The sequence below is a fragment of the Pinus tabuliformis genome, chromosome 5_2 (assembly GCF_031772625.1).
Source record: "Pinus tabuliformis cultivar Carrire ecotype Pingquan chromosome 5_2, CPIR1, whole genome shotgun sequence".
Lineage (NCBI taxonomy): Eukaryota > Viridiplantae > Streptophyta > Pinopsida > Pinales > Pinaceae > Pinus > Pinus tabuliformis.
In genome coordinates, this window is record NC_142306.1 from 853,307,899 (window position 1) to 853,379,987 (window position 72,089).

The window sequence follows — 72,089 nt, forward strand, 5'->3', positions numbered from 1 at the left end:
CTGTGAGGTATCTGAAAACATGCTTAACTACCTTCCAAAACATCTTGGTAGGCTGAACCATAGCTTGGCTCAACTGGTTCACTACATAGCACAAATCTAGTCCTGTGTTCACTAAGTACATCAGTGAACCCACAAGCTGCCGATACACAGTAGCTTCTACTACTTCTCCTAAAGTAGCATCCTCCTTCCTCCAGTTACCTACTAGAGGAGTTTACATGGGCTTGCACTTCTCCATTTGGAATCTCCTGAGTATCTCATTGGCATACTTGCCTTAAGACACAAACAACTCCCCATCCTTCTGCCACACTTCCACACTTCCATGAGACCCATGTCTTTCATCTTGAATTCTCTTGCAAGCTCCTCCTTACAAGACATGATCAATTGATCATCACCTATCAATATGAGATCATCAACATAAAGAAAAATGATCAAATTCTTACCTTCTACAATGATGTGGTACAAGTTCGCATCCGTAGTAGTTGTCAATCCTGGTGTACCAAGCACGAGGTTCTTGTTTAAGCCCGTACAAAGCTCTCTTGAGTCGGCACACATGCAACTCATGATCGAAGGTCTCAAAATCTTCTGGCTTCTCTATGTACACCTCTTCCTCAATCTTTACATTGAGGAGTGTAGTCTTCACATCCATCTGATGGATCTTCCAACCCATCTGTGCTTATAGTGCCAATATCGATCTCATATATGAGTACCTTGCTACAGGAGCAAAAGTCTCATCATAGTCGATCCCCTCGACCTGTGAGAAAGCACGAGCAACAAATCTTGCCTTATGTTTCTCCACACTACCATCAGCAACTTGCTTTACCTTGTAAATCCAACGAGAAGTCACAACTGACTTGTTTTCCGATCTTGGAACCACATCCCAAACACTGTTACGAACTATGGAGTCATACTCCTCCACCGTAGCATAAACCCAAATCGGCTGCTGCATTGCTTCCTAAAAGGAAGATATCACGATTTCAACACATTCCCCAACAACGGCCATATATCTAGTGTACCTATCAGGTGACCTCCTCTATCTGCGCTAAGAAGATGGTTCTCCCACATTCTCTCTCGCATCCATGAATAATCTGTCAACTTCTCTTGTGTGCTTCTGCCCATCTCTAGAAGACTTTGCTGGAGTGGATGTCTCCACTCCTGGAACCTCTGCATGTGGCTGCTCCAAATTAGTCTGAGGCTTCTCGTCTTTAGGAACCAAAAGTTCCTCCACAACTTGTAGTTGGAGCTCCCTCTCAAGGGAAACTCACATGGCCTTTTGCTAATCAAACTTAAGATCTCTACGAACCATTGTCCTTCGACTGTTAGGAAAGTACACCCAATAGTTGTGAGGTGTATTAGTGTACCCCACAAGTATTCCCAACTTAGCTGTCGGCTAAATTTTCTTCCGAGCATCCTTGGTCACATGACAATATATTGATGAGCCAAAGATCCTGAAGTGACCCACATCTGGTCTCTTCCCGGATAAAGCTTCCTCTGGTGTCTTCATCCCAAGTATGCGATGTGGAATTCTATTCTGCAAATAGACCGTTGTGTTACATGCCTCAGCCCTCAAATGAAGTGGTAGGCCTTGGTCATGCAGCATCGCCTGAGCTACCCCCACAATCGTTCTGTTCTTCCTCTAGGCCACCACATTCTGCTGTGGGTTATGAGGTGCCGTCAACTCCCATTTAATTCCTTCTACTACATAGAAGACCTTAAACTCTTGAGAGACATACTCTCCACCATTGTTGCTTCTCAAGGCCCTGATCTTCTTCTCTGATTCTTTCTCAACCAAAGCTTTGAACTCACAAAACTTTGAGAAAGTTTGATCCTTCTTCTCCATGAAATAAATAAAGCATTTACGAGAAAAATCATCAATGAAAATCACATAATACCTTTGTTTCGCAATGGAAGCTGTCGAGAGTGGTCCACACACATCTGTATGAACTCGCTCCAAGATTTCTTCAGCTCGAATCTCTCGATCATTAAAGGAAGACTTGGCATACGTTCCCAAGGTACAACCTTTGCATGTGTCCACTTGCTCAAGTTTACCTTTGGGAAGTCCGGTAGAAATCTGCTACATTATCTTCAAGGCCCCATGATGCAAGTGGCCCAAATGCCTATGCCATAACTTGCCAATGTCTTGGCTTTGCACCAATTCTGCTTTCAAACTTAATGCAACATAGGCATCTACCTACAACTTATATAGATTCTTCACTCGAATCCCAATGCTCTTGGTCTCACCCATGGCTATGTGTCTCAGGAACGCCTTTCCTTTACTGAAGACTACATCATAGCCTTTGTCTTCAAACATCGCGGCAGATAACAAGTTCTTCTTCAGTCCAGGCACATACTTTATGTTAGTCAGGGTGAGAGGAGCTCCATGCTCCCTCCAAAAAACAATTGTTTCTTCACGTGAAACACAGTACTTTCCATCATCACCAATCTCTATGCGCATCTTGAGGTCTTTCTCCTCCAAGGTACTGAATAAACTCTTATCGTTGGTCATGTGGAATGAGGCTCCACTGTCTAGGTACCAAACACAACCCACCATCGATGAAACCATGCATGCGATGAGGGTAAAATCCAATTTGAACTGAGAGGATAGTGCCTCACCTTCTAATCCTTTCAAGGATTCCTTCTTTGATTTCTTCAATGGACAATTAGTAGCATAATGGCCCACCTCATGACAATTAAAGCATCTCACTTTAGATTTTTCAATCGTCTTCCCACCATGAGAAGAACTCGATTTGGAATGGGAAGCCTTCCCTTTCCCTTTCCTTGCCTTACTTGCTAAGGCTAGATTTTCTTCATCGTCATTCTTAGATGAAGAACCATCTCTAGTTCTCCTCCTGATCTCCTCCTACATTAGATCTGAACGCAGTCATTCCCAATCCAGCAGTTTCTCTCTTCCACTCAGTGAGTTCTGGTCGCTATTCCAGCTCTTTGGAAGACTGAAGAGAGCAAGGCTCACCATATCATCATCGGTTGTCATTACTCCTACACTACCAAGCTCATGTTTGAAGGTGGTGAGCTTGTTCAGATATGTAGAAATAGTGTCGCCCTTTTCACACTTGATTTTTCGAAGCTTGTCCTTGAGCACCAATTTCCTCTGGTCGCTATTGTTCTAATATAGGCCCTTCAATGTCTTCCACATTGAAAATGGAGTCTCCTTCCCATGGAGACTTGAGAAAATATGGTCTCGAACTCCCTCCAAAAGAATCCTCCTTGCCTTTTCCACACACTTCTTCCATTCTGCCAATTCTTGTGCATTAGCTGCAGTTAGCTTGGGGATTTCTTGATCAATGAAATCCTTCAAACCATTGTCTTCTCATACTGCTTCCATGTGATCCTTCCATGCTATGTAATTCGAGCTACCATCCAGTGTATACTCGAGTCCCAAGCCGTTGAACACCATTGGTGAACATTGAGGTGTGATAAGAATCCGATTTTGTACTTGCAATCAAGAACTTCAAACTTTGAATTTTCCCTTCTCAGTATGTTTTTCACAACTCTGATGACCTTTGCTCTAATACCATGTAGAAATTCTCATTGTATATTAATCTGATTATGAAATTTACTAAAGAAAAATACTTAATCTACTTCTACAATCAAACTTGTGGAAGCTTAATTGATTTTAGCAGGATCAAATAAAACACATATAACAGAGAAGAAGAATCAATACACATGAAACACAGAAGAATACTCTGGGGAAAGCCTCAACTAAAAACCCCGCTATCTATGTTATCATACAAGTGGAAATATCTCATGATTACACAAAGCTTTAGCTCTGACAGCTATCCAGCTCTCAGTACAATCCCTCACTACTGCTCATAGATAGAACAAACAACTCATATGCCTTCTCCTCTATCCTCCAAGCCTCCTATTTCCTTACGCAGTTTTCCCTGGGTGCTCAACTCTAACCTTTTGTGACTCTAATCTCACACACTGCTCCAACACACTATAGAACTGTGAAAATTTCAAGGAATGAATTCCTTCTGCATGCAAGAGATTTTCTTATAGGAAAATTCTTGCAACTGATAGTACATTGTCCTTTCCTTTAATCTCAACTGTGTCTTTGTCTGAACTGACATGCATGAGTTATTTATGAGAGAATATTCAGTTATCTGTTGCACACTAGTTTCATGCATGCATGCATTAACTGACTAAACTCATTTTGTTCCTCAAACTGTTTGGAACTAATTTAACTAGACTTAACTCAGTTAACTGAGCTAACTAATTTCAACTCAAATACAACTCATCGTTATCTCCTTAATTAAGGGATAACTTCCTCAATCAAAGGGATAACTGTTGCATGACTTCACAAAGACTTCATGTTTGAATTTCTTCAACTAATTAACTTAAGTTGAATTAATTAATTATTTTTCTAACAGCTGGTGAGACTAAATTCGAATTTTAATTCAAGGACAAATTAAAATTGGAATATTCTTGTTGCCACATTTCAAAACTCCCTCTCAACAAGAAAGGGATTATATGCCACCCCAATCCTGTCACTATGGAACTCGAGTTTACACTTTGACAATACCTTAGTCAAAATGTCAACATCTTGCTCCTCAGTCAAAATATACTGCAACAACATGATCCTCCTTGCCACATAGTCTCTGAGATGATGATACTGAATGTCGATGTGCTTGGACTTGTCATGAAATACTGGATTCTCAAAGAGTTTGATACAACTCTGATTATCACAATAGATCACAGAAGGATCCATCCTCTGATCAAATTAACAAACTAGAATTTTCTGCATCCAAATGGCCTCACATGTTGCCTGACTTGCAGCCATGTATTCAGCCTCTGCTAAGCTGAGTGCAACCGACCTCTATTTCCTACTGTACCAAGAAACTTCAGATGACCCAAGGTTGAAATTTCCTCCTGATGTGCTCTTCCGATCTGATGGACTCCCTGCCCAATCTACATCTGTGAAGCCCTGTAGCTTCACTCCCTCTGTCTATTTGTACCGTAATCCATACTGACATGTGCCTCTGAGGTATCTCAAAACATGCTTAGATTCCTTCCAAAACGTTTTGGTAGGCTGAACCATAGCTTGACTCAGTTGGTTCACCGCATAGCACAAATCTGGTCCTGTGTTCTCTAAGAACATCAGTGAACCCACAAGCTACCGATACACAGTAGCTTCTACTACTTCTCCTAAAGTAGCATCCTCCTTCCTCCAGTTACTTGTTAGACGAGTCTGCATGGGCTTGTACTTCTCCATGTGGAATCTCTTGAGTATCCCATTGTCATACTTTCCTTGAGACACAAACAACTCCCCATCCTTCTACCACACTTCCATGCCAAGGAAGTGGTGCATGAGACCATGTCTTTCATCTCGAATTATCTTGCAAGGTCCTCCTTGCAAGACATTATCAACTGATCATCACGTGTCAATATGAGATCATCAACATAAAGAACAATGGTCAACTACTTACCTTCTACCATGATGTGGTACAAGTTCGCATCTGCTTCACTCTTTGTGAAGCCCAACCAAGTGAAGTAGTTGTCAATCCTGGTGTACTAATCACAAGGTGCTTGCTTAAGCCCACACAAAGCTCTATTGAGTTGGCACACATGCGACTCATGATCGAAGGTCTCAAAATCTTCGGGTTGCTCTATGTTCACCTCTTCCTCAATCTTGCTATTGAGGAATGCAGTCTTCACATCCATCTGATGGATCTTCCAACCCATCTATGCTGATAGTGCCAATATCGATCTCATAGATGAGTACCTTGCTACAAAAGCAAAAGTCTCATCATAGTCGATCCCCTCGACTTGTGAGAAACCACGAGCAACAAATCTTGCCTTGTGTTTCTCCACACTACCATCAGCAGCTTGCTTTACCTTGTAAATCCAATGGGAACTCACAACTGACTTGTTCTGCAGTCTTGGAACCACATCCCAAACATTGTTCTAAACTATGGAGTCATACTCCACCATAGCATCAACCCAAATCGGTTGCTGCACTGCTTCCTCAAAGGAAGTTGGCTCAGTTTCAACACATTCCCCAACAAGGGCCATATATCCTGTGTAACTATCAGGTGACCTCCTCTGTCTATGTTGAGAAGATGGTTCTCCCACATTCTCTCTCACATCCGACAACAATATGTCAGCTTCTCTCGTGCGCTTCCGCCCATCTCTGGAAGACTCTACTTGAGTGGATGTCTCCACTCCTAGAACCTCTGCATGTGGCTGCTCCACATCAATCTAAGGCTCCTCCTCCTTAGGAACCAAAAGTTCCTCCACAACCTGTATTTGGAGCTCCCTCTAAGGAAAACTCACATGGTCTTCTGCTCATCAAACTTAATATCTCTGTGAACCATTGTCCTCCGACTGTTAGGCAAGTACACCCGATAGTTGTGAGGTGTATTAGTTTACCCCACAAGTATTCCCAACTCAGCTGTCAGCTCAAGTTTCTTCCTGGCATCCTTGGTCACATGGAAATATACCAATGAGCCAAAGATCCTGAAGTGACCCACATCTGGTCTCTTCCCGGAGAAATCTTCCTCTGGTGTCTTCATCCCAAGTATGCGATGTGGGCTTCTATTCTGCAAATAGACCACTGTGTTGTATGCCTCAGCCCACAAATGAAGTTGTAGGCCTTGGTCATGCAGCATCGCCCGACCTACCCCCACAATCGTTCTATTCTTCCTTTCGTCCACCCCATTATGTTGTGAGTTATGAGGTGCCGTCAACTCCCGTTTAATTCCTTCCGCTGCATAGAAGTGTTTAAACTCTTGAGAGACATACTCTCCACCATGGTCACTTCTCAAGGCCCTAATCTTCTTTCCTAATTCTTTCTCAACCAAAACTTTGAACTCAAAAATCTTTGATAAAGTTTAATCAATCTTCTGCATGAAATAGATACAAAAAATATGAGAAAAATAATCAATGAAAATCACATAATACCTTTGTTTGACGGTGGAGGCTGTCAATAATGGTCCACACATATCTGTATGAACTCGCTCCAAGATTGCTTCAGCTCCACTGTCTCAATCATGAGAGGAAGACTTGGAGAAATTTACCAAGGTACAACCTTTGCATGTGTCCACTTGCTCAAGTTTACCTTTGGGAAGTCCGGTAGAAATCTATTGCATTATCTTCAAGTCCCCATGATGCAAGTGGCCCAATTGCCTATGACGTAACTCTCCAATGTCTTGGATTTGCACCAATTCTACTTTCGAACTCAATGCGGCACCGTCATCTACCTCCAGCTTGTAGAGATTCTTCACTCGAATCCCAATCCTCTTGGTCTGACCCGTGGCTATGTGTCTCAGGGATGCCTTTCCTTTACTGAAGACTACATCATAGCCTTTGTCTTCCAACATCGTGGCAGATACCAAGTTCTTCTTCAGTCCAAGCACATACTTTATGTCAATCAAGGTGAGAGGAGCTCCATGCTTCCTCTGAAAAACAACCATGCCTTCACCTAAAACACGATACTTTCCATCATCGCCCATCTCTATGCACATCTTAAGGTCTTTATCCTCCAAGGTACTGAATAAACTCTTATTGCCGGTCATGTGGAATGAGGATCCACTATCCAGGTACCAAACACAACCCACCATCGATGAAACCATGAACGCGATGAGGGTAAAATCCAATTCAATCTGAGAGGCCAGTGCCTCACCTTCTAATCCTTTCGAGGATTCTTTCTTGGATTTCTTCAATGGACAATTAGTAGCATAATGGCCCACCTCATGAAAATTAAACCATCTCACTTCAGATTTGTCAATCTTCTTCCCACCATGAGAAGAACTTGATTTGGAATGGCAAGCCTTCCCTTTCCATTTCCTTGCCTTACCTGCTAAGGCTAGATTTTCTTCATCATCATGCTTAGATGAAGAACCATCTCTAGTGCTCCTCCTAATCTCCTCCTGCATCAGATCCGACCATAGTCGTTCGCAATTTGACAGTTTCTCTCTTCCGTTCACTGAGTCCTAGTAGCTATTCCAGCTCTTTGGAAGATAGAGGAGAGCAAGGCTCACCATCTCATCATCAGTTTTCGTTACTCCTACACTACCAAGCTCATCTCTACATGTGGTGAGCCTTTTCAGATATGTAGAAATAGTGTCGCCCTTTTCACACTTGATTTTCCGAAGCTTGTCCTTGAGCGCTAGTTTCCTCTGGTCGCTATTGTTCTAATATAGGTCCTTCAATGTCTTCCACATTGAAAATGAAGTCTCCTTCCCATGGACACTCGAGACAATGTGGTCTCGAACTCCCTCCAGAATAATCCTCCTTGCCTTCGCCACACACTACTTCCACTCTGCCAATTCTTTTTCATTAGCTGCAGCTGGCTTGGGGATTTCTTGATCAATGAAATCCTTCAAACCATTGTCTTCTAATACCACTTCCATGCGATCCTTCCATGCTATGTAATTTGATTTGCCATCTAGTGCATACTCGAGTCTCAAGCCATTGAACGCCATTTGTGAACATCGAGGTGTGATAAGAATTCGATTTTGTACCTACAATCAAGAACTTCAAGCTTCGAATTTTCCCTTCTCCGTATGTTATTCATAGCTCTGATCACCTTTGCTCCAATACCATGTAGAAATTCTCACTGTAGATTAATCTGATTATGCAATGTACTAAATAAAAATACTTAATCTACTTCTACAATAAAACTTGCAGAAGCTTAATCGATGAGAAAGATAAAATAGAACACATATAACAGAGAAGAAGAATCAATACACATGAAACATAGAAGAATACTCTGGGGAAAGCCTCAGCTAAAAACCCCACTATCTGCATTATGATACAAGTGGAAATATCTCAGGATTACATAAAGCTTTAGCTCTCACAGCAATCCAGCTCTCAGTACAATCCCTCACTACTACTAATGGACATAATAGACAACTCATATGCCTTCTCCTCTATCCTCCAAGCCTCCTAATTCCTTGCACAGTTTTCCCTGGGTGCTCCAACGGTAACCTTGTGTGACACTGATCTCACACACTGCTCGAACACACAGTAAAACTACACAAATCTCAAGGAATGAATTCCTTCTGCATGCAAGAGATTTTATCATAGGAAAATTCTTGCAACTGATAGTACACTGTCGCTTCATTTAATCTCAATTGGTTCTTTGTCTGAACTGACATGCATGAGTTATTTATGAGAGAATATTCAGTTATCTGGAGTACACTAGTTTCATGCATGCATGCATTGAGTGACTGAACTCACAATTAGTCCCTCAAATTGTTTGGAACTAATTTAACTGGACTTAACTTAGTAAACTGAGCTAACTAATTACAACTCAAATACAACTCATCCTTATCTCCTTAATTAAGGGATAACTTCCTCAATCAAAGGGATAATTGTTGCATGACTTCATGTTTGAATTTCTTCAACTAATTAACTCAAGATGAATTAATTAATTATTTTTCAAACTGCTGGTGAGACTAAATTCGAATTTTAATTCTCAATTTTAATTCAAGGACAAATTAAAATTGGAATATTCTTGTTGCCACATTTCAAAACTCCCTCTCAACAAGAAATGGATTATCTACCACCCCGATCCTGTCTCTATGGAACTCGAATTTACACTTTGGCAATGCTTTAGTCAAAATGTTAGCATCTTGCTCCTCGGTCGAAATATATTGCAACAACATGATTCTCCTTGCCACACAGTCTCTGAGATGATGATACCAAATGTTGATGTGCTTGGACCTGTCATGAAATACTGGATTCTCAGATAATTTGATACAACTCTTATTATCACAATAGATCACAGTTGGATCCATCCTCTGATCAAACAAACCAACTAGAATTTTCCGCATCCAAATGGACTCACATGCTCCCTGACTTGCAGCCATGTATTCAGCCTCTACTGAGCTGAGTGCAACCGACCTCTGTTTCCTGCTATACCAAGAAACTACATCTGAACCAAGGTTGAAAATTCCTCTTGATGTGCTCTTCCGATCTGATGGACTCCCTGCCCATTATGCATCTGTGAAGCCCTGTAGGTTCACTCCCTCTGTCCATCTGTACCATAATCCATACTAAAATGTGCCTCTAAGGTATCTCAAAACATGCTTAGCTTCCTTCCAAAACATCTTGGTAGGATGAACCATAGCTTGACTCCGCTGGTTCACCGCATAGCACAAATCTGGTCGTCTGTTCACTAAGTACATCAGTGAACCCACAAGCTACTGATACACAATAGCTTCTACTACTTCTCTTGAAGTAGCATCCTCCTTCCTTTAGTTACCTGGTGGAGGAGTTTGCATGGGCTTGCTCTTATCCATGTGGAATCTCCTCAGTATCTCATTGGCATACTTTCCTTGAGACACAAACAACTCTCCATCCTTCTGCCACACTTCCATGCCAAGGAAGTAGTGCATGAGACCCATGTCTTTCATCTCGAATTCTCTTGCAAGGTCCTCCTTGCAATACATGATCAACTGATCATCACCTGTCAATATGAGATCATCGACATAAAGAACAATGATCAACTGCTTACCGTCTACCATGATGTGGTACAGGTTCGCATCCACTTCACTCTTTGTGAATTCCAACCCGGTGAAGTGTTTGTCAATCATGGTGTACCAAGCACGAGGTGCTTGCTTCAGCCCGTACAAAGCTCTCTTGAGTCAGCACACATGCGACTCACGATTGAAGGGCTCAAAACCTTCTGGATGCTCTATGTACACCTCGTCCTCTATCTTTCCATTGAGGAATGCAGTCTTCACATCCATTTGATGGATCTTCCAACCCATTTGTGTTAATAGTGCCAATATCAATATGATAGATGAGTACCTTGCTTCAAGAGAAAAAGTTTCATCATAGTCAATCCCCTTGACCTGTGAGAAACCACGGGCAACAAATCTTGCCTTGTGTTTCTCCACACTACCATCAGCAGCTTGCTTTACCTTGTAAAGCCAACGAAAAATCACAATTGACTTGTTCTCCGGACTTGGAACCACATCCAAAACACTATTCCAAACTATGGAGTCATACTCCTCCACCATAGCATCAACCCAAATCGGCTGTTGCACTGCTTCCTCAAAGGAAGATGGCTCGGTCTCAACACATTCCCCAACAAGGGCCATGTATTCAATGTACCTATCAAGTGACCTCCTATATTTGTGATGAGAAGATGGTTCTCCCAAATTCTCTCTCGCATCTGACAACAATCTGTCAGCTTCTCTCATGCGCTTCCGCTCATCTCTGGAAGACTCTACTTGAGTGGATGTCTCCACTCCTGGAACCTCTGCATGTGGCTGCTCCGCATCAGTCTGAGGCTCCTCCTCCTTAGGAACGAAAAGTTCCTCCATAGCCTGTAGTTGGAGCTCCCTCTCAAGGGAAACTCACATGGCCTTCTTCTCATCAAACTTAAGATCTCTGCGAAGCACTGTCCTTTGACTGGTAGGAAAGTACACCCGATAGTTGTGAGGTGTATCAGTGTACCCCACAAGTATTCACAACTCATCTGTTGGCTCAAGTTTCTTTTGAGCATCCTTGGTCACATGGAAATATACCGATGAGCTAAAGATCCTGAAGTGACCCACATCTGGTCTCTTCCCAGAGAAAGCTTCCTCTGGTGTCTTCATCCCAAGTATGTGATGTGGGCTTCTATTCTGAAAATATACCATTGTGTTGCATGCCTCAGCCCACAAATGAAGTGGTAGGCCTTGGTCATGCAGCATCACCTGAGTTTCCCCCACAATCATTCTGTTCTTCCTCTTGCCTAGCCCATTATTTTGTGGGTTATGAGGTGCCGTCAACTCCCGTTTAATTCCTTCTGCTGCAAAGAAGTGCTTAAACTCTTGAGAGACATACTCTCCACCATTGTCACTTCTCAAGGCCCTGATCTTCTTCCTTGATTCTTTCTCAACCAAAGCTTTGAACTCACAAAACTTTGATAAGGTTGGATCCTTCTTCTGCATGAAATAGATACAACATTTACGAGAAAAATCATCAAAGACAATCAGATAATACCTTTGTTTCACGGTGGAGGCTGTCAAGAATGGTCCACACACATTTGTATGAACTCACTCCAAGATTGCTTCATCTCAACTGTCTTGATAATGAAAGGAAGACTTGGCGTACTTTCCCAAGGTACAACCTTTGCATGTGTCCACTTTCTCAAGTTTACCTTTGGGAAGTCTGGTAGAAATCTGTTGCATTATCTTCAAGGCCCCATGATGCAAGTCGCCCAACTGCCTATGCCATAACTCGCCAATGTCTTGGATTTGCACCAATTCTGCTTTCGAACTCATTGCAACACAGTCATCTACCTCCAGCTTGTACAGATTCTTCACTCGAATCCCAATCCTCTTGGTCTAACCCATGTCTTTGTGTCTCAAGAACGCCTTTCCTTTACTGAAGACTACATCATAGCCTTTGTCTTTCAACATCGTGACAAATACCAAGTTCTTCTTCAGTCCAGGCATATACTTTACATCAATCAGGGTGAGAGGAGCTCCATTCTCCCTCTGAAAAAAGCTCGTGCCTTCACTTGAAACACGGTACTTTCCATCATCGCCCATCTCTATGCACATCTTGAGGTCTTTCTCCTCCAAGGTACTGAATAAACTCTTATCGCTGGTCATGTGGAATGAGGCTCCACTGTCCAGATACCAAACACAACTCACCATCGATGAAACCATACATGCGATGAGGGTAAAATCCAATTCAAACTGAGAGGCCAGTGCCTCACCTTCTGATCCTTTCAAGGATTCCTTCTTGGATTTATTCAATGGACAATTAGTAGCATAATGGCCCACTTCATGACAATTAAAACATCTCACTTTATATTTGTCAATCTTCTTCCCACCATGTGAAGAACTCGATTTGGAATGGGAAGCCTTCCCTTTCCTTTTCCTTGCCTTACTTTCTAATGCTAGATTTTATTCATCATCATGCTTAGATGAAGAACCATCTCTAGTGCTCCTCCTGATCTCCTCCTGCATCAGATCCGACCATAATCGTTCCCACTCTAGTAGTTTCTCTCTTCCATTCACTGAGTCTTGGTATATTCCAGCTCTTTGGAAGACCGAGTAGAGCAAGGCTCACCATATCATCTCATTATTCCTACACTACCAAGCTCATCTCTGCAGGTGGTTAGCTTGTTCAGATATGTAGAAATAGAGTCACCCTTTTCACACTTGATTTTCTGAAGCTTGTCCTTGGGCACTAGTTTCCTCTGGTTGCTACTATTCTGATATAAGTCGTTCAATGTTTTCCACATTGAAAACGAAGTCTCCTTCCCATGGAGACTTTAGACAATATGGTCTCGAACTCCCTCCAGAAGAATCCTCCTTGCCTTCGCCACACTTCTTCCATTCCACCAATTATTGTGCATTGGTTACAGTTGGCTTGGGGATTTCTTGATCAATGAAATCCTTCAAACCATTGTCTTCTAATACCACTTCCATGCGATCCTTCCATGCTATGTAATTCGAGCTGCCATCCAGTGTGTTATCACCCAAAAATTCTCAAAACATCATTGTGTCAACTCTGCTTTTGGTCATGATTTCAAGGAGGTCTAAAAGTCATTTTAGTCTTGATAAAAGGGTAGGTGATGGGTTAAGAGTCTCAAAAGTCTCATTTTCATATCCAAATAAATTTTAACAACCTTATTCCATGTCTTAGAAGTCTCACATTCTGTCTAGAGCTCATATCTTAAACCATTTTGATTATTTTTTTTTGGAATTAGCCCCAAAACCACGTTTTCGTAGCATAGACAGTGTAAAAGGTCTATTTTGCACTACAAAAACACTTCTCTTTTCGTAGCACTTTTCCCCGAAAATACTAAGCGCACTACGAAAGCACAGATTCATAGGAAGTCTTGTCAAAACATCAATTCTTTCAAATTCCATTAAATTTTTCATTATTAGGTGTCAGCTAGGAGTCAGTTCTTAAGCATGCAACAATCCAAATCCATCATTTAAAATGTAGGGGTCATCATGATAGGTAATTTTAAATTCAAAGGGCTGGCTGGTTTCTTATTTCAGTTTGCATGCAAATACTCAAATAGACTGTTTTCAAACGATAAGCTTATGGTAATCTCTTACCAAAGATTCTCTCATCTATAAGCAAGCGAGGCTGATAAACAGATATTCAACCAAGCCTGATTTGTTACAAGAATTCAGAGGCAAAGATGGCAGATAAAGTTCAAATGAAATCTCAAGGATATGAAACCTTGCTTTTTCATCATGGTCTAATTAAACTGATAGTTTTACATGAACTCAAAAGGATCAACAGAGAATGGTATTCATGTTTGTTTTTATGTGGTTTTGGAATGGAAAATCAAGATACAGGCATTAACCCTAAGGCTAAAGAAACTCCACCAGTAGAAATCAGTAAGCCTGTAATGACCAAGTCAAAAAGATTTGTCAAGCTAAAACCTAGAAAGCAGCTATCACGGATCAAAATATATAAGCTCTGTCTCAACACCTATTTTTCAGATAAAAATAGTGCAGAAAATGATAAATTTATAGGTCAGTCTTTCATTAAGGTGAAGACCAAATTTTGAGGAAAAACACTTTTAAAGGTCAAGTTGTTATGCTTTTTGATGTTGACACCAATCCTTGAAGAATGTTAAATATCTTCAAACTGTAAATTTCTAAAAACTGTGTTAAAGGGAGCATACACAGCAGTTTCGTAGCGCACTATGAAACTGCTGAAGGTGAATTTTGGCATTTTATGCATGTATTTGGGAGGTAAAGACTGTTGGTTTTCAAATTTTGGTGTTGCTGATGGAAAGATTAAGATCACAGATGAAGACTCAGATTGAAAAGTAGAAGAAAGAATGGTCAAAGAAGTGTTTTACAGTGGTATAAAAGCTGCACTACGAGAACAGGCTATTTTCGTAGCTCAAAACAGAGTTTTGACAACAAGGTTAGATTTCATCATTAATGTTGGGTAGAGGGAGAAAGGTAAAACATACTTAAAGTAGTTCCACATCAGTAGAAAAAGAGTATCAGAGCATGACAAAGAGTATCAGATCAGTCATTTGACAAGTGGAGATATTCAGTTAAAGGAAGAGTTTGAAGACACTAGTCTACATGTGCTAGGTCATCAAACTGATATCTCCTTAATGATAGGCAGAGTAACTTCACGAAGGTAGTCAAAATATTAATGTTTGGTTGATGGTCAGCATGGTTAAAAGATAGGATTCCTTTCGAGGAAGATTTGGATCAGTTTGGTTTAAATGTAATAATTAGATGTTTGAGTCATAATAGGACTCTAACTCTTAATTCGAATAGGTGTCAGTCCTAGTTTTATGAATCTAGTTAGTAGTTAGATTTGGTGTCAGTTGTAAATTCTAATGGTCTAGCCACTTGGCAGACTTGTTGTAAAGGCTAGATGCCTATAAGTAATGTAAACTTCGATGTACACAGGGTTGGAAAAGGTGATATAAAAGGACTAATTTTGTAAATTCTGTGAAGGGACTGATATATACAGAAGAAGTTTAACTTTTCCGAATCTGAGATTCTTATTGTACTTCAGTGAGCTTTATCTTTTATCTTTGATATGTTTTACTTCCATAGTCTTAACGCTTATTACTCAGAATTCATGGAGGAACATGCTTTGACTTCCTTTAAGTGTTAAACTATGGTTAATTGAGTTCTTGGATCCTATCTTTGGATGTTTTTCTTCAATGTTTTAATACTTATTACTTAGAATTCATGGTTATTCATTCTCTGACTTCCTTTAAGTATTAAACTTTAATGAATCACTTTTAATACTTTCCTTTTGAATACCTTGATGTATCATTACTCAAAATTCATGCCCACATGCTCTGACTTCTATGAACTTCAAGTTATTGAGACTTTCCTGAATGTGTTACTCTTTCATTGAAGTATATACAAGCCTCAGTTTTATAAGAAGAGATATTTATTATCTTTATCTCTGTCACTGACTCCATAGCCCAATGGTAGCAAGTCTCCATCTTTCAACCTATAAACATATAAAATCACAAACCATAGAGTTAGCCATCTATCTATATCTTTAATCAATATCATTAACCCTTGAGAGAGCCCTCTCAGACTGAAGAGGCTAAGCCTCAACCAAAATATTGGTTTGAAAAAGTTACTCAGAGTCTACTTGATCAGCAGCCTATCAGGGTCAGATTTTGTGATAACACAGTGCATATTCGAGTCTCAAGACATTGAACGCCATTGGTGAACTTTGAGGTGTGATAAGAATTTGATTTTGTACCTGCAATCAAGAACTTCAAACTTTGAATTTTCCCTTCTCAGTACGTTGTTCATAGCTCTGATCACCTTTGCTTCGATACCATGTAGAAATTGTCACTGTAGATTAATCTAATTATGCAATTTACTAAAGCAAAATACTTAATCTACTTCTACAATCAAACTTGCGGAAGCTTAATCGATTCGAGCAAGATCAAACATAACACATATAACAGAGAAGAATAATCAATACACATGAAACACAAAAGAATACTTTGGGGAAAGTCTCAACTAAAAACCCCGCTATCTGTATTATCATACAAGTGGAAATATTTCAGGATTACACAAAGCTTTAGCTCTCACAACTATTCAACTCTCAATACAATCCCTCACTACTGCTCATAGACAAAATAGACAACTCATATCCCTTCTCCTCTGTCCTCCAAGCTTCCTATTTCCTTGCGCAATTTTCCTTGGGCACTCCAACTATAACCTTGTGTGACACTGATCTCGCACACTACTCCAACACACTATAAAATTGTGCAAATCTCAAGGAATTAATTTCTTCTGCATGCAAGAGATTTTCTTATAGGAAAATTCTTGCAAATGATAGTACATTGTCCCTGCCTTTAATCTCAATTGGGTCTTTGTCTGAACTGACATGCACGAGTTATTTATGAGAGAATATTCAGTTATCTGGGGTACACTAGTTTCATGAATGCATGCATTAACTGACTGCTAACAATTAGTTCCTCAAACTGTTTGGAACTAATTTAACTAGACTTAACCCATTTAACTGAGCTAACTAATTACAACTCAAATACAACTCATCCTTATCTCCTTAATTAAGGGAAAACTTCCTCAATCAAAGGGATAACTGTTGCATGAATTCATGTTTGAAGTTATTCAACTAATTAACTCAAGATGAATTAATTAATTATTTTTCAAATAGCTGATGAGACTAAATTCAAATTTTAATTCTCAATTTTAATTCAAGGACAAATTAAAATTGGAATATTCTTGTTGCCACATTTCAACATTAATCGCTTGGGTTTATTAATTCATTGGGTTTATACTATTAACCCATTAGGTTTATAATACCTAGGGTTTATAATATCAATCTCTTTGGTTTTCAATCCATAGGGTTTATAATATTAGTCCGTCAGCTTTAAAATAACAATAGGTTTTAATGTTGTGACATTTGAAAGGTGAAGAAATCTATCGAACATTGCATTATGACAAACATTGTCGCAAATTGAAATTCATTGTTGGAAATGTACATTACATTGTTGTCGTGACACTGCAAAAGGGATTCGTGTTTTAACATATGTATGGTACAAAAATTAATCCAACGTCATTGTGCCAAAATCAATCCAATGTTGCCTCTCAACATTACAAAATAAGGATTTATTAATCCCTTGGGTTTATTAATTCCTTGGTTTATAATATTAGTCCCTTGAGTTTACAATCACTAGGGGTTATAATATTAATCCCCTGGGTTTTAAATCCCTAAGGTTTATAATGTTAATCCCTTCCGATTATAATATTAATATGTTGGGTTTATATTATTAATCCCTTGGGTTGATAAACATTGTCACAAACATTATAAAAAAATCAATCCAACATCTCATTGTGATAAACATTATTGCAATATGACAATTAATCTAATACTCATTGTCATAATGTTACATTACATTGCAATTTATTCAATGTTGCCTTTCAATCATGGTCAATATGAAAATCAACCATTGCCAATCGTGGTCAACTAAGGTCCAACACCACATGGCAACAAATATTGTCTCAATATGAAAATCAATCATGGTCAACCATCGTCGACCATGTTCAGCCATGGTCCAACGTCGCATTGTGACAAAGATTGTCTCAATATGAAAACCAATCATGGTTAACCATGATCAATGATGTTCAATCATGGTAAATCATGGTTAAGCATGGTCAAATATCACACTGTGACAAAGTTTGTCTCAATATGAAAATCAATCATGGTCAACCTGGTCAATCATGGTAAACCATGGTCAACCATGGTCTCAATATGAAAATCAACCATGGTTGAACATCATCAACCATGGTCAGTCGTTTTCAACCATGGTCCAATGTCGCATTGTCACAATAATTATCTCAATATGAAAATAAATCATGGTCAATGATCGTGAATAACCATAGTCACATTGTGACAAATATTGTCTTAATATGAATATCAACCATTGTAAACAATGGTCAACCATGTTTATTTTAGGGTTTATAATATTTATCTTAGGATTTACATACCTTGGGTTTATAATATTAATCATTTGGGTTTATAATCCCTTGGGTTTGTAATATTAATCTTTGGTTTTAATATAAATCGTTGGGTTTCTAATCTTGTTCGACCATGGTCTAGCATCACATTGTGACAAAGCTTTTCTCAATATGAAAATCAAACATGGTCATACATCACATTGGGAGAAAGATTTTCTCCATATGAAAATCAATCATGGTCAACAATGGTCAACCATGGTCCAACGCCGCATTGTAACAAATATTTTTTCAGTATGAAAATTAACCATGGTAAACCATCATCAAGCATGTTTATTTTAGAGTTTATGATATTTATTTTAGGGTTTACATACCTTGGGTTTATAATATTAATCCCTTAGATTTAGTATTATTCCCTTGGGTTTACAATATTAATCTTTGGGTTTAATATAAATCCTTCAGTTTATAAGCTTGGTCAACCATGGTACGACATCACATTGTGACAAATATTTTCTCGGTATGAAAATCAACCATGGTCCACCGTGATATTATGAAAAAATATTTTCTCAATATGAATATCAACCATGGTCCAATGTCGCATAGTGACAAACTTTGTTTCAATACAAAAATGAACCATGGTCAACCATGGTCAACCATGTTTATTTAAGGGTTTATACTTTGAGTTTATAATGTTAATCCCTTGGGTTTACAATATCAATCCCTTGGATTTATTAATCTAAGGGTTCATATTCCTAGGGTATGATATTATTCATAGGGTTTACAAAATTAATCGTTGGGTTTAATATAAATCCTTTGGGTTTATAATCATGGTCAACCATGATCCAACGTCACATTTTCACAAAGATTTTCTCAATATAAAAATTAGCCATGGCCTAATGTGACATTTTGACAAAGATTGTCTCCATATGAAATTCAATCGTGGTCAACTATGGTCAAGCATGGTCGAATGTCAGATTGTGACAAAGATTGTCTCAATATGAAAATCAACCATGGTAAGCCATGGTCAACCATGTTTATTTTAGGGCTTATAATATTTAACTTATGATTTACATACCTTGGGTTTATAATATTAATCCCTTGGGTTTATAATATTTATCTTTGGGTTTAATATAGATCCTTGGGTTTATAATCTTGGTTGAACATGGTCCAATGTCACATTGTGACAAAGATTTTTTCAATATGAAAATCAACCATGGTCCAACATCACATTGTGACAAAAAAATTGTTGATATGAAAATAAACCATGGTCCAACGTCACATTATAACAAGGATTGTCTCCATATGAAAATCATTAATGACCGAACTATAGTCAACCATGGTCCAACGTCGCATTGTGATAAAAATTCTCTTAATATGAAAATCAACCACAGTGAACCATGGTCAAACATGTTTATTTCAAGGTTTATAATATTTATCTTAGGGTTTACATAACTTGGGTTTATAATATTAATCCCTTGGATTTAATATTCTTCTCTTGGGTTTATAATCCCTTGGGCTTTTAGTATTATTCCCTTAGATTTATTATTTCATTGGTTTATAATATTAATCTTCGGGTTTAATATAAATCCTTGGGTTTATAATCTTGGTTGAGCATTGTCCAACATCACATTGTGACAAAAAATTTCTCAATATGAAAATTAAGCATCGACCAACGTCACATTGTGACAAAGATTTTCTCAATTGAAAATCAACCATGGTCCAACGTCACTTTATGACATACTTTGACTCAATATAATAATAAACCATGGTCAACCAAATTTATTAATGTGGTTGTGCTAGGTTTATAATATTAATATCTTAGATTTAATAATAATAATAATAATTTTATTATTATTATTAAATAATCCCTAGGTTTTGATCTGTAGAGTTTATAATACACATCCCCGTATTTTATCTATCCCTATGGTTTATTATTATTATTATTATTATTAATTTGTTGTTAATTTATATTATTGTTTAATAGGTTTTGCCATCTCTGTGAGAATACGAACATCGAGGATGAAAATCACTTCCTCTTAGAGTGGCCCGCGTACAACCACATTAGATCTCAGTTTCAAAATATTTGTTGCAATATTGAACTTCCTAGCCTTGTACGTTGTCAAAATTACAGTGAGCTCAGGAGGCTTCTCTCCAAGCTTTTTGAGCATATAAATAAAATCTTAAATCAAACTAAATAATTTGTTTCTTTAGGTCCGATAGACCAAAGTCTGGTCTCAGTGGACGTTAACCACCATTATCATCATCATCATCATCATCAATATTCTTTTTTATTATTATATATTCATCATTACTGATATTAATATAAATATTAAATCTATACCATTATGTCTGTTGACGTTCTTCAGCCATATTTACTAATATAGTTGTGTATGTGATTTATATCAACCAATAAATGTATATCAACAACATTTCTAATATTATCACTCTTGGAATTCAAATTTATACTCTTTATTATACACATCGCGGAATTGTGATACTTAAATTAAATTCTATTGTGAAATTCTTAAGATAAAAATTTAATATAAACTTTAAATTATTTTAATATTAATTTGTTTCAGTATCATATATTTATTTGGATTACTAATCTAACTATTTGTATTAAAATATAATAACGATATATATAAATTTCTTCAATATTAAAATATAAAAACGATAGAAGAAAGAAAGAAAGAAATTATTTTAACGTCCACGATGCTAAAGATAGCCTATGGGACAGATTGTTTCTTCATCTGCTTGATGTATCTAGCCATTTTTTTTTTAAGCTTCAAAATAAATGCTCCAAGCTTCTCGACAAACCCCTCGCTAAATAGATTATCCCAAGAGCTTGCAGCCATCATATCTGCATAACTTTCCCTATTGTCTTTGAAGGCCTCAAATTTTAAAATGAAATATTTTTATGTTTCCACTTTTCCGAAAGAACAAAAAATGCATACTCTTTCCTCCCACACTCCCTTTGGCCTTTTCCAGCACCCTGTTTAACAACGGAGTTGACGAGAATTAGTCCTTAACTAAGCAATAAGAATTTTTGCTCTCCAAAAGATATTGGCCTCTATGTATGATTTTGGTTGATGACTATGAGTGGGATTAAACACTTCAATATAGTAATTTTTCTTTCTTCCTAGCTCCTTATCCCAAGTGCGCTTGTGGAACTTTTCCATAACAAAATCTTTTATCTCTTTGTTGTTTATGGAACACGTGTTCAAGAAAATACCCCATTTACTAAACCATTTTTTATTTTGCTGCATCCAAGTTTTTTTGCTATTGCACAATCTATCATTAAAGACAACCTTAGGCCATCTACCTTCTTCCATTTGCTCACTTTTTTTAAATATCTTATGACTTGCACCATAGCAATTGCTTCAATAGGAGCAATCCCTGTTTCACTTAATAGGATATCATAAGGTACTACACTTTTAATATTAAATTTGTTTGTAATCAAATGCTTCTGAATTTTCTCAATTTGTCTCCACTGCATGTTGGATGTACTGTTGGCGCATAGTGCACAACCATATAGAATCACCAGAATCATTAAAAGCCCAAAAAGAGTTTGAGTGGTTTTCCAGTCCCATAACTGTGCCTCTCTACACCTATTTTGAAAAGCATAAAATGCTTTCCAAGCCCCCAAAGTTCTTTTCTTTCTACTACCATTCCAGCTTAGCTTTTTGTTGAAGTCTATTCCGAGATATTTGTAATCCGCAACTTCTTCTAGAATGTTTCCTTCAAAGTAGAACTTATGCTAGCTATGTTTTCTTTTCTTAGAGAATACCACTACTTCAGTTTTGTTGATATTGACTTGCATCCCCACACTTCTACAAAAATGCTCAAGGGATAGTAAGTGGTCTTGCAAACCAACAGCCAATTTAGCAATCAGAATAAGGTCATTCGCATACAAAAGAAGCCTTATAACAAACTTGACCAAATAGATACCATCACCCGCTTGTGAATTTAACCACTCCTCCAGCTTGTCGATATATAAGCCAAAAAGGGTAGGAGACAGTGGGAAACCTTGCTTGACCCCGGTATTGCTTCTAAAACTTTCAAAAAAGCCTGCTGAAGTTCTAATTTTGACTTTCATCTCTTCATACAGCCTATGCACAACTACTCTCAAATGATTAGGAATCCAAAGTTCCTCCATTCTGTGCCAAATCTTATCCCTAGGAATCGAGTCAAACACTTTTCTGAAATCAACAAAGAAACAAAAGACTTCTTCATTTTTCTCCCAAACTTTTTCAATGATGTGCCTTAAAGTTATACAATGATCAACTGTGGAATTTTTAGGTCGAAAACCGGTTTTCCCTTTAGCACACGTATCTCTTTCCTCTGCCCAATTGCTAATTTTGTTTTCTAGCATGCTTCCAAATAGCTTTGCAAAAAAAGGGTTTATCATGATAGTCCTATAATTGGAGGGATTATTGACGTCACTGCTCTTGAAAATAGGTATTGTCAAACTAGTTTTCCAATCTATGGGGATCCCTTGTTGTATGATATTGTTGAAGATTTTTGTAATGTGAGGTGCAAGAATCTTTGAGCCCACTTTAGATATTCTTCTTGGATTTCAGCTAAGTCTTTTGGTTTTCCAACACCCAACTTCTTGATACCCATCTCTACCTCTTGTACCATGAAGAGTTCAGTATCAGTGTTGACCAACGGGGGAGAAACAACCTTGGGAACTTTCTCATAGAGTTGTCTTACATAGTCAAACCATTTACAAGCTATGATATTATTTCCAATTTGTATCTTTTTCGGTTGGAACTCCTCCAAAATAATTTGGGATTATTTTTCCCAAGGAAGATTAGTTCTTCCCTCCTTGAAACCATGAAATCGGCCTTTCTCTTGCTTAATAACTGCTTGTAAGCTTTGAGATTTATGTTATCCGTGTTTGACTCTTTCCGCATTCTCCTTGCCTTTTTGCATTCCTCGTCAAGCCAAGCATTAACTGGAAAGAAATTTGTTTCAGACTTCTTAATTTTTTCTCTTTTTCACTTTGCAAGTGCGCATTGAATTAAATGTGTTAATTCATGACTATGAAAACTGTGAATTGTAATATTCTCCTTCTCGAAGAGCCTTTCTAGCATCATTTTGAAGGTATTACAGTTTTCTGGGGTCAAAAGCATTCTGCCCTGTGGGATATTTTGTTGGACATGCTAAATATTTTACTCTAATTGTTTCTTTCCAATCTAAGAGAAACATAAATAAATTGGCTTGTGATCAGATTTCAAGTCCCACAATTGATCTCCAATAAAAACTTCCTCCATTTTCTCACATAAACCATGTGAGCAAATTACATAATCTACCACACTTGCTCCATTGTAAGTATTGCAAGTGAAATTACTAAACTTTTCCCATCTAGTCAAACTATTACAAATGTCTAAATCAAAGGCCCCACATAGAGTAAGGAATTGTTCACCAAAGAGATTGCATCCCTTGTCCTCTGAAATTATTTCCCACTGATGATTACTTTCTTTTATAAGCCAAATAGGGTCACAATCACCTTTACAACAAAGAATGCTAGCTTGCTCACTAGTAGTTATAGCATTGAAATCACCCACTATAAGGACTTCACCTAGCTGTGAATATATTGCAATATCTGATTTTAAGGCTGAAAATGGATCTTTGCGGTAAATCCCTCTACTTTTGTAGATTTTTGAAACCTGCAACGCAAAATAGCATGCTACAATTCTGATGTGGTTGCCATTTTTTGATATTTTAAACCAAATGAATTGCTTATTTGAGTCTTCTTTTTCTAACTAAATGAGACAACCTCCTTTCTCCCTTGCTAAAACCATGATACCCCATGCCCTTTGCCATTCCTTGTTGCCTTGTTCCACACTACCATCTTCCAGTATCCTTCAAACAGAGTTGTCTTGCACCCTTCATGCTCATGTGTTTCTATGAGGCAAATTATGTCTCTATCTTCCGCAATAGGCCCTAACCCAGGTTCTCGTCTCCATGGGTAATCTCTGCAGTTCCAGCAAACTAATCTTAAGGAAACCTGGGTATAACTTGATTGCTATTTATTTTCACATGCAAGACTCACATGTGATTCTTTGTCCCTCCTTTCCCATACTGACATTGCTTTCTGATTTCCTGTTGAAGAGTTTGTTGCCTCTTCTTTATTACCATCTTGTTGCTCTGTTTTGGAAGGAGGTCCAAATCACGCTATCACAGCTTTGCCTTTATAAATCCATGCTCTCTTGCCTTCATCTCTTGCTGCCCTAACTTTTAAAATTTCCTCCCTTCTTTCCTCCTATTGTTTTACAGTTAAATCTTCTTCAAAGAAAGAGAACCCCGAAAGAGATGTTTCTTGCTTAGAATGATATATATTTATCATCCAAGCTAAGCATAATGCTTTTTATGGGCCTGGCTCTCTCCCTGTTAAACTTACCCACCCTCCATGCTTGGCATATTTGTCCTTGCCATAGCAACTTGTCTTTCAAGAAGTCTCTTGCAAAGTCAAGAGTACATTCATTTTTCCCATAGTCTTTTACCCCTTTAATAATTATGTTTGTTGCCCTATTTTGTCTTTCCTTGGCTTTAGTATCTTGCATGTTGTCAACTTGAATATTTGTTTCTCCTTCCTTATTAACAAAATTGCTAATAACTTGAGCCCAAGTTTTGGAAACTTTGGTGGAATCTGCTTTCGTTTCCTTTTTTGTGTTCTCTTCCTGGTTGTTTATTTGGGCAATCATTTTCCCTTTATCCTAGAATGATTTCACATTCACCACCTCTCTACTTTCCACTACATATTTATTTATGTTTTGCACATCTGCCTTCATGCGTTGCCATTTTGTCTTCCCTATGAGGAGATCTTCCTATAGCAATAACACTTGTTCTTTTAAAACTTTATTTCTTTCTCCTAAAGCTTTGTTCTCAGTTGTTATTATATGAATTTTATGATCTCTTTCATGCCCTTTAGCTTCTAAAACCTTCAACCCTTGTTTTGCAATTAACAATTCTTTGACATAAAGATCAGATGACCAGGTGAGAGGTGTAGATGTGGGACTTCTCTTTCCTGCCCTTTAGCTTCTAAAACCTTCAACACTTGTTTTGCATTTAACAATTCTTTGACATAAAGATCAGATGACTAGGTGAGAGGTGTGGATGTGGGACTATATAAGGCAGAATCATCAATGATTTTTCCTCTGGACTTCTTATTGCCACGTGCTTGTAGAGGAGACTTGTTGAATGCTTTTTGCGAAGGGCTCAAGTACTTTTTTTTTAGACCATTTTTCCTTGTTTTCTCCCATTTTAGACGGTCTATTATTCGTTCTAAAATGCCCTGATATTGTTTGGCATTGACCCAAACCCACTTCCTAGCTTTGGCGGATGAAGCAATTTTTAGTTGTCCTAAACCATTTGTCTCCACATGTTCTGAAATTTCTTCTTCCTTTGTCATGTTTGAGTGCATTTTTCGTCCACCCTATTTCAAGAAATATGTAGGTCTTTAAAATGCTAAGATTACTTCGCACTACTCCGTGATGTTTAGGTTATCGTTACTCCTTGCTCGTTGCTCAGTACTTCTGCTACATAAAAGCTCCTTGCTCTCACACTGCTCACTATTCACTGCTCGCTAATCTCACTACTCACTGTTCACTACTCTATGCTCTCACTGCTCAATGTTCACTTTTCACTTTTCATTGTTAATTAAAAATGATTTACATGTCAAAAACCATTCCAATTCATTCCATGATCATTGCGAAAGCGTACAAGAAATTCCTTTTTATTTTAAGATCCATCCGGTATGGTCGAGGGTAATTTTCTCACAAAGTGAAGTTGGCTTATGTTTGGAGTACGTGTCTGTGTGTACCAAGTCACCGCTTATCCAATTATGTTTGGTCAGACTCCCTTGGTTTTCAAACCGGAGTGGGTTGCTTCTCCACGCTTTCAAGAATGCAGACCACCCAGAAAACGATGGCAAGCGAGTTCTGTGCATATAACTTCCTTTGGAGTATTGAAACTCATCTTGGATCATTCAAAAAGCCTGCGAAAAAATATAAATATTTTCTCAATATATTGCTTATATTTAATTTCAATGTTATATATTTAGGCCGATAGGCCTTTCCTATGCATCAACTTTTCGTCAACACTTTTACTTTGATCCGTTAGATCAGATGAAACACTTTCAACCGTTGATTTGAACCAGAAAACAAAACAATGGAAAATCAAGAAAGCACGGAAAGTCAAGAAAGCACAAAAGCTCAAAAAAGATTCTATGCAAAAAAAATCAAGAAAGCATGAAAAAGATCATAAAAATCAAAGATCTAAAGAGAAAAGCTCAGAAAAGCAAAAAAAAATTAGGATTTTTATTTTTTAAATGCAATGTATTATTAATTTATTTTTATAATTTAATTGAAATATAAATTTTAAATTTTAAATTTAAAAATTAGTTTAGATTTATTTTTAGTTGTAAGCTTATTATGTGTTAAGAGGGAATTTTTTTTGAGGTATTGATTTTTTAAGAGTGAAAAGAGATTTTTTTTTTTTTGGCATTTGGTAGATGTAGAGTTAAAATGAATTTAGATTAGTTTAAATATTAACCCTTAAATAACTCACATTAGAGAAAAATACCATGGGAAAAAACCATAGATTAAAAATATGATAAGGAAAAACCATGGGTTGGAAAATTTTATATTTTATATTTTAATTTTAATTTGACTAACTCAAAATGTTAAACATTGTAACATCTCTCTAAAATAATTAAATTCAATTTAATTCCATGCTAGCTCCCATCATCTTCCTGCTCAAAAGATAGGCGTTCTCAACACCTTAGCTACTTCGGCGGGCGTTGCAAGTTTATGACGAAAATCACCTTGAAGATGAGAAAACTGACCTCCTGGAAGTTTTTAATAAGAATGGTTATAGTAGGTCTCAAGGTCTTAAGGCTTTTCAAAATGCTGAAAAGGGTCCTAAGAGTAAGATTGACCCCAAGGATTGGTCTTCCGGTGTTCATCTTCCCTTTATTCAAGGGACCATGGATAAAATTGCTAGGATCTTGAGGAAGCATGAGATTCATTCTTCTTTTAGACCTCTTAACACTATATGAAGTTCTCTTCATTTTGTTAAGGACCCGATTAACCCCAAGGATTAGAAGGGTGTTTATATCATTCCCTGTTCTTGTCGAGCTCCTTATATTGGTGAGACCGGTCAATCCATTAACCAAAGGATTTGTGAACATGCTGCCGACATCAGGCATGGAAGGTCTCGCTCCTCTGCTTTGGTAGAGCATGCAGAAAAAACCAATCATCACATCTCCATTGAAGAGGCTAAGGTCATTGCAAGGATTGACCATTTTCATTATCGTAAATTTAGAGAGGCCTTAGAAATTGAAAAAAAGACTTGTTAATTTAAATAGAGATGATGGTTGGAGTATCAACAGATGCTAGATTCCTGCGCTTTCTTCCTAAAAAATTATTTTTATTTATTTATAGATTAATTAATTAATATTTTTTGTTAATCCCCATATTGCTTAGTTTATGACTCTCTTAAATTATTTTTGGTAATATGAATAGGATTAAACCTTAATATTAATATAATATTATATATAATAATATTCATTAATAAGATTATATAGGGTTATGAATCCTTTCTCACTTGAGGGGGGATGTGAAAAAGAGAGCGATGAGGGTTCTATCGGCAGGAGGACTCGAACCAGGGCAGCCTAGGCCATCGGCCTAGGGTGCTGCAGACTAGACCTCATTTTGGATGACGAAGACTAGGAGGTATGGGGTGGGTCAACAGGTTTTCTGTGGAGATGGTCCATACAATGGCCATGTAGGCTATGGGTTGGATCCAGGGTGCTCAATCTGCAAGGATCTCAAGGAATATGTTTACTGGGACAAATTTCATCCAACTGAGAGGGTACAGTGGATGATTGCAGAGGAGGTTTTGGGCGGGGATTCTTCCTTCGTTTCTCCCATGAATCTCAGAGGCTTGATACAGTACACAAACCCCACCCCTTCCCCCTTTGATCCTTTGTTTACGTAATAGATTATACCCTAAATTATTCATTAATCGAGCATGTACAAAGGTATGAATCAACAATCCAACTGTATATATTTGTGATGCTTACTCATGCAAATTTTCATTTTTTCACAAATGCGTAATAGCGAATATATTTACCTTAAAATATTCAACGTCCAAAGATATCAATCAACAATCCAATTGTATAGGTATATGGGTGACGTTTACTGGTGCAAATTTTAATTTTTCACAAAAGCAGAATCGTTGTCAGGGTTTACTGGGAAGAGTTGTGGCAATGTAGACAACCAGGCTGATTGAACCAATATCTCTTCTAAAAAAATTCAACAATTCCAATTTAATAATCCTATCGGCCTCTATTTGTACCTTTTGGGACAATTGCTAGTTATATTTATTGTGAATCATCGACATCCTACAGCGATATTTTGGTAAAATCTTGAACGATATCTCGCACGTGTAATCATTCTTAATAGAACAATGATCGTTTTCTTCTCCCTAAAAAAAATCGTATATATTTATATTTGTGCTTTTTGTTAATATTCAATGTTTTTCGCATCCAACTTTAATATATTTATTGTTTTAAATATAATATAAATTTTTTATATATAAAAATAAATTTCAAATTAATTTATAAAATAAATTAATTATATTTAATAATTTTTTATAAAAATAAAAATTATAACATATAAAATATAGCTGAATATATTATATAAATTTTATATGGAGGAAAAAATTTAGTAAATAAATAATATATGTAAAAATGATAAAATAAGTTCAGATCCATTTTAACTGTCGTGTTTAGAGGGATCAAATCTCTTTTTATTTTAAAAGGAATTTATATGTTTTATTGATAATTATAATTATTAATGATCTAGTCAAAATGTTTATAAGACATTGCATTACATTACAACATCTTTACCATATTTGACTAGAGAACACCTCTGAATGTAAGAATTTTATAAATTTTATAATTATGAAAGTAAAATTAAATATTCAAAATAGTTTTTATTTAAAAAAATTATATATTTAAATTTATAAATAAAATTTTCATTTCTTAAATCTAAGTTTTTAAATTTCAATAATAAAAATTATAAAATGTGTAATATACTTTATTTCTTTGTAACTTTTAAACATCTTTATATATTACAAATTTTCTTTAAATTTTAGCCATATCTTATTATTATTATTATTATTATTATAAAAATAGTTCAACCATACAAAGTAAGTGGTTGGTAAATTCTCATATTAGTCAATCCATAATAAATATCAACTCACTTACTTCATAATGATCATGATGATTAATGTTTATTGATACCAATAAAGTTTATCAATCTTTAAAAACAAAAATAATATTTAATAATATTTGAACTAATTTTAGTTTTATTTTTTTATTCAATATTAATTTAATTCTACTAATAATAATTATATTTATAATATAATTTTAACTTCAAACATTCTCTATTCTATTTCAATTATTTTTATTGCATTATAACATTAATAATGAAAATAAATAATAAATACATATTACTTTATTCTATTAATTTTATTTGATAATAACATTGAAAATGAAAATAAATAATAAATTAATATTATATCACATTAACTAATTCCTAATTCATAACATCTAGTTCATAAAAGCTAATTCCGGGCAAGGATGCATCTCTGCTATTTAAAGATTTAGGAAGATTGATTTTTTAACATTTGTCATGAGGATGAACCACATTACGTGGTTCAAAATGTCGATCAAAAATCAATAATATGATAAATCTGAAATACAATCTCATTATCAATATGGATCACAAAAGTCTAAGATCTAACATAATTGAGACTTTTTTATATACTATTGTTGAAAAATGTGCAACAAGAAATGCTAAATTTAGGAAGTGCTAAAAATAGAACTGCTAAAAATAACACTTCTAAAAATAGCATCTTCTAAAAATAACATTTCTGGGTCCCTTCCTATTTATAGCAGTCCCTGGTCTATCTATAGGAAGTAAATTCGAATTTGGTCTTACCAACAGTTTGAAATATTAATTAATTAATTCTTCATGAGTTAATTAGTTAAGGAAAATCAAACTTGAAGTCTCTGTGAGAACATGCAATAATTTCTCCACTAATTGGGGAATGTGTCCTTGATTTGCTCCACTAATTGAGGAATTAAGGATGAGTTCTATATTGAGAGGATCAGTTGACTTAGTTTAACTTAGTCAAGTTCAGTTAGATTAATTTAACAAGCTGTTAAATTAATGAGATATAGTTTGTTGATGCTTGCATACATGTGACGACTATTATTTTCAGATAACTGTGTATTCACTCATGGATAATTGATGCATGTCAGTTATGTCAGAGACCCAGTTGAGATCAGAGAAGGGACAGTGTACTATCAATTGGATGAATATTTTTCCTATAAAGGAAGCTCATCCATGATGAGGATTTATCTCTTTCCGGTTTGTGTAGTTATTTCAGAGGTCAGTGTTATGTGTGAGGTGACAATCACACAAGTTGCAACTGGAGGACCCAGGAAAAGCTGTGCATAGAAATAGGAGGCTTGGAGGGCAGAGGAGAAGGTTTGTGAGAAGCCTTTGATTGTCTATGAGTAGCAGAGGGATTGTACTGAGAGCTGGATAGCTTCCGAGCTAAGGCTTTGTGTAATCCGGACTATATTTCCACTTGTATGATAATACAAAGATGGGGTTTTAGGCAGATGTTTTCCCCAAGTAAATTCTTCTGTGTTATGTGTGATTGATTTCTTCTTATCAGTTATATATGTTCTTATTGATGTTGCTCATGGTTGATTAAGCTTCCGCTAAATTGTTTGTAGAAGTAGATCAAGTGTTTTGCTTTAGTACATTGCATTACCCGGTTGATCTATAGGTGGGAAATTTCTACATGGTATCAAAGCTAGCTGATTTGTAGAAAAAGTTCTACATGGTATCAAAGTTAGCTGATTTGTAGAAAAAAATCAATAGAATTTCTACATGGTATCAGAGCCACCTGATTTGTAGAAAAATTCTACAAAATTCTACATGGTATCAAAGCTAGCTGATGTGTAGAAAAATTCTACAAAATTCTACATGGTATCGAAGCACAGGTGATCAAGGAAGAACAATATACAAGAAGAGGATATTTCAAAGTTTTGAGGTTTGGGCCGAGAGTTTACAGAGTAGATCTGAAAATTTATGTAAAAAATTTTCAGAAACAAATAGCAGATTTGGATTCCTTGCGGAAAAATACCCAAAAATAAAATAAAAAATAAAAAATAAATAGAAATCGGCTGAATCAGAGTTCGGAGGATGGAGATATCGTTGATTTAAAATCAGTGTTTTTTCAAAGAAAAAATCGTGACAGTGGGAAATATGAAATATATTTGCGTGCTAGCCAAGAACCTGTATGCATTTGAGGAACAAGATGCATGCAAAGCCTTGAGGAGCAAGGAAAAGGTTAGACTTGAAGTCTTTGTGAGAACATGCAATAATCTCTCTACTAATTGGGGAATGTGTCCTTGATTTGCTCCACTGATTAAAGAATTAAGGATGAGTTCTATATTGAGAGGATCAGTTGACTTAGTTTAACTTAGTCAAGTTTAGTTAGATTAATTTAACAAGTTGTTAAATTAATGAGATATAGTTTGTTGATACTTGCATGCATGTGACAACTATTATTTTCAGATAACTGTGTATTTACTCATGGATAACTAATGCATGTCAGTTCTGTCAGAGACCTAGTTGAGATCAGAGAAGGGACAGTGTACTATCAATTGGATGAATATTTTTCCTATAAAGGAAGCTCATCCATGATGAGAATTTATCTCCTTCAGGTTTATGTAGTTATTTCAGAGGTCAATGTTGTGTGTGAGGTGAGAATCACACAGGTTGTAGCTGGAGGACCCAGGAAAAATTGTGCATAGAAATAGGAGGTTTGGAGGGCAGAGGAGAAGGTTTGTGAGAAGCCTTTGACTATCTATGAGTAGCAGAGGGATTTTACTAAGAGCTGGATAGCTTCCGAGCTAAGGCTTTGTGTAATCCAGACTATATTTCCACTTGTATGATAATACGGAGATGGGGTTTTAGGCAAGTGCTTTTGCTAGGTAAATTCTTCTGTGTTATGTGTGATTGATTCCTTCTTATCAGTTATACATGTTCTTATTGATGTTGCTCATGATTGATTAAGCTTCCGCTAAATTGTTTATAGAAGTAGAACAAGTGTTTTTCTTTAGTACATTGCATTACCCAGTTGATCTACAGGTGGGAAATTTCTACATGGTATCGAAGCTAGTTGATTTGTAGAAAAAGTTCCACATGGTATCAAAGCTAGTTGATTCGTAGAAAAAATTATACAAAATTTCTACATGGTATGAGAGCTACCTAATTTGTAGAAAAATTCTACAAAATTCTAGAACTATTTCTATGATCAGATAAAAGGGAAATAAACGTTCCTAGACCACTATAATTTTCATGGTTGAACAAGTCAAGAAGGTTGGTAGTGTGGCATATGTTTTGGAAATCATAATGGATGTGGGTAAGAGTAAGACAATCAAAGGGAAAGTGATTTTCATCTTCAATCCTCTTCGTATCGCACAATTGACATACTCTTTCTTCCCAAAGAATTTTGGGAATGGACCAACAACCGGTCTCACTTCAAATCTCATGGGAGTTAGTTGTTATCGTTGCAATGTTCATTTTATTCTTAGCACTAGTCAAGGCAGAGAGATAATTTTGGTTAGCAAGAGGGGTTTATCACCTCCTTATAATACCTTAGCTTCAATTTCCATTCTAGCTCCTTATCATCCCACAATTTATCCTTAAATCTAGAAGTAATAATATTTTTAATATTATCTTTATTCTCCAAGATGATCTCCTCCTTTAACCCTGAATATTAAAGCCAAGACTGGGCATCCTTGTGCCAGCTTTGCTCGAACCAGAGTTGTGGGTTTTGGCTAGAGTTGGAAGCAATTTTGGGGAAACTCTTGGTTTCCATGTTGTAAACCTTCTTCTTATACATCAGATAGTGAAACATAGCCATGATTTTATAGGGGGGAAACTAACTTCAGTCAAAAGAATAAGACAGGGAATATTACCTTTAACCTTGACATTGTAGGTTATAAATTAATTTTGGATCAACTCGATCTTCCTCCATGATTCTCTAGATATACTGCAACCTTAAACCTCACATCCATATAAAATAACATGGGTGACGAGAGTCTCAAAGAGGAACTTCTCTTTACTCCAAAACTAGAGATCATTCATCTTGAAATTGTTTTCAAGTTCATAATAAGCTTTCTAGCTACCAATAATCCTTTTCTCAATGCTAGAATTCCAATTGAGCCGATGATAAATGTTAATACCTAAATATTTGTATGAACAAGCCTTCTCCAACTAATTTTTATCAAAGAGGAAATTGTCATGTTTGATCTTTTTGGATCTGATTATCATGAATTTAGTCTTATCGTTATTAAAAATCATACCCATCTTGGAGCAGTGATCATGGAGGATTTTAAATTATTTGTCAAGATCATTATGACTTTTGGCTAGAAGAAAAATATTGTCAACATAAAGGAGAAGAGTAATGACCATATGAGTGAGCTTGGGGCCGACGCATCCCACATCTTCTAGATACACCTCTAGCTTATCAATGTAGATATCAAAAAGGATAGGGGATAGGGGACACCCTTTCTTAACACTGATATTGCATTTAATTTCTTTAAACCAACCTCTTTGGCCTTAAGTTTGACGACAATGTTCTCATATACATCTCACATTATTCAAATTAAAAAAATTATTAAAATATTTATATTATAAATTTATTTAAATTACTATTATTAATAATTAAAAAGGAATCAATATATAAGTTAAACATATATACATTTGAAAAAACATGAAACAAGATTCTTATTCATGGAGATTTATCCCCACTTTACTATTGAGATTCATAATCTATAAATAGATTTTGTTACAATACCATGGCTTATCAATACCACATGTCTAAAAAACCATAAATCATTTTATATGGCATTTGTTCATATGACATTTTTTTAAGTAATCAATTTAATTTAAAAAACAAAAAGAACATAGCTAGTTTGGAGATAAATCTCACCTATTCATGTTACATTTTTTTTTTAATTAATCAGTTCAATTAATATAGAAAAGAAACATAACTACTTTGAAGATCAATCTCAATTGTTCATATAACAATTTTTTAATTAATCTATTTGATTAAAAGAGGAAAAAGAACTTAACTAATTTGGAGATAAATCCAACTTTTTATTTGTGCATACTACTAATAGTATTCTAGAGTATTCCATGGAAGTTAAATCCCGACCATCCACCTAATAATTATTGATAATTACATTAGATTTGTAGAAGCCCTATTCCAAAATAAACATGTCTATCGGCATAAAAATATAAATTTGTGATTAAAAAAAATAAGGAGAAGTACAAAAAAACATATAACTCGTCTTGTATTTCTCAAGAGAGATTAAATAAAATATTCTTCTTCTTACTAGACCAAAAAATCTCATTTTGTCTTAATGGTTATGGAATGTATTGATAATGCCCATGTCCTTTTACTATTAATTGCCTCAATTTTTTATGTGGGCCAAAATTGGATTGTGCATATGCTTGGTCATTGTTGGCACTTAAGACATGGGACCATTACACCAATTCAAACTTCCTTTGAGGGGTTATATTTCAAAAGGGAACCTAAGCCAACATATTGTCCTTTGGAATTATACCATCAAACATATGCTTGACGATAATTGCAGTATCCTCAACTACCAATAACTTTTGTATACACCAATGATGTGCTAATGAGAAACTTGGAGCATGGCATATGTTTTTTCCTAGTTTTTCTTCATGTGACCTATTCTCCAATCAAATTTTGCTCTAGGATTCCCTCAAATAATAAATTTAGTGACATTAGTATTATAAAATAATGTAGAAGTTTATTTATTTAAAAATGAATTGCATTAGGGGAATCTCGCATTTTCATGTTCTATTATATGTGATGAATTTATATTCTTATTTATTATTATTTTAAATCTAATTATAGCTTATCATTTAGAAAAATACTATAGAATTAAAAAATAATGATATGTAGGCTTTCCATCTGGAAAAAAATTCCTCTTGAGAGCTTTGGCTAGCTTGCGACAATGGAAAACTATGGTTGGAAAATTAACCATGTCCACATAGGAAATATTATTTGGGACTGAAATGACTTCCTGCTACAACATGGTTCAACCTTGTTTCTTAATTGATAAAACTATGAAATAAAAAGCATAAACATAATTAAAAATATTTAAAAGAGAGGTAGTGCTCCAAGGAGGGCTTAGAGTTACCTCTTCCTTAATAACACTTGGTTTCTGAGGGCTTGGATTTCCCACTAGGCTAGAAGAGGATGGAAGAAGTTTCTCAAGTATAATGATGCAGTTTTCATGGGAGCCTTTAGAGCCCATGTCTTCTCCACGTTTACATCATCCCACAGGACCTTTAACTATGATAATAATCCCAAACATTCCCTTCACAAAGCCCTCAAACTTGCCTTGGAAGGGTGAGATCTTCTTCTTTAGCTCAATTATTTTAACCATTTATAGAATGATGACTTGGGGAACCATAGCTTTGGTGGTCTAATAAATCTTACCAAGCATAAAAAAAATTATTTCCATGGTTTAAGAATTACCAGAGTCACCAAGCCACCCTTGTGTCTCTGCTAGGAACCTCTCAGAGTCCATTCTTTCACATAATATTGACATAACTGCATCAACCTCATTAACGGTGGATTTTCCTTTTATAGGGAACTCATATAAAATTGGTTACAATTGCATTCCATATCCTTTGTAGATCTCATAATATGTTGCTGACCTGGATCCTTGGAGTGTGTGGAGCCTCTCAACCTAACAACTGGATGTTTTCCTCTTTTCTTACATCAAGATGATGTCACGAATTTCATACTTTCCCTATCCGGTTTATCGATAATCTAAGATCCCTCTGCCTGCAAGTACCATCTACACCATTCTTGGCTCCAGGAAACATAGGGATGAATTTGGGTAAAATAGAGCCCAAGGGAACCTCGCATATTTAGATCATAGATCTTCTCCAACTACCAGAAGTAGAAAATCCTTTAATGAAGTGGTTACGCTACCCAATTCTCATTAAACCACTTGAAATCATCGTACATATGATATTAGATCTCATTCATAGTGGTTTTCATTATGGGAATTTTGAGGTCTAAGATGGGTCTCCTAAGCAAAATAATAAAATAATAGTTAAAATAATAAAATACGAGTTATGAATTTTTAAGGAAAAATAAAGGAAACAATTTTTTTTTTTTAATTAAGTACCTTTGGTTGAACTCCTTGTAGGTTTACTCAAATATCAAGTGTAGATACCAATTATATCCAAAATTAAATTCCACATCCAACGAGTACCCACTTTTCATAGTTTTGAGTAGAACCACATCGAAAAAAATTGAAAATACATGAATAAAACATGTGACTACTCTTTTTTCATGTATTTTCAAGTTTTTTATATGGGTCTACTCAGAAGTACGCAGAGTGGGTACTTGTTGAACGTGGAATTTAATTGCACATCCAATGAGTGCCTACACTTGACATTTGAGTAAAACCTAAAAGGAAATGAGCCAAAAATACAATTAAAAAGGTAGTTTATTTTTTTCCCTCCAAATATTCTCCCATGGGGAAGATATCATTGTCTTGAATACTATTGATTATTTTAGTATTTTTTTTGTTTTAAGTCCCATTTTTTACAATCAAAATTCCCCTAATGTATTTACATAGAGAAAATCCAAGCCATTATCCAACAAAAGGTACAGTTTGCATGCATCCATCCAAGCCACCAACTCGATGGGATAGATCCCTCACGTGTATTATCAAAATTCATCATTCCCATGCTCATTAATGATTGGGGGCATGCGATAATTTTGAGGAAGGAGGGGGAAGAGGAGGTCATATTGGGAACTCCTAACAACCTTATGACTTGCCACTCCATGTCCATCAACCTTGCCATGGGGCTGATCTCAATTGCCACATCTAACATCTTGCTTTTCCATGTGTTTGGACCTTGGCCAAACACCTCATTTGAAGCATATTATTATTGTTATTATTGTGGTAATTCAGAGGAATCGACAACTTGGTTACTCTCATACTCATGTGACATGGGGTCGAATCTAATTTCTACCGCTATACTTTTGGGGGTCTACAACCTCTCCTCCGCTCCATATATTGGAGGATTGAACCTTGGATCACTTAGTTTGCATGATTTCACATCATTTCGATCATTGATATCCCCTGAGACATATTATTTTATATTATTAATTTAAAAATAATTTTATATTTAAAATATAAATAGTAAATGAACATTTTTAAAATAATATACAAGTTATATTTAAAAATAAATTAAACATTAAATCTTTTAAAATGTTAGAAATATATATTTCTAAATATTTTTAATTTTTTTATGAAATATAATATTTAAAAATGGATAAAAGATTTAAATAAATTTTTTTAATTTAATAAGTTCAAATTATATTATTGAAATTGTGTTATTCTAATGAATAATTTTTCACTCTAGTGATGAATAAAATTTTCATCCCCGACAAGGTGTCATTAACTAATCCCTTAAAAGGCGAAAAATAATCATTTCAAACTCATGGCATCTTATGACTGTGGATGGTGGACTCTGGCCTTACACATGACATACTTACATTTTTAAATGCATGTGCGTGGGGTGGCGAAGGAAAAGTGTGTATTACAATGGGGGTGAGGTGCTCCAACCACCCCCATGCTTATGGTTTTATGAAGGTTCGATGTTGTGTTTGAGTTATGGTGCATTGTATACTCTCCTTGAGTCGAGGGTCGAGGTGGTAGTGTTGGAATTTTTAGCTCCTCTCCTCTCACTACTTTTCTTCATGGTGTTTAGAGGGGTGAGTCCATGTACTTCTCTTTATTCATGCACTCTACAATGCAAGGTTTTGTTTTTGAATTGGTGGCAGTTTTCTCATATTTGCCTCTTGTGAAGACAGATTTCTCAGGTATATCACACCCCTGTTGGGTGTTGGTTTATGACTGTTGGTATCTTGGTAAATTTTCATTGTAGCTTTGAGGTTTGTTCTCTTCTATTTCACTGGGTAAATGTTTGTTATATAGCTTGGGTTCAGAGCAGGTATCTTTTGTATTATCCTCTGTGGTGTCGAGTGTTTCTGAATTGGAGTGTTAATTCCCATTTTTTACCTTTCACAAATTTGCCTCAATAGTTTAAGGTAGTTTGGGCACATTGGAGAATTATTTTCCATTTTTCTGTTTCCACTATTTCATGTCAGTAGTTCAAGGTATTACAATTTGGGTCTTCACACTTAGTTTCTTAGGGTTCCTCAATTTGTCCCAGGTGTTTCTCTTACTGGTACCTTTTTATGTTGTGAGTTGCAAGTAACCCTTGATTTGAGCTCTTTGTTATGGTTTGTGGGGGATGATATCCTTGTCTTTTGTACTGGTGGTCAAGTTTCCTATTAGGCCCATATAATACTAGTGATTCCCCCATTACTATTGTCATTGTATCCCTTATTTTTATTATTGTGCCCCTATTGTCCCCATACTGTTATTAGTATGCCCCATAGAAACCCGTTATTGTTATTTTTGTGCCCTTACGTTATTATTGTTATGTCGGCTTGATTATATTGTGACCCCTTAGACTCCTCTATATAGAAGGGAGGTTTAGTCATTTGTATCATCCAAGAATTGTTCATTTGTGTAATGTAAAGGAGGTTGCCCCCTCGAAGAGGCTGATTTCTAAGGTGTTCATCTACCTTTTCTATCTTTTTGTGAGCTAGTTTCATAACATTTGGTATCAGATCTTTTGATTCTATGGTTTCGTTGCTCCAAACAGGTCATCGCGGAATTTTCGCTATAACTTTTTTTTCTGCAATGTTTCAGAAGCTACAAAAAAAACTCATTTGAGCCAAAATCGTTCTAAACTTTGGGTCTGAACTTCAGAGCTTGTCTTTCTATATTTGTGAAGATATGATATGAGGAATTTAGGATTTTTGCAGACTCCCGAATTACATTCCAAACAGGTGACCTAGGGAAAATCGTCATAAATTTTGTTTTGAGCATCAGATTGAAATTTCGTAAAAAGCTTCAGAAAGAGGACGGCTTGTAGTTTTCTGTATATCAGTTTTAGGTAGTAAGTTCGAAACAGTGACACGTGGCACGTCGTACAATTTTGAACTACTGAATTAGTTTATAATCAGGTCACCGTGCGAGATTTGGCATAACTCTTCCTTGGAGAATCCAATCTTAATTAGATTTGTGGGGTTAGAAAGAGGACTCAAAGGGCTACCATAGGACAAGATTTTAAATTTTCGAGATCCGGAGTTACAGAAATACAACAGATTCAATATCGAGTTCTTACAAAGTGAAAAAAAATTATGTAGTTTTTTTTTAATTTTGCATAAGATTGGTTTGAAAAATTAGTTTGAAGGAATTCAAAGGGAATAGTGAAGAATTATTAGCATTAATTAATGCTCCGAAGAAAGAAAATGGAAAAACTTAGTAAGCAACCTGAAATCTCTAGCATGACTCATGAAGAAGAGGAAGAAATGCAACATGATATATCAAAATTACAAGACCAAGTACAACAAATTTCACTCTCACTAAAGGTAAATGAAGCCAAGGTGAATGGCGTGGAAGCTAATATGAATGGTGTGGAAGCTAAGATGGATGGCATGGAAGCTAAGATGAATGGCATGGACACCAAGATGAACGGCATGGATGATAAGATGGAAGAATTGAAGATAAATTTGAATAAGTTGCTACAAGAAATGTTCACTAATGGTGAAAGGGTAGTAAAGGAAACTCATGATGAGAACAAAAGAAATGTTAATCATCATTTCATAGACTCTAATGTTTGATTGAAGACCCACCATGTTCCAAAAATCGATATGAGGAATTTTGATGGCAACGATCCCAGAACATGGATACTACAGATGGAGCAATTTTTCGATCTCCATAATGTGCAAAACACACAAAAGGTACATATTGCAATTTTATATTTGGAACCAAATCTGTTTGTATGGTATCGATGGCTTTGCTCTTGTAAACAAATTGCCACTTAGGCAATTTTTACGAAAGAAATGATAACACATTATGAGGATACAAAAGGCAACACCTTTTTTAGCCAATTGATAAATATCAAACAAAAGGGTTCAATGATGGAGCACATTGAGGACTTCCAAAAATTGAACATAAGGGTAAAAGATATTCCATAGGAGCATAGGATTGATGTGTTCATAAGCACTTTAAAGGATAATATCCAACATGAGGTTCACCTTTGGGAACCTGATTCATTGGAGAAGGCATTCAGGTTAGCAAGAAAATTGGAAAGCAAAAGTGTGGAAACCAAGAAGCCTACCACTCACAACTATAAAGATGGAAGTGTTGTTTCCCCTAGCTTTCCATAACCTATAAAGTTGACACCACAAAAATTGGAAGAAAAAAGAGCAAAAGGGCTTTGTTACAGTTGTGATAGCAAATACACTAAAGGTCATAAGTGTGCTGAGAAGAAATTGTTCTACATAGATTGTGAAGAGGAGGAAGAAAAGGAAAAAGAAATTTCAAAAGAAGAGGATATACTCCAGGAACAAACCCTAGATAGAGAAGAAATGAATCCAACCATATATTTTAATGCATTGGCTATAATTACCACTCCTCAAACTATCAATATAGAAGGACATATCAAGAAGAAAAAGGTAATAGTGTTGATTGATTCGGGAAGCCATAATTTTATTCATTGTACGATAGCAAAGGAACTGGATTGCTTCCTATATCCAGCACCAGAGTGCCAAGTGATGGTTGCAAGTGGAGGAACCATAAATTGCTCTGGAAAGTGCCATAATATCAAGATATCCATGGGAGAATATGTATTGAATAGACCCATGCTTTCCATTCCAATGGGTGGTGCTGATGTTTTACTAGGCGTCCAACGGCTACAATCCTTGGGTACAATAGCTTTTAATTTTCAAGAACTTTTCATGAAATTTTGTGTAGAAGGAAAGGAAGCTGAATTAAGGGGTATTGCAGGGAAACCAGGAAATATAATCAGCTCTAACGATATGACAAAGATTCTAAAGAAGGAAAAACGAGGTGTAATTGCACAATTATGTTCGTTAGAGGTTCCCACATCGAAATCATCTATTTCTCTAGATCGCCAAAAATTATTAGACAATCATTCCATGGTATCTGAGACTCCCAAATGTCTCCCACCAATTCGTGATCATGATCATGTTATTCATTTGATTCTAGGAATTGTTCCTCCAAACATCAAGTCATACAGATATCCTTATGTCCAAAAGAGTGAAATTGAACGTATGGTTGCAGAAATGCTAGAGGCTGGTATAATTCAACCTAGTCAAAGTTTTTTCTCTTCTCCAATAGTATTGGTACCCAAGAAGGATGGATCATGGAACATTTGTCCAGATTATAGGGAGCTCAACAAGCTCACTATTGAAGATAAATTTCCCATTCCTGTCATTGATGAATTATTGGATGAATTGCATGGATCAATTTACTTCACCAAGTTGGATGTTCATTCAGGATATCATCAAATTAGAATGAAGACTAAAGACAATCCAAAAACAACATTTAGAACTCATGAGGGTCATTATGAATTTTTGGTCATGCCTTTTGGCCTTACCATTGCACCTTCTACATCTCAAGGTTTGATGAATTCCATTTTCAAACCCTTCCTTAGAAAATTTGTGTTAGTATTTTTCGATGATATACTAGTCTACAACAAGTCTTGGAAGGATGATGTTGAACATGTTGGCAAGGTGCTCAAACTATTGGAGGAGAAACAATTATATGAAAAAGGCTCCAAATGTTTATTTGGAGTACAAGAGGTTGAATATCTGGGTCATATTGTATCTCATGAAGGCGTTAAGGTAGACCCTAGAAAAATTAAAGCCATTAAGGAATGGAAAATCCCCACGTCCATAAAGCATCTGCAATGATTTCTCGGGTTGACAGGGTATTATCCTAATTTTGTTAAGAATTATGGGAGATAGTAGCACCTCTAACAAAATTATTGAAGAAAAATGCATTTTCATGGACTCCAGAAGCAACAAAGGCCTTCGAACATCTTAAAGAGGCAATGTGTCAAGCACCGGTCTTAGCTACGTCGAACTTCACAAAAACCTTTATTATTGAATGTGATGCTTTGGGAAATGGAATTAGTGTTGTTTTAATGCAAGATGAAAGACCCATGCTTTCGAAAGTCGTCCAATCAAGGGAAAGTATTTAAAAAAAGCTATTTATGAGAATGAAATGTTGGCAATACTACTTCCACTTAAGAAATAGCGACCCTACCTAATGGGAAGACACTTCAAGGTAAATACGGATCATGATAGTCTTAAATACTTTTTAGAAAAAAGATTATCCTTTGAAGAGCAGCAAAAATGGGTCACAAAGATGTTGGGTTATGACTTTAAAATCATCTACAAAAAAGGGAAGCAAAATGTTGTGGCACATGCACTCTCAAGAAAGGATGAGGATGTGGAAGCATTGTTGTGCCCCATTTCTATTATCCAACCAGATTGGATAAACAAAGTAAGGGAGGAATGGAAGAATGATGAAGAAGTGTGGGCACTCATTCGAGAGCTACAACAACATCTTAGTACATCTGATACATTTAGTTGGAAAAATGATTCGTTATGGTACAAAGATCACTTATACCTATGTAAGAATTCCCAACTCAAACAAAAGATTCTTATCGAATTGCACACTTCTCCCTTAGGAGGGCACTTAGGATTTTTAAAAACTTACCACAGGGTTAAGAAGGAATTTTTTTGGGATGGCCTTAAATCGGATATTCAAAAGTTTGTGGTGGAATGTTTGGTTTGCCAAATAAATTTGAAACAATTAAGACCCCAGGTCTATTACAATCTTTATCCATTCCAAAGCAATGTTGGGAGGAGGTTTCAATGGATTTTATCACAGGTTTACCCAAGTCCGAAGAAAAGAGTGTCATCATGGTGGTAGTTGATAGACTTACCAAGTATGCACACTTTTGTGCATTATCACATCCATTTAAAGACAATACAGTTTCTACTGCATTTATGGAAACAATTCAAAAACTACATGGAAACCCAAAGATTATTGTAAGTGGCAGAGATCCAATTTTCACTAGAAACTTTTGGACAGAATTATTTTCTTGTCTCGGTATTCAGTTAGCTCATAGCTCATATTATCATCCTCAATCTGATGGGCAAACTGAGATAGTAAATAAATGTTTAGAAGGATACCTTCGCTGTTTTGTATATGATAAATAGACACAATGGGTCAAATGGTTGCCTCTGATTGAATGGTGGGATAACACTTCCTTCCATACTGCAGCAAAAATGGCCCCATTTATGGCACTTTATGGATATCATCCACCATCCATCACATCATATTTAAGAGAAAATTCTAAGGTTCAAGTAGTGGAACATCACATCGAGCATCAACAACAAGTTCTCCAACTCTTAAAGGATAACCTCACGTTGGCGCAAAATAGAATGAAACAATAGGCATATGAACATTGCAGCGAAAGAAGTTTTGATGGAGGTGACTGGGTATTCCTATGGCTACAACCATATAAACAAATATCGCTCAAGCAAGCTAAGAAGGATAATAAATTATCACCAAAGTATTATGGTCCGTACAAGGTGTTGCAAAAGATTGGTACTATGGCATACAAATTGGAACTTCCTGTAGCTTCCCGAGTGCACCCAGTTTTCCATGTTTCATGTTTAAAGAAGGTTATAGGTGAAAAGCTCCCAGTTCAAACAATATTTCCAGAACTTGACGAGGAAGGAAAAATTATATTGGAACTGGAAGAAGTCACAGAAACAAGAACTCGACAGCTACAAAATTGATCAATTTCGGAGTATCTCATAAAGTGGAAGAACTTATCCGCTGAAGATTCCACACGGGAGGATGAGAATTTTATACAAAAGCATCCAAAACTACTCAAAGCGTTGAAGACAACGCTTTTCGGAAGGAGAGGGGCATGTTAGGCCCCTATAATACTAGTGATTCCCCCGTTACTATTGTCATTGTATCCCTTATTGTTATTGTTGTACCCCTATTGTCCCCATATTGTTATTAGTATGCCCCATATAAACCCACTATTGTTATTTTGTGCCCTTATGTTATTACTGTTATGTCGGCTTGATTATATTGTGACCCCTTAGACTCCTATATATAGAAGGGAGGTTTAGTCATTTGTATCATCCAAGAATTTTTCATTTGTGTAATGTAAAGGAGGTTGGCCCCTCAAAGAGGCTGATTTCTAAGGCATTCATCTATCTTTTCTATCTTTTTGTGAGTTGGTTCCATAACATTTCTTCAGTTGGTTGATTGTCTTGTTCCTTAGTCTTTGCAGCCATGCCTCCTCCTTAGCGCATGACGAGTCACAGGGGTGTGTTTAGTCATGTTGGAGTTAAATGTGGCTACACATTTGTAGGTGATTTTATTTCTTCCTATTTGGATTCAATACCCTTGGAGGTCCGCAAGAAGATATTATTATTGGAATCAAAAGAATCTAGGGATCGCCTATAATTCTCAGACTCAAATGTGGGTATCGATAATGTGATAGGGGTCCCAAACCCTGGAAAATTTCATAGAAAAAGATTGTTTTTCTTGAATTCTCTATCTTTGCATCTATAGATGGATTCTCTGTTACATTTATTATTTAAGGAAAAATAGGTTCATGGTTATAATAATTTCGTTAGTCATGAGGATATATAGATAATTTTAAAGAATATCATATTCAAAGTCAATGATATTGATGCATGCCTGAGTTGTGTGGAAAACATTTTAATGTCAAATTCAGCTATGAGGGATCTTACTAACCCTCCTAGAGACCCAATGGGTACGTCATTTGCCAGCTCTCCAGACCCTACCTCCCCCATGTCGGACTAAGCTATCTATTTGGTCTCATAGCTTTTTGGCTCATTTTGTGTTGGATGGTTTATGGCATTGATCATTGTTGATATCCTTTTTTCCTGGTGTGGGATGGAGAATGTGCTGAAAGTACAAGTTTTCTCTTAGGATTGTTTTCTCTGTTCCAAGATTTTTTGCATTGATGCCTAGAAGAATCTTTGGTTCTCTTTATTGGCGAGAGCATGCTTTATATGTTTTGGTTTTGGCATTATCACTAGGAAGTTCAACATGGGAAACACTATGGATTTGTGGTCAGCTTGGCGAGAGCATGCCTTGGATGTTTCATCTTTGCACTTATCAGTGAGATGTTTGGCATTGACAACTCTATGAGTATTAGGGTATGTTTTAGCCTTCATCCTATGGCATTTCTTGGTTGGTAGCAGTGCCTACTATGATTTCTTATTATCGCTTTCCATGTTCTTTGTTATTAGTGATGATATTAACATTATGTGTTTCATTATATATTTTACGACTTTCTTCGAGCCTCTTATGCTATTTATTTATGGCCATCTTTAAGCCCATCCTCCTTATGTACTTTTATTTTACGTAATATAATATAATGTTTTTATTTATAAAAAAATTTAATCAAATTAATACTAATTTTTAATTTATTTTATAAAATTAAAATTGATAATGTTTTTAGAATCAATTAAATTAATCATTTTAATAATAACTTTTAATTCACTTTCTAATTTTAATAATAACTTTTAATGCACCTTTTTATAAACATAAATGTTAAGAATTAAAATTTTAATATATGGAGGACTTCATGTATCTTTATGATAAAATATATATGTATGGTGAAAGAATGTTTTTAGGGAGTTTGACCAACTTTGATGAAATATTAATGGTCTGGATATGAAAATTTAGGATGTTAGATTGCAATAATTCGATGGAAGATTTCATAGATATTTCATATTTTTTATTTTATTTGCTTGTGACTTTTTTATATATATATATATATATATATATATATATATATATATATATGATATTTTTGTTATTTTAAAATTTTACGGTATTAATTTAATTTAGTATTTGATGATTTTTTTGGGTAGAAATTGCCTTTTATTGATTATTGTAAGTTTAAATGATCTGTGCATGATATACTAACAAATTAAGGTGAGAGTGAATTAATGATATTTTCTCACCTCTACATCTCTTAATCAATAACAATATAAAGTATTTGAATATCTCATAAATGTGTAATATCTCATTAGAATAAGTTTTAAGAAAAATATACAGTCGAGTTTTAAACTGTTTATCCTAAGTTATAAGAAAAGTGTATAGGGGAGTCGGCAATAAGAGGTCCAAACAAAAACATTATAAAGTATTTGAATATCTCATAAATGTGTAATACCCAATTAGAATAAGTTTTAAGAAAAATATACAGTCGAGCCTTAAACTGTTTATCCCAAGTTATAAGAAAAGTGTATAGGCGAGTTGGCAATAAGAGATCCAAACAAAAACATTAAATAAAAATTTGTTGAACAGAACATTTTATTTAAAAAATTAGTTTAAATCTGAAATATATAGAAATATATTAATGAGTCAAAATGATTTAATAGTAAGTCAACAGCAAAGCGATCGCAAAAGTCCCTACTATGCCGAAAGCAAAGACTAATAAGGATACTAACGTGTTTTGAAAGTATACTGAATGTATTCACTATAATTCTCTATATATATCAATGATATTCATGGTGACATTGATTATCTATTTTTCATTAGCATATGCACAAAATCCCATTAAAGTTCTAGAAAATCATCCACAACCTCAACCGACATGTCCTCTATTTCAACATGGTTGTTCCTAATGCTTCTAAGATCAATTATCTTTTTAAATGTTTGGCTCTCCATCTTTCCGGTATGCTCGATATTGCAGGTCACCATTGAGAAAAAAATAAATAGGAAATTCAAAAAAGAAGGGCCAAATGACCTAGTAATGGGAGGAAGGACATGCAGCAAATAAAACATCTCTTTAAATACTAGAGAATGAAATACCTTTGTTTAATATGGAAAGATATTGAATTATAAACTCTATTTTAAATGTAGCTATCGTAAGCTTTGAAGCATTTTTTTGCTGAATCATTTAGATATGTCGTTATACCACTAACTGCACTTTGAATCACTAATAATATGTGGGACATAAAAAAAAATTAGTAGGAATATTTATTTCATTTGTTTATTAATGTAAAATTGCTTTGACTCGAGAAATACACATTTACATGGTTGTAACTACAAATTATTTACGGTTTATAATCTTCTAGAGAAATTATTGGATTCAAATCAATTATTTCTCAATTGAAAAAAATTCCTACTTGCTATAGCTTCTAACACATAAAGGGGTTTTCAATTTTTTAAGAATAAATATTTTTACAACAAAAATTCAAGTCGATTATGATCGTTTAATAAAATCTCAATGTTTGGTGGCTTAATATATAACCTAACCTATAGTTTCTTTTTTGCCTTATCCTTTGACTCCTTAGCCTAACCAAAACAATATTGTTTTAATTAACAACACCTTCTTAGGTTCTATTTACAATTGAGATGTGTTAACACTTGCAAAAAATGTCCAACATTTTCTTTGGATAACTTATACTAACCCTAAAATGCTTATAATTCACTTTCTTAGCGGCCATTAAGTCGATTACAATTGATAATATTCCTCACTTATTAATGAAACAATTGATTTGGCTTACATATATCATTCATTGTCAATTGCCTAAAATCAGTGAGTTGTTTTGATGGTTATTATTGAGTGACATGTGTGCTACTTTGGATTTAATTATTCATTGTCTCAGTTGATCATTCTTTAGAGGTCAAGTTACATCATCTAACAAAACATTAAGCTCATGATTTCCGTGAATTTGTGTTCCAATTGACTAATAATCACACTTGACCTAGTGCTTCATATTCTAATTACTTATTCACCGTGTGTCATCAACAATTGAATGTTACTATATTTTTTCTCAATGTGCTCCATTATTGTTCATTCAAGGATCTTATATATTGACCACCAATGTGCTCACCCATGTAATTATGCTCGATGAGGTGACAACTAGTTATATCTTAAGTCAATCTTCTATCTATTCGATTTCCTCAAACAAATCAGAATCTAGTCTAAACTTATCTTACTTGACCACTGATCTTTTCAAGACAATTCCTCACCCAAACAATGTTTTCTTTATCTATCGAACTTCTTTCATTATCATAATCCATTTCAAATTAGTTGTTAGGATCATGAAACCAAGAGAAGTGGTGGTGTATAAAGATTGTTACTGGGATAATTGTCACCTGTACCAATTTACTTGGAGTATTTTCACTTTAAATAAGTTATATTCCATAGAATACCATTGGAAAAACCATGGGTTCTCATTAACCTGGAGATAAAAAATTGTTGATAACTCGACCAAATTAAGTTTACATGAACAACCCTAACAATCCCCCCCACTTAAACTTGATTCTGGAAGATTAACCTGATCCAAATCATTCATCAACCATCTCACCTAATATCTCACATTCCCCTCCTCAAGCTAGGATACCATCACACTTGTCACCATGGTACATATCCAAGTGCTCCATGCCACAACTTGATGGCTCCATGCACCATTGCGCTACATGTATGCCTGATCAAAGCCTTAAGGCCTTACAACAATTCGTGCTCCTGTGCAACCATTAGGGGAATTTTGAGTTAAAAAAATGAGCCTAAAAAAATTTACTAACAAAAATTACTTTAAAAGAACCAATAGGATTCAAAATGTGATGTCATCCCCAAGAGAAAATATTTTGGATGGAAAAGAGTATAAGTATTTAATTTAATGTTATTTTTGACTTATCTCCTTGTACGTTCACTAAAATTTCAAGAGTAGACACCCATTTGACGTGGAATTAAATTCCACATCCAAAAAGCACCCACTCTAAATACTTGTAATAGATCCACATAAAAAAAATGAAATTACATGAAAAAGTGCGTTCAACACACTTTTTTCATGTATTTTCATTTTTTTTCAACATGGATCTACTCAGAAGTATGTAGAGTGGGTGCTCATTGGATTTTGAATTTAATAATGTGTCCATCGGGTGTATACTCTTGAAATATGATTGAATATACAAGGAGATAAGTAAAAAATACAATAAGAAAAGTAGTTTTATTTATTTTTCTTTAAAAAATCATAATTATTTTTTTATTATTTTATTATTTTCCTTAGGAGACCCATTTTAGACCTAAAACTTCCCCTAATGATGTATCCTTAAACAATAAGTCTTATAACTTCTTGGGGAAATACACATGCCTATGTTAGGATTTCATTTCTTGGACCAAAAATCCTTAGGGTGTTCACACAACACTGGGGCTCTTAATCACACATTGGCTCGTTAAGTAAACTTCAAATCATTGAATCCATCTCAATTTCTCTTTTCTATGCCACCTATCTCTCTTGATATATGATCTTTTCCAATCCATACCTTGACATGTCTATTCAACATTATATAAACTCGCCAAATCCATGTGATCTCTCTTTAGTATAGATTTGTGTACATTTAGTGGGCATTATTGTCTTTGATGCGAGAGGTCCTAAACGTTGAAACACCTCCTTGATTACACAATTGATTCCTAGATTCAGAACTATTCCATATAACAACTCACTTCAATTGATCCATGTAATAGATCCATGCATCTCCTTAGAGATCTTACATTTCACAACAATTTTGACAAATTTTAGAGTTTCTAATATATCTCACCATAATTGATAATCATGTTCCTCTTTCACACTCCAAATCTTTTTGATCATGTGTCATCTCTAATCAACACACACAAAAACTCTAGTCATTGAGATGCCAAGCAATTATGTATTTAGACACCACCACTTCTCTTAGTTTTTTGTGATCCTAACGTTAGTCGCAACTCTTTTATGGCATTTTTGAGTCCCAAAGAAATTTAGATAATTTATAAATCTTAATTCATAACAAAACTCTTTCGAATTAAACTTATTTTTTTTCTTTCACATTTATCAAGATGATTTTTAATCGAAGTATTCTCTAAAATTATAAAATTCATTTGGTTAACTTTAGAAGCTTACCTCTAAAGAGTTTGTCTTCTTTAGAATCCTTCCTAGATCCTATGGTTTGCCTTTAAAGTATGCTTCAATTATCAAGTTTCCCTTCTTTGCAAGTCTACTCATGTTGGTGTAATCTTGGCATGTATTTTCTATAAGGATTTCCTATTCTTTTCATTTTGTCCACCATATAGTGAAATGTCATGCAAATTTTGCATGGACATGAAATTATAACTTTTTCAGAACCCTGGATTGAAATGATATAGTATGAGAACAAATTAAGGAATGTTGCAGAGTATTAAGGGATAATTAACAATTATGAAGCGTGTAAATCGTAAGCCATTCAAAAATTATGTGTGTACAAATCGCTGGCTCTATGTACATCATTCAAATTTGCACATGAAAAATATCAAGGAAAAGAATAACAAAAGCAATTAAAAACAACAAGGCTATATTGTCATGACATGTTTTGATATGCAACAAAATGGGTAAATATTAAATACCATTAGGTACTCAAGTTAAAACACAATTTCAAGTCTCAGTACAAATTGCTCTCTCTATGTGCATGTTCAAATTTTCACATGAAACAATATCGAGGAGAAGAATAACAAAAACAATTAAAAGCAACAAATATATACTAGCATGACATGTTTTTATATGCAACAAAATAGGTACATACTAAATACCTACTGAAGTTAAACCACAATTTCAAGTGTGAGTACAAATGACTTGCTCTATCTACATGTTCCAATTTGCATATGAAATAATATCAAGAAAAAAAATAAGAAAAATTAAAAACAAGAAGGATGTATTGGCATGGCATGTTTTTTATATGAAACAAAATAGGTTGATATTACATACTTGTTAGGTCCCTATAATACTAGTGTATCCCCCATATTGTTATTGTTGTGCCCCATAGAAACCCACTATTTTTATTACATTATTGTTATGTAGGTCCTAATTATATTTGGACCCTTTAGGCTCTTAAATATACCAAATAGGTCTTGTCATTTGAATCATCCAAGAATTATTCATTTATGTGATGTAAGGGGAGGCTTCCCCCTCAAAGTTCATAAGTATGTTGAGAAGAAATTATTTTACATATATTGTGAAGAGGAGGAAGAAAAGGAACAAAAACAATCAAAAGAATAAGATATACACCAGGAACTAACCCAACGGGTTGAAAAACAAGAAATGAATCTAACCATATCTTGTAATGCATTATCGGGAAACCACTCCTCAAACTATCAGGATAAAAGGATATATCAAGAAGAAGAAAGTAATATTTTTGACTGATTCTGGTAGTACCCATAATTTTATTCATTGTAAGATAACCAAGGATTTGAATTGCTTTCTATACACAACACTAGAGTGTCAAGTGATGGTTGCAAATGGAGGAACTATAAATTGCTCAAGTAAGTGAACTAATATCAATATAATAATGGGGGAATATGTATTGAATATTCCAATTGTTTCCATTCCAATTGGTGGTGTTGATGTTGTATTAAGAGTCCAATGCTCGCAATCTTTGGGGATGGTATCTTTTAAATTTTAAGAACTTTTCTTGAAATTTTTTGGGAAGGAAAGGAAATTGAATTAAGAGGTATCGTAGGGAAACCTAAGAAGATAATAAAATCTAATGTCATGAAAAATATTTTGAAGAATGAAAAATGAGGGGTGATTGCATAATTATGCTCATTAGATGTCCAAACATCTAAGTCATCCATTTCTCTAGATCTACAAAGAGTCCTTGATAATTATTCCAATGTATTCGAGACTATCAAAGGTCTCCCAGTTATTTGTGATCATGATTATGATATTCAATTGATTCCAAGAAGTGTTCCTCCAAACACTGGATCTTACATATATCCCTATGCCCAAAAGAGTGAAATTGAATGTATAGTTACAAAAATGATAGAGGAAAGTAAAATTCAACCTAGCCATTTTTTTTAACTTCTCTAGTTACTAGTATTGGTGCAAAAGAAGGATGGATCATGGCACATGTTTCTAGATTATAGAGAGCTCAGTAAGCTCACTATTTAAGATAAATTTCCCATTCCTGTCATTGATGAATTCTTAGATTCATAACTACATGACGCAATTTTCTTCACCAAGATGGATTTTCGCTCAAGATATCATCAAATTAGAATGAAGAAATAAGACATTCTGAAAACAACATTCAAAACTCATGAAAGTCATTATGAATTTTCGGTCATGCCTTTTTTCCTTACTAACGCACCTTCCATATTTCAAGATTTAATAACCCTTAGTAATTTTTTTTTAGTAGTTTTTGATGACATATTAATCTACAACAAGTATGGGAAAGATCATATTCAACATTGACAGGGTCCTCAGACTATTGGAGGAGAAACAATTGTATGCAAAACACTCCAAATGTTTCCCTGGGGTACAAGAAGTGGAATATTTGGGTCATACTGTATCTCATGAGGGTGTGAAGGTAGACCCTAAAAAAATTAAACTCATCAAGGAATGGAAAATCCCCACAACCTTAAAGCATCTTCGAGGATTTCTCAAGTTGACAAGTATTATTTCATGTTTTTTAAGAATTATAGGAAAATAACAACACCATTAACAACATTATTGAAGAAAGATGCATTTTTTGGACTCCATAACTAACTAAGGCCTTTAAACATCTCAAAGAGGAAATGTACCAAGCTCTGGTCTTAGCTACACCAGATTTCACAAAAACCTTTATTGTGGAATGTGCTGCCTCAAAAAATGGCATTGGTGTTATTTTATTGAAAGAAGGAAAAACTATTTCTTTGAAATTTGCCTAATCAAGGGAAATCATTTACACAAAACTATTTATGATAAGGAAATTTTAGCAATACTACATGCTCTGAAGAAATGGCGCCCTTACCTTATGGGAAGACACTTCAAGGTAAAAACAGATCATGATAGTCTTAAATACTTCTTAGAAAAAATATTATCTTTAGAAGAACAACAAAAATGGGTCACAAAGATGTTGGGTTATGAATTTGGAATCATCTACAAAAAATGGAAGCAAAATGTTGTTGTAGATGCACTCTCAAGAAGGGATGATGATGTGGGCATTTCTCTATGTCATTTCTATTATCCAACCTGATTAGATAACTTAAGCAAGTGATGAATGGAAGAATGATGAAGAGTTGTGGACACTCATTCAAAATTTGTAGCAAGATCCCACTTCATCTAATACATTTATCTAGAAAAATGATTCACTATGGTACAAAGATCACTTACATCTAAGTAATAACTCCCAATTCGAACAAAAGGTTCTTTTGTAATTTCACACCTTTTCTATAGGAGGGAACTTGGGATTTTAAAAAACTTACCATAGGGTCAAGAAGGAATTTATTTGGCATTCCCTTAAATATGATAATCAAAAATTTGTGGTAGAATGTTTGGTTTTCCAACAAAATAAAGTTGAGACAATTAAGATCCCGAGTATGTTACAACCATTAGCCATTGCAAGATAGTGTTGGGAGGAGGTTTCAATGGATTTTATCACATGTTTACCCAAGTCTGAAGAAAAGGTTGTCATCTTGGTGGTATTAGATAGACTTTCCAAGTATGTACTATCTCATCCTTTGAAATCCAGTACATTCATTAATACATTTGTGGAAATAGTTCAAAAGCTACATAGAAACTCGAAGATTATTGTAAGTGGCAGAGATCCCATTTTCACTAGAAATTTTTGGACATAATTATGTTCTTGTCTTGGTACTCAATTAGCTTATAGATTAGTTTATCATCCTCAATCTGATGGGCAAATTGAGATAGTGAACAAATTTTTGGAAGGATATATTTGTTGCTTTGTATTTGATAAACAAACAAAATGGGTCAAGTGGTTACCTCTGGTAGAATGGTGGTATAACACTTCCTTCCATACCATAGAAAAAATAACCCCATTTATGGTGCTTTATGGATATCATCCATTGTCCATCACATTTTCTTTAAGAGACAATTATAAGGTTCAAGTAGTGGAAGATCACATCGAGCATCAACAACAAGTTCTCCAACTCTTAAAGGATAACCTGACTCTGGCACAAAATTGAATGAAACAATAGGAAGGTAAAAATCATAGTGAAATAAGTTTTGATGTGGGTGATTGGGTGTTTTTATGGGTTCAACCATACAAACAATTGTCCCTCAAGCAAGCTAATAAGGATGATAAATTATCACCAAAGTACCATGCCCATTATAAGGTGTTGCAAAATATTGATACCATGGTATACAAATTGGAGTTGTTTGCATCTTCACGAGTACACCCAATTTTCCATGTTTCATGCTTAAAGAAGGTTATAGGTGACAAGCTACCAATTCAAACTATATTTCCAAAACTTGACGACGAAGGAAAAATCATATCGTATCCTGAAGAAATTACGAAAATAAGAATCTGACAACTATGGAATCAATCACTTTTAGAGTATCACATTAAGTCAAAGATGTTACCTTTTGAAGATTTTGCATAAGAGTATAAGTATTTCATAAAAAAGCATATAGAACTACTTAAGCGTTGAGCACAACACTTTTTTGAAGGAGAGGGGAATGTTAGGTCCCTGTAATACTAGTTTAGCCCCCATATTTTTATTGTTGTGCCCCATAGAAACCCATTATTGTTGTTGTTGAGCCCTTACATTATTATTTTTTTGTAGGCCCTAATTATATTTTGACCCTTTAGACTCCTATATATACAAATAAGGTTTTTTCATTTGAATTATCCAAGAATTGTTCACTTATGTGATGTAAAGGGAGGTTACCCCCTTAAAGTGGCTTATTATCTAGTCGTTGACTTATTTTTTCTTATATTTCTATGATATTTTAATCTTGTTAGATAAAATACCACTAGGCACTCAAGTTAAAACACACCTTTTAGTGTGAATACAAATGAATCACTCTATGTACAATGTTCAAATTAGCACATGAAACAATATCAAGGAAAATAATAACAAGATAAATTGAAAAAAACAAGGCTATACAAGAATGGCATGTTTGTATATGCAAGAAAATGGGTAAATACTAAATACCACTAGGTAATAAAGTTAAAACATGATTTCAAGTGTGATTATAGATGGCTTTCTCTATGTACGTTGTGCAAATTTGCAAATGAAACAATATCAATAAAGATAATAACAAGAGCTATTAAAAACCACAAGGCTATACTGACACGACATGTTTCTATATGCAAAAAATGGGCTACATACTAAATACCTTCTCAAGTTAAAACACAATTTCAAGTGTGAGTACAAATGACTTTCTTAATGTAGTTCAAATTTACACATGAAACAATATCAAGGAAAAGAATAACAAGAGAAATGAAAAGTAATAGGGATATATTGGAATAACATGTTTTTATATACAACAAAATGGTTAACTTGATTCTTGAGATCTAGTAGGGACTAAACCCACAGAAACAAACTATTCCACACTAATTCCACAGAAACCAACTAGTCAATGTTGAAAATTGTTGCGAGAAAGGGTTCCTTGATTTGTGCCTTAATAAAAGGAACCACAAAAAGTTTTTCCTTGAGCATGCACGAGTTCCTATGAGTTAGGATTTAATTCCTAAAAAGTAGGATGAGTTCCTAAAATTTAGGGTGAATTTCTAAAAGTTAGGAGTGTAAGAAGCAGTTGACTAGTGTTAATTAGTGGAAGGTTGAGTTTATTTCCTTCTAGTGTGATTTATTTTGGGTAAAGGTCATGTTGATTGAGTGAGGACACTAAATTATAGGAAGGATGAGTTAAAACAACCAATGATCTTTTGTTAACTAGTCAATCAACAATTTGAATTTCTATTAATAGAACTTGCCATTAATAGCCTAACCGAAGTGCTTATAAGGAGGAACAAAGGCACAATTCGATCATTATCGTGTGAGCACAAGTTGGTGAGACTAAGAAATAGGAAGCATAAGTTTGTGAGTGGAGCTTGTGAGAGGAAGAGTTTGCAAGAGAATATTGTACACAAATTGGTAGTGGGCATCATAGATACTGTGACCTCTTCCACAAATAATTGCGACTCTTAGAACATGCACAAAAATTCCATCAAATTTGCCAGGTAGTTCCTCTAAATAGGCCTTCTCCAACACCAAAAGAACCCTCAATAAAACTCATCTTTCTCCCTTTGGACGGACTACTATGGAGGTTGTTGCACTCCTAACTCAGACATCTTTTTGAATATTTTCACTAGTGTTGTTCTTAATTTTTTTCCAAGAGCTTTCATACCATCTAGAAAATACACGAAATTCTGATCTGCTAATATGAATAATCTGAAAAACACTTTATTTTAATATAAACACACGATTTCTCTACTAAACTTTGCAGTGGAATAGGAACAGAAATAACAACATTGTGTTTGTATTGTGTGATTATTGTTACTTATGTTCCCATTTCACTGCAAATTTTAGTAGAGAAATTATGTGTTTATATGAAAAGAAAGTGTTTTTCATATTGTTCATATTACCAGATCATAATTTCATGGATTTTCTACATGGTATTAGAGCTCTTGGAACAAATTTAAGAACAAATCCAGTGCAAATATTCAAGAAGAATGAAGTATGAGTTAAGAGAGCCACAACCTCTATAGGAGTCTGTCCAAAGGGAGAAAGACGAGTTTTCTTGAGGGTTCTTTCTGTGTTGGAGCAGGCCTAGTTAGAGGAACTCATTAGCAGATTTAATGTAAGTTTTGTGCATGTTATAAGAGTGGTAATTCTCTATGGAAGAGGCCACAGTATCCTTGTTTTGGTTAGGAAGGGTTGAGCCCTATTAGGAGCGAACTTGGGCATGGTTTTTGTCTTGGAGCAGTCCTAAGTCAAGGGAAGAAACACCTAAAGGGACAACACAAGAGTCAAGGTCTCTAAGAAGGGAATTGCATAGAGATAGAAGGGAAATTTGGATAAGTAGAAGCATGCATGTAATATCACAAGGTGCTCTACAAAGGACTGAAATTCATAAGGAAGTGCACAGGATGAAGAGGTTCAAACCGAGGAAAGAAGGATACCTTTTGAAGTATGTATGTCCTCATGTAGTTGATGATTTTTCTAGGTATTTAAGTCCAGATTAGGAAAGTTTTGGTGGATATTTTATGTACTATTTTGCGGGAAGTTATAAGGTGTCTTTGGTGTCCAAATTCCAACATTTGATAAGGACGTAAAATATGGTTACAGCGGAAAAACTGTTGAAGCTTAGGTTTGATCCTTGAAAGGGAAAAGGAAGCATCCAAGATTGCTTAATGTTCATCCCTAGTTCAATGTGTAGAAATGAACTTCTACAATGAGAGGGGGTAGCCCCCATTCCCCTAAGACTTATCTTTTGTGGAGCAGCAATGAGGTAAGTAGTGGACATGTTGAAGACCCCATGCATTTGCATCCTTGATGGACAAAGGAGAAACGAGAGAGCATATCATTTGGGCCAAAGATCAATGATCTGAAGGAGATGAATTCACTGATAGTGGAAGATTGAGCTGGAGATGTATGCCTTCAAAGGGAGAAACTTTGAGTAGAAGGGAAGGAAGTGCTCAAAATAGAGAAGTGATGGACTTGTAGAACATGGTGGGAAAATGCAGGTCTTCAAAGTAGGTTCTGCAGAAGAAAGCAGGGAAGCCTTCTAGTTTAGTTGGAGCATCTATAAAAACAGAGAACATGGTATTGTTGGAGATAGATCCAAGTGGACGAGGTTCTTCCAGGAACCCCTTCCTTGCTAAGAGGGAGTGTTGAAAATAATAGCGAGAAATGGTTTCTTGATTTGTGCCTTAATAAAAGGAACCACAACGCGTTTTTCCTTGGGTATGCATGATTTCCTATGAATTAGGAGCTAATTCCTAAAAGTAGGACGAATTCCTAAAATTTAAGGTGACTTCCTAAAAGTTAGGAGAGCAAGCAATAGTTGACTAGTGTTGATTAGTGGAAGGCCAATTTTATTTACTTCAAGTGCGAGTTTTTTTGGGTGAAGGTTGAGTTGATTGAGGCAGGTTCCTAAATTATAGGATGGGCAAGATAACACAACCAATGAGATTTTGTTAACTAGTCAATCAACAATTTGATTTTCCTCAAATAGAACTTGTGAGTAATATCCTAATCAAAGCTATTATAAGGAGGAATAAAGGCACAATTTGATCATTGTCTTGTGAGCATGAGTTGGTGAGACAAGGCAGTAGAGAGCACAAGTTGGTGCTTGTGTGTTGAGGCTTGTGTGAGTTTGATAGAGAGTAGATAGGGATCAACAATCTTGCAAGGGTTTCAAGCTTGGTTCAAGGCAGGAAAACAAGTTTGTTTTCATATTGAAATAAGTTGTATTTGTAAGAGATCTAATGCTCAATTTATATCAATAATTAAGCAGAGGTTTTTCCCAATTGTGTTCCCTAGAAAAACATTGTGTTTGTACTGTGTGATTTTTGTTATTTCTATTCCTATTCCGCTGCAATGTTTAGTAGAGAAATTTTGTGTTTATATGAAAAAAAAGTGTTTTTCATATTGTTCATATTAGCATATTAGAATTTCATGGATTTTCTATAGTCGACACATCTTGGGTTTATTACACCGATAACTACGTCTATTTGTAATAGGGATCTCATATTCTAAATTTACTTATCAATAATTATTAGGTGGATGGTAGGATTTAGCCTCCATAGAATATTTAAGAAAGTAGTTATGTATTCTTTGTCGTATGAACAAATGTAATATGAAATAAGTTATGACTTTTAGGGCATGTGGTATTGATAAGCCATGTTATTGGCCCATGACATTGTAACAAAGCCATTTTTATATTAAGAATCTATTAATATCCATATTTAAAAATGTTGTTACTTGTTTTTTAAATGTTTATAAAATTAACTTATATATAAATAATAATAAAGTTATAATTTATTTAAATTTTATGATTTTCTAATTTTAGCAAGATGAGATTATATCATGAAGTAAGGGTTTTGATTCCTAGCAGTGCATTGTAGTGGCTACAACCACCCTCCAAAATTTTGCCTTAGCCTCGTTTTGGAGCCTCATAGTAGCTTCCCTTTCTTCGTCAAGTTCACAAGCTTCAGTGTCTTTATTGCATAAAGGAAACCTGTCAATCACAGCTTGATCCATTCCCCTCATAGGCTGTTCACCCGGACTTGGTCCAGTTGTAGGTTGAGCAACTTCCCCTTGAAAATTGCACATTTCTGGAGGGTAGCCAGCCTTCCCTTTAGAAATTGTGCAATCCTCTCTGGCAGCCTGTTGCGCTCTAAGATTGTGCAATCATTCCTCCAAACACTCCCAACAGGATTTGTGCAAATTTCCCCAGCAAGGCTGCTCGGCCCAGAATTTGTGCAAATCTGGGTAGTAGTCAATTGCTCTGCCTAGAAATTGCGCAAATCTCCTGGAAAGCCATCCCATCTCCCAGCTAGAAATGCACATTTTTCTCCAGTAGTTGAGCAGTCTCTTGCATGTGCAACTGAGTTGACCAGTTCCCTCCGGGACTGAGAAAAATAGACTTTCATGCATGGGCTGCTTCACCCAAGGTAGCATGCAAAAGGCGTCCCTTGTTTCAGGTATCTATGTTTAGCAGTTGGAGGTTAAATGCAAGGATAAATTCTAAAACCTCCCACCAAGTGTCACTTCCCCTAGATTCGTGGCATGTGCGTCACAACCTCAATGTTATCAAAACTCATCAACCAGATGCTAGAGAGCTCATTGCTCACATCAACCTTGCATCTCTGACATCCCACATCACATCTAGGAGCAGTCGGCACGTTTCAACTTAGCTGATTCAGGGTAAGCCCGCTTCCCATGCCTTGTGCTGAATTTCTGTCGCTTTTTGTGTTTTCTCTTGTGGGAGTATTGTTTGCTTTATTTCTTTGGATGTTTTCTATCATTTACATATATATTAGCTTGTCTTAGCTCTGTTTCAATTTTCTTTGCTATCTCACTGTTGTCACATGCATGAAACTATTTTAAGCAGATGTTCGCCCAACCGGCAAACTGCCTCACCCACATGCATGTTGATCTGTTTGTTGAATCTTTCATTCATGTTTTGCATGCACTATCAATCACTTCTGCTATCACTTAGTGTCGCCATACATTTATTGTCTTAGTTGCTTTCAGTTGCTCGCAGGCAAGTCGGGCCAACCTTGGCCCGGACTCTGCCTTCACCAAGGTTGCATTGCGCAATCTTGGGAAGGAAGGCTCAAATTTCTCTCTAGATTTTCACATTCCTACCCAGCATTGGTCTCCAAGACTGTTTTGTGCATTTCTGGAGGACAGTGGATGCTTGGCCCAAGAAATTGCGCAAATTTGTCCCTAGGCCAGCAGTCCTTCCCAACTAGAATTGCACATTGTGCAATCCCAGCCGTCAACAGCCAAGATGTACTATGCATTACGTAGTTCCAACAGTTAGCTAGTCTCTCAACAGCCCAGATTATTCCTTGTGCAGTCTTGGCGGTCGATCTCCTGACCTCCCAACCGAAATTGCGCAACCTTCATGATCATGCGCCCAGGTATGTCGCAAGTTAGTTCTCATGTTCATTTTGGTTTTCGACTAACAGATTGCTTGCCATGAGTCTTGCCATGTCTCCAGGTATCCCAAGTGTTCATCTGCCTCTCAATAGTATAGGTACAATGGTTTCCAAGAGAGCAAAGATGAATACACTGTTCAGAGCACACATGGGGATACAGTCGATCAAGTGACCATGGACTTGCCTACCCACGAAGACATCAAGCTTTTCATAGGCAAGGACATCGAGATATGACATCAGCACCATCACAGTGAGAAGCATCATGAACAACAGCTGAAGACAACATACCAAATGCAATGAATGCAAGAGGAGGGTTTTTGACAACATGGAGGCGGAACAAGGTTGCAAGCTCAAGCAAGTCCATTGATGATGAAAGCAACTTTGGAGACTCTGGCTATGAAGTGATGGCATGACATGAAGATCGCGCAAAGGTAGAAGATGGAACAAAGGAGTTGCATGTGCTGAAGCAGTAACTCAGGAAGAAGATGAAGTTTCATAGACATACGAATGATTTGCAACAGGAACAGGAACAGCAGTGGGCGCAACATGCACTCACAGATGCAACTGCACTTGTACAAGTTAAGGATCCATCCCAACAGCTGACACAGAGTAGACATGGTGAGAAGTGTTGTTGATCACATGCAAGGGATTTAGAAGCATGCATGGCATTGAGCGCACACATGAAATCTAACCCATTCAACACATTCACCAAGGCGAAGACAAGAAGCAAGTCCAATTGGGGCTGAACATGTACTTCAGAAAGTTGATGTGCATGACCACCAACACACACTTGAAGATTAGCACAGAAACTATGCATCAATGTGTTTCCGGTTCAACTATACCCAAGAAGACCATGTGCATGTTAGCAGACGAGTTGGATGAAGGGGTTGAACCAATTCACCGATTGCAACAGAAGCAAGAGTTCACTTCAGCAAGATGTGACCATGAGGTGTATGCACACCATCATGGACGACCAAGCTTGGCATCAACTCACCACCTTCACCATCACAAGCATGTCAAAGAGTTGGTCTCATCATAGCGGACCAAGTGTCAGTGATGTCTTGCAAGGCTTGCTCAAGTCATGTTGTCTCACATGAGTACATGTGTATTGTAATGTTGAGTCATGTCAAGTGTAAGTCAAGTGTCAGTGGTTGGATGTAACAGTCATATAGTAGGTGAAGAGTCATGAGGGTATTTGAACTATCACAAAGGGGAATGTCATGGGTCACCCTACCCTTTTTTATAAATACTCCCTCATAACTCATTGTAAGGGATTTTTGGTCATCCAAGCTTCTACTACGACTATCTTGAAGAAAGCTTGGACAATATTGTAACCCGCCTTGGCTTCTCCACTACACGAAGCTAGTGCATCTCTTTGGAGGAGCAGGCAGATGTGAATGTACCGTTTCACTAATGGGGCTAGCAGGTTTACATGGATGTATTATATGATTGGAACTTACACTTTTATATAATAATAGCCAACACATTTTCATGCTGATGTTGTTATTGTAGTTGGACTGCTCCGGTTGCCTTAATAATTTATGTTGTTTAATTGACGTATTTGTGTATGAACTGATTCACATGGAATTATATGAACCTTGTTACAAATGTGTTGTATATGTTTTTAATGTTGTCACCATCCATGTCGACTGCTCTGTCGGACACCAGACAAACCTTTCACATGAACCTTACTATAACAACCTTTGCACTTGTTTGAACTGATCCGTGAGTGTTGTACGTGTTATCTTACCTTGTATTTTGTGACTACCACATCCGAGTGGACTTCTCTGCCAGAATTTGTGTATTTCCTTATGTGTTGTGTGTTCCTAGCCAAGTTGGGACTTGTCCCTTTCAACCTGGAACTCACCTTCACCCTTTTCTCCCCCTTTTGTGTTAGAACCTCTCATACATCTTCCTTGACTTACTGCAGTAGTCACACCCTTGATACTGATAGAGTTATCTTATATTCCTTTGTGCGACATCGTGGTTAAGGCATTACCTTATGACCCACTAGTGGGACTCCTACACTAAACGGTCTGAGGTATAATTGGGACTTCTTACTAGGGAGATCCCCTTAACATGTTGGTGGGTCCAGCGCCGTCAACATTTCTGGTGCTAGAAGGAGGGTCTGATGACAAGGTGTGTCCTCTCATCCAGTTTTAAATCTTTGCATATCTTTCATGGTGTCTTGCACTCTTCTTCCCTCGAGGTGTTTTTCGAATCGTGGATGTCTCCATCTCGGGGAAGCTCTTCGATCTCTTGTCCACTCACACGTATGATGGTGAAGGTGAAGTGGCCTGGCCTGATCACTTACATAACTTTATTTCCATGATTCATGAGGAAGATGAGTTTATTGACAAACAGGCTGGTTTTCTTCTTGAATACATACTTCACGAATCTCCTTTTCATTGGGTGCTTAGCCTACCAGTTGACATGTGCACTCTTTTGAGCACTTCTATGATCTTATTGAAGACACGTTCTATCAATCCATCTAGACCATATTGACTGGAAACTGTTACAGAAACGAAGGGCTCTGCATGAATCCATTATTGATTTTTGGTAGCACTTCCGTGACTTTCAGTTTCAAGCTTCGAGGAGCCAGATGAAATTTTCTTATCTTTGGGACCGATTCAAGTACTGCCTTAAGAAATATGCCTGTCCCAAGAGAAAGGTTGAGATCAAACCTTGCTCAAAATTCTTCATTGATGGAGCTACGCGATCTCATGTGGATGTGGTCACTGCCTCAACTAACTGTCTGCCTTCCTCTCATTCAATTGCTTCACTATTTCCCAGTGATGTTGGGGATCATGCTCACACATCTGTTCATCCTTCACACTCCCCCAACATCACTTCACTCAATTTTTGTGCAAATTTGGTTTTGATTACTTTGAGTCCTCATATGCATTCTTTTCTGTGATCTACGTCTTCACACCCGAGTGTTCCTCCGGATGATGTTGTCTTGTGTTCGACCATTCCAGACTCTTCACTTGTTATGAACGAGGAATAACCCACTCACGGAGTTGGTATTGCACAACCAACATGCATTTTCATTCATGAAGAGTATGAGTGGGAGCTTGAGAATCAACACTCGGTGAAGGATGACTCCCTTCCATTTGATCCCCCTCCATTCTTTCCTAACATCTTTGGTGAACCTCCCATCCATGATTTCGCATGTGTGTCTTCATCCACGAATGCACCAATTGTTGACCTTTCGCAGGACACACCATATGTTAGCCCATCATCCAACAACGGAGAGGACCAATGATTCATTGGAAATCCACTTGATCTTTCATCTTCTTTTTCAGGAAACGCATAGGGTGAACATCCTTCCTCCTCATCTACCCCTTTGTGTGATTCATCAAACCATGAGGATGCCGACCAACATCCTTCATTCTTTGATCTTGGTTGTCGTGATCTCTTCACCTCATCATCTGATCATGATGTTGATTCACTTGTTGTTAATCCATCTAAGTCACTGGTCTACGAAGATCCATCTGTCAATGAAGTCGAAACCCCATATGCCGTTGAGGCACTTTAGCCCGAGCTGATGGTTATGTCAAGCCCTCGCTATCTTGAGTTGGTTTCGCTTTCGATCAGGAAATTGTTCAAACATTCAAGGATCTTCATCACTCATATGTATGCACTCATGATTAATCTAACACTTGTATTTTACTTCCTCCACTTGAACTACACAATCCCATTGCTCATGCATTGGAGGAGTCTCACATTGCAAGAACTCATGTGCGATGCAGGTTATCTTTGTTTCTTTCGTTTGCTTGCATGTCAAAGTCAGGAGTGTGCTTATGATTCAAATTTGCACGTAGTGTCACACAACACCATGATAATTACGTGGATTTCCCATCATGCACGTGCACCCACTTATGTCCCGTGGGCACTTTGAATCAAGAAGTGTGGTTGTCTTCATTGTTATATCTTTCTTGTTTACTGGTTTGCATAATTGGGTTGCTCGCGGACTAAGCCTTCACCAACATGGGTCTACCAATGTGTCGGTGGCTCCATTATAAGTATCACTTCACATGATTAGGCTCATGCACCATTAGTGTAGGAGTAGGAGTAGTGTTTTCTTTTAGTTGTTTTCTTGCATGATTATTTGCTTACGTGCATCGTTTTCTTGTTTGTTTGTTTGCTTGTTCATTTACTTTCTTCACTTTCACTTTCACTTTCGCTTCTGATTTTGCTTTTCTTTGATCTTTGTTAGTTCGTTTGTTTCGTTCATAGGTTAGTCTTGCATGAAACCATGTATGACTCTTGAAACGACCTAGGTAAAGTACATGAGGGCTTGTATAGCTGTCACTACTTGGTTATCTGTCATCTTGCCTCTATGTGATGAGATTGTTACTATTATTCCATGATACGTCAAAGGAAAATATGTAATGTTTGAAGTGAACCTTGGTGTAAACACAATGCTTGTGCGCTAACTAGTGTCACCTTCTCTAGTCGATTATTTTTGGGTTAACCCTTGTCAGCCCAGTCAAGTAGAGTAAGGTAAGTGGGAAAACCTTAACAGGCACGTCAAAGATACAATAAACTACTTCTCTGCTGGAACAACCTCTTTTGCTCTCAATAAGTTGGGATCCCTCTTATGCCTCTAAAATGAATAAGTGCTTTGCATAGTGAAAAATGAAAAAAATTCAAAATGAAAAATGAATAAGGTGAAAGAGGAGAAAGGCCTTCTACGCAGGGAGGTGATGCAAGTAGTTCTTCCAAGGTACTGACCAGGTTCGCTGGCAGTGGAGCCATGCTTGTGTTCCTATGTGACTCCATCGGGGTACTGTCCAGGCCTGTTGGCAGTGGAGCAATGCCAAAGATGAAACTAAGACTTTGACAACTATGTTTCTTGTGCACCTATATACCCCTCAACCCCAATCAAAACAACTGTGTTACCTTATATTGGAATGTGTGTCAATCAACCAAGGGTTTGGCAGATGATACATCTTATAATCAAGTTAGTGTGAAACCAAGATGAGCTAAAAATGGAACAATACTTGTGGAGGTGTTAGACTTGCTTTTCATGAACAAGGTCCATTCAGAGAGCTGGAGTTCTACCGGTGTGTCGCTAAGTTTTGTAGCGGCTATAACCACCCTCCTAAATTTTTCCTTAGCCTCATTTTTGAGCCTTCCTTCCAACCTTCACAGTAACTTACCTTGCTTCGCCAAGTTCACAAGCTTCAGTATCTTTCTTGCACAAAGGCAACCTCTTGGTCATAGCTTGATACATTCCCCTCACAGGATATTCACCCAAACTTGGTCCAGTTGTAGGCTGAGTAACTTCCCCTTGAAAATTGCGCATTTTTGGAGGGTAACCAGCCTTCCCTTTGGAAATTGCCCAATCCTCTCTGGCAACCTGTTGGGCTATAGGATTACGCAATATTGCATGCCAACACTCCCAGCAGGATTTTCATAAATTTCCCCATCAAATCTAGGCAGCAGTCAACTTCTCTACCCAGAAATTGTGAAAATCTCTTGGGCAGCCAGCCTAGCTCCCAGCCAAAAATGTGCATTTTTCTCTAGCAGTCGAGCAGTCTCTTGCATGTGTAGCATAGTTGACTGGTTCCCTTCGGGACTGAAAACAATAGACTTGCATGCATGGGTTGCTTCTCCCAAGGTAGCATGAAAAAGGCATCCCTTGTTTTAGGGATCTATGTTTAGAAGTTGGAGGTTACATGCAAGGAGCACTTCCAAAACCTCCCACTAAGTGTCGCTTCCCCTAGATTCATGGCATACGCGTCGCATCCTCGATGTTATCAAAACTCATCAACCGGATGCTGCAGAGCTCATTCCTCACATCAACCTTGCATCTCTGACATCCCACATCACATCTAGGAGAAATAAGCACGTTTCAACTCTACTGTTTCAGGGTAAGCCCACTTCTGATGCCTTATGTTGCATTTCTGTCGCTTTTCTTGTTTTTTGTTGTGGGAGTATTGTTTTCTTGATTTCTTTGGATTCTTGTTGTCATTTACATATATACTATCTTTTCCTAGCTTTGTTTCAGTTTTCGTTGCTATCTCACTGTTGTCGCATGCATGAAATTGTTTTGCACGGACGTTCGCCCAACTGGAAAACTGCCTCACACACATGCATGTTGATTTGTTTATTGAATCTTTCATTAATCTTTTACATGCACTGACAATCACTTCTGCTATCACTTAGTGTCGCCATGCATTTATTGTCTTAGTTTCTTTCAGTTTCTCGTAGGCGAGTCAGGCCAACCTTGGCCCAGACTCTGCCTTCACCAAGGTTGCATTGGGAAATCTAGGGAAGGAAGGCTAACCTTCCTCTCTAGATTTGCACATTCCTACCCAGCACTAGCCTCTAGGACTGTTTTTTGCATTTCTGGAGGACATTGGCTGCTTGGCCCAAGAAATTGTGCAAATCTATCCCTAGGCCAACAGTCCTTCCCAGCTGGAATTGCGCGTTGTGCAATCCCAGCAGTCAGCAACCAGAGTGGATTGTGCATTGCACAGTTCCAAAAGTCATCTAGTCTCCCAACAACCTAGACTGTGCCTTGTGCAGTCTTGGTAGTTGGTCTCCCGAACTCCTGGCTGAAATTGCGCAACCTTCATGGTAATGCACCCAGGTATGTTGCAAGCCAATTCTCACGTTCATTTTGGTTTTCGTCTAGCAAATTTATTTCCATGAGTGTTTCCATGTCTCCATGTATCCCAAGTGTTCAACTACCTCTCAGCAGTATAGGTACAATGGTTTCCATGAGATCGGAGACGAAGACACCGTTCAGAGCACACTTGGGGATGCAATCGATCCAGTGTCCATGGACTTGCCTACCCATGAAGACATCAAGTTTTTCGTAGACAATGGCATCAAGATATGACAACAGCAACATCACAGTGAGTAGCATCAAGAACAATAGCTGAAGACAACATACCAAATGAAACGAATGCAAGAGGAGGGTTGTTGAAAACATGGAGGCATAATAAGGTTGCAAGCTCAAGCAGGTCCATTGATGATGAAAGCAACTTTAGAGACTCTGACTATTAAGTGACGGTGTGGCATGAAGATCACTCGAAGGTAGAATATGGAACAAAAAAGGAATTGCATGTGTTGAAGCAGCAAATTAGGAAGAAAATGAAGCTGCATAGACAGACGAATGAGTTGCAATAGGAACAGGAACAACATTGGGTGCAACATGCACTCACAGATGAAACTATTCCCGTACAAGTTAAGGATCCATCCCAGCAGTTGACATAGAGCAGAGATGGTGAGAAGTTTTGTTAATCGCATGCAAGGGATTCAGTAGCATGCATGCCATTGAGCTCATGCATGAAAGGGTTTCAGTAGCATGCATGTTGTTGAGCGCACTCATGCAATCCAACCCATTCAACACACTCACAAAGGCAAAGACAAGAAGCAAGTCCAACTGGGGTTGAACATGTACTACGCAAGTTGATGTGCATGACCATCAGCACACACTTGAAGATTAGCATAGACACTATGCATCAATGTGTTTCTGTTACAAATCCATTTGGGAACATCACTCCCATCATTCATATCAGTACTTTTAGGGCTCATCGAACCCTAATTCAGTTGCTACATGCCGTAGACAAGTCATCACTTTGAATGCCTCCTTCCCTGATAGTTTCTTAGCTTGAATCCCTCCAGAAATCCCTCCTTGAGGGAAAAGTGCAGCCTTGGTCAGGGGTAAGTGCATTTTAGTGTAGATAAGCCCATGTTAGGGTGCATTTTAGAGCACCTAGGCCCACTTTGACCTGCGCTAGGTGAGATTGAGCAAAATCCACATAGGGTTGTGGGAATATTCTTATCTTCTGGAGCCTTCTAGAAGAGTCCCACACTTATAATCTCCTATGATCTCGAAATTGGATAGAGAATGAGTTAAGTAATGTCTTATCCTCTCATCCATTCCTCCATAGAAACTAACTCTAAGTTTGGAAGGCCATTCAATACCCTCACTTATGACCAAACCTCCTCCATTTTCCTATAAATTGAGCACTCATCTAAGTGATCAAGGGCTGGACTTTGAGAATTTGTAAGGAGATAATGTTGGTGTGAGGTTTGAGATTGTAAGAAAGTATTGTTATGCTTCCAGAGTGTTGTGCTTTTGATGTGATGTTGGTTGGAACCCAAGCTGGAAGAGTGACAATGGATCGGACTTCATGGTTGTAATTATTCCTTCTACTTAATAAAGCTATTTACACCTTTTCCCATATTATTGTCTTTATGTATGATGATTATATGTGTAAGTGCTTTCGATTCCATTTTCGTGTAGTAGATAGTTCTCTTACTTTGATTGGTTTTTGTCCTCTGTTTATGATTGCAGGTACTTTTTGAGTGGATTAAGTTCGAGAAGGAGCAACAAGATCCATACAAAGGAGACAAAGGGAAAGAAAAATATAACAAGTAGGTCCCTTGTCTTATTTATCTTCTATAGAAAAGGGTTAAGCACTTTAAATCTGTTGTTCTAGGTGTAGCTACCCACCTAGGGAAATTGTGTTTATCCGTAGATACAAAATTCCACATAAAAAATTGGTGACTCTACTAGGGAATGATCATCATTTCAGGTAGTTTACCTTCATCCTAGTACACCCTAGTATACTTTACTTGCTTCCATTGATCTTGTTTCAGCCTTTTTTGAAGTGTTTTTTGGTAAAAATTGTGCTTGAAAGCCCCTAGGATGGCCTCTTTGGCACCAACGCAAGTTTGGTCAAGAGACAGAGAACTGTAGAGCACTCTTGGATTGAGGACAGAGCTCCGAAGTGCACTGTCTCCCATTCAGGGCTATGTTGGTCCTCCTTAGCTCAAAAATCCCATCTTTGACTTGATTTTTCCCAAATTTCCTTCTATTTCTGCTTGCTGAAAGATCAATGATGGTTGTACTTATGAAATCAATTTGTGTTTCCTCTCCTAGCCCTACTTTAGCCTTGATTGTTTAGTGTTTCTTAAATGATTTATTTATCACTATCAATTCATTCTCAAAGTTAGTTTATAGTCGATTAATCTTTGTTCAAAAGAAAGTGTCATAAAAGTCTTCATTTCTTTCAAAAAGGAACTGTCGTAAAGTCTTTGTTCTTGCAAAAAGATTGATTGATTGTATGTGCATTAGTTTCCTTTTGTTCATCTCAACATTAATGGAATTGAAAAGAAAAACTTGCATCTCTCATATTGTAGTTTGTGAATGCTTGTTAGGAATAGATAGGGAAATTGCATTAGGTGTGCTCTTTGCTCTTTGTCAAATTTTTTATTTCTCTATCCCTATTAGCTAAGGTTTTAATTGTCAAATTGAATGAAAAGAATGCTTATCATATTAGTTGCATTCTAGGAATTTCAGAATACATCATGTGGTGAACCTTGAAAGGAAAATTCTTAAGAAGATCAACTTAAAAGTTATCTCAATTAACCTAATGGATCATTGTAACTCAACGCATAACATTTAGAGGTTCTAGGCTAGAGATGTCTTCCAGCGCCGTAAAACATAGCAGTCATTGCTAACTTGTCTACGATACATTCCAAGTGCGATACCTCATTCCACGTACGTAAGTATATCATAGCTCGTCCACGTACTTTCGGGTATATAAGGCGATGTTACAATACATAAAGTATAAAGGAATGCTCTCACTATGCGGTTTCGCATTAGATAGCGCTAACACAGATTGGGCCTCCACGTACTTTCGGGTATATATGTGAGGACTACATTAGGTTTCTATCCATCCTTAGGTAACCGAGTCAGCCTCCTTGTGCACAGTGATACACCGAACACAACATTCGGGGAGATTGCCTACCCATACTTATTGTTTCGCCAGGAGGTATTCTACAGTTCAAAGTTGCTTGGTAATCATTTTTCCTAGATTATCCCTCTTTTGTTTTGTTATGTTATTTTGATTAAAATAAAATTAATTGACTGTGGATAACATCTTCCACCGGCACTCCTTAGTTGATCTTAGGTTGAAACACATGGCAACAACTCTAGAGTCCATCGATCAAGGAATTCCTTTTGATGGGAATCTTAGTCCTTTTCCTCCTTTCGGAAATATTGGTGCTCCTTATATGGCTACATTGTCCCTTACGGGACTTACCATTGGGTTGCCAGTATGGTTGTTCTAAACCTCCTTGGCCCTGCAAATGAATAATCCTACAACTGGACAAAATCAACCTATAGTTGATCCTAAAGTTAACCCTTTTCCTTCTTCCTCGGTTGTTTCTTTCTCCCCTTCTTCCTCTTCGCCTCGTGAAAGTATTGGTACTAGTAACTAGGTGGCTAAGAAGAAGAAAAAAGGGAACAAGAAGACGAAAAAGCAAATTCAGCAAGGGGGAAACCAAGAAACCATTTCTTTGAATGCAATTTGTAATGAGAAATCATCTATTAAGCCTCACAAAGTTCGATATCCATGTAAAATTTGTATGGGAGACCATCTTCTTCGAAATTGTTCTGGTATTCCTCAGATATTAGAAGAATGGTCTACTCGTTCACATCATCCTATGTCATCAACTTCTGGAGATCATGCTGGTGACACACCATCAACTAGTGGTAGTAAAGTTCATGGAAAGAAGGGTAAAGTTAAGTTTCCCTATAGGTTATGTGAAGGGAATCACCCCATTCACCTTTGTCCCTATCTGGATGAAGCCAAAAAAGTGTTGTATAATCGTCCTGCTTCTCCACAGCGACTTCCATCTGGTTACAGGAGAATCTCCCTTAATCCTTCACTAGTTGATAAAGTGACTAACCCAAATCAACTTTCGGTTGAACCCACTCTCTCTGAATGTGAATCCCATGAGTCTATACCTGACCCATCACAGGTCGGGATAAAATTGACCTGATTTCACCTTCAGTTAATCGTACCTTTCCCATAGAGAGTAAGTATGATACCACTCAGGTTCTTTTCGTTTCTTCAAATTCCAATGAACTTGGGGGCAACCCTCCTATTCCATCAAGACAGGAGGAAAATCCTCCCATTCTCGTAACTCAAGGGGGTAATTCTCCCATTTCTACGGTACCCCCTCCAAGTAGTCTAGTCACTTCCTATGATTGGAATCGACTGGCAGGATGTCATCTTCCTTCTTATGTTCCTTTCCAGATCATAGTACAGGTTTGTAATATGATTGTACCTGGCACTATTATAGATGAAGGTGCATCAGTGAGTATCCTTTCCTCCACT